At 51.6% G+C, this 70,656-nt stretch overlaps 1 protein-coding gene across 2 annotated transcripts; it reads left to right on the forward strand.

Moving 5' to 3' along the window:
- Nucleotides 1-14,685: 14,685 nt before the first annotated feature.
- On the forward strand, nt 14,686-46,850 carry OAT (ornithine aminotransferase). 2 transcript variants are annotated; one of them, XM_029060227.2, is made up of 11 exons: nt 14,686-14,749; nt 17,658-17,707; nt 31,450-31,673; nt 32,411-32,635; nt 32,746-32,841; nt 39,099-39,226; nt 40,876-40,998; nt 42,958-43,086; nt 44,344-44,457; nt 44,657-44,801; nt 45,999-46,850. In XM_029060227.2, the coding sequence occupies exons 3-11, from the start codon at nt 31,475-31,477 to the stop codon at nt 46,157-46,159; spliced, it is 1,320 nt and encodes a 439-aa protein (XP_028916060.1). In that variant the 5' UTR covers nt 14,686-14,749; nt 17,658-17,707; nt 31,450-31,474; the 3' UTR covers nt 46,160-46,850. The 2 variants fall into 2 exon arrangements, with proteins under 2 accessions (XP_028916060.1, XP_028916061.1); XM_029060228.2 differs by lacking the exons at nt 14,686-14,749; nt 17,658-17,707 and adding an exon at nt 26,921-27,010.
- Nucleotides 46,851-70,656: the final 23,806 nt, after the last annotated feature.

Raw genomic sequence — 70,656 nt, forward strand, 5'->3', positions numbered from 1 at the left:
CTGAGTGAATTTCCTTGCATCCCTCTCCAATTTCCCTCTCCTAAGCCCTATTTCTGGATCCAGCCAGGAGGTCCCAGCCAGAAAAGACAGAGAATTAAAAAAGAAACCCAGCCCACCAGATGCTGGGTGGAGTCGCACTGTCCGAGGTGAGGTGAGAGTCATGGCCAGTTCATTCATTCATTCATTCAATAGTATTTATTGAGTGCTTACTATGGGCAGAGCACTGTACTAAGTGCTTGGAATGGACAATTCGACAACAGATAGAGACAATCCCTGCCCATTGACGGACTTACAGTCTTACCGGGGGAGACAGACGGACAAAAACAAGACGACTTAATCACGATAAATAGAATCAAGGGGATATACACATCTTTAACAAAATAAAGAGGGTAGTTGACAGTACAGGCTCTACTGATGGGTGAGATGACATTCCAGTTGAAAAGCCCTCCCAGCAGTTATTCTTTTTCCCTGCAACCCCTCGGGTCACAGAGCGGACATGGGAGCGGGGTGGGGGGGGAGGGGGGGGAGGGGTGCAGTTGGTCCAGAGTATCGGGGAAAGAGGATAAAGGACTGGGGAGTGATAGCATGGGGGCTGGAGGAAGGGGATCGGGACTCAGGAAGGCCCCCCTACCTGGCACCCACCACATAACCCTGTCCCAGGTGTTTCCTGACCCTGTTTCCCGATTACTTACTAATCCAAAAATGGTTCACTTTCACCTCTGTGGTTAGCCTTGGGACTATGAGGTCGAAGGGTGAGCCCCCACTGGTCCCATAATTCGATGTACCTTGTAGTGACCCCTCCCCTCCCCTCCCCAAAATAATGGGACACATTCTTCCCCATCCCCTCAGCGAGATTCTCCACTCAACTGTAGTTTATCTTCAGACAAATGCAACCCTCGTTTTTTTAAGGTATTGTTAAGCCCTGACTTTGTGCCAGGCACTGTCCTAAGCAAAATACCAGCTAAGCAGGTTGGACACAGTCCCTGTCCCACATGGGGCTCCCACTCTTAATCCCCATTTTACAGATGAAGTAACCGAGGCCCCGAGAAGTGAAGTGATTTGCCCAAGGTAACACAGCAGACAAGCGTGTCTTCCTTGTTTTTCTCACTGTAGGTTCTGAGAACAGCCCTAACCACAATTTCCATTCTCCCAGACAATGCTGAGTCTGCGCATGGAAAGCATTTAATCAGCAATGTCACTTTAGACTGAGCCCACCCTCTTTTGATCTTTTTCACCGAAGGTTGTGAGCCCCAGGTCCAACAGGGACTGTGTCCCACCTGATAAGCTTTTTATTTACCCCAGTACTTAGAACACTGCTTAGCACATAGTAAGTGCTAACAAATACCATAAAAAATTAAAAAAAAAATTAAAAGGGAAAGGAAGAAGGCAGTGGAAAGTGTGATTTTGTTTGTAGATGAAGCTTCCTCTGAGCACATCTCTGCCTTGTCGCCTCCCTGCCAGCTTCAGAGTTTCACAGGGCACTGCTGCTGAGCACTGTTGCTGGACGCTGCTGGGCACTGCCAGTCTTCTCCATCTGAGATCTTCCAGACTAGTAGAAAGAGTCCAGGCCTGGAAGTCGGGGGACCTGTGTTCTAAACCCAGCTCTGCCACTTGACTGCTGTGTGACCTTGGGCAAGTCATATCACTTCTCTTTTGCCTCAGTTACCTCGCCTGTAAAATGGAAATTTTCTGTCCTCCCTCTCCTTTAAACTGTGAGCCCCATGTGGGAAAGGGACCGAGTCCAGCCTGATTATCTTGTATCTACCGCAGCGCTTAGTATATAGTAAGCATTTAACAAATGCAACGATTATTATTAATATTATAATTCAGTGCTTATAACAGAGCTTGGCACATAGTAAGCACTTAAATACCATCATTATTACAAATACAGTCAATAATACCAGTGATTGATTAATTAATTGTTTGGAAGCTTTCCCTCCTGCCCACAGACTCCCTCTCCCTTCTGCATGGTCTGTGCACTTGGATCTGTGACTTCTGGGCACCTGATATTCACCCTATCCTCAGCCCCACAGCAGTTATGTACATGACTATAAACTATAAATGATGAATTATTTATTTACATTAATGTCCGTCTCCCTTCTCTAGACTGTTATGCTCACTGTGGGCAGGGCACGTGTCTACCAACTCTGTTGCATTGTGCTCTCCCAAATGCTTAGGACAGTGCTCTGCACACAGTAAGGGCTGAGTAAATACCACTGATAAGGTTGACTGATGACCTCACATGCAGCACGCACCAGGAACACAGTCCCATGTAGCACATGCTTTCTGTCCTCTCCCCACCCTTACCCCATGTTTCAGTCATTTCTCAGTGGTAATGCTCACTCCCCTGCCCCGGGAGTGTCCCATAATCTCCCTGGGCTTTCCAAGGAAGTTGGGAGAGATCGTCAGTTTGGCCAAAGAGTTGGTCACCTTCTGTGGCCGTTCCAGGATACTTTCAGTGAATTAGAGACCCAGGTTCTTGTCCATAGCGAGTGAGGCAGGAAGGTCTTTCTTCTATATCCGCAAAGTTCAAGGAATGGAAAGCATACAGAAGTCTTTCCAGGAGACTGTGAAACAAATCGAGATATACTCTGAGTAGTTTTTATCATTGGCCCAGGAGGAAATACCCAAAGGAAATGTTGCCCTGAACTAGAACCAAATGCATCAGTAATTAGCCCAAGGAAGAGCCTGAGAGCCCAAGAGGCTTCCAGGCTAGTTGTCCTGTTTCTGGCCCAGATGCAGCTCCCTGCACAACTTGCGGAACAAAAAGACTTCGGAAATAGAAAAGGGGAAAGGAGGAACACTGGGTAAGCACACTGTGGGCAGGAAATGTGCCTACCACCTCTGATGTATTTAACTTTCATTCATTCATTCATTCATTCATTCATTCAGTCGGTCAGTCATTCAATCGTATTTATTGAGTGCTTACTGTGTGTGGCAACCACCACCCCCCCCCGCAAAAATCTCCGGTGGTTGCTTATCAACCTTAACATGAAGCAAAAACTCCTCACTCTTGGCTTCAAAGCTGTCCCTCCCCTTGCCCCCTCCTACCTCACCTCCCTCCTCTCCTTCTCCAGCCCAGCTCGCACACTCCGCTCCTCTGCCACTAACCTACTCATTGTGCCTCATTCTCTCCTGTCCCACTGTCGACTTCTGGTCCACGTCCTACCTGTGGCCTGGAATGCCCTCCCTCCTCACATCCACCAAACTAGCTCTCTTCCCCCGCTTCAAAGCCCTACTGAGAGCCCACCTCCTCCAGGAGGCCTTCCCAGAATGAGTCCCCGTTTTCCTCTGTTCCTCCTCCCCTCTCCATCACCCCTTCTCCCTCCCTCTGCTCTACCCGCTTCCCTGCCCCACAGCACATGTGCATATTTGTACATATTTATTATTCCATTTATTTTATTAATGACATATATATATATATATATGTAATTCTATTTTTCTATTTTGATGGTAGTGATGCCTGTCTACTTGTTTTGTTTTGTTGTCTGTCGCCCCTTTCTAGACTGTAAACCCCTTGTTTGGTAGGGATTGTCTCTACCTTTTGCCAAGTTGTACTTTCCAAGCGCTTGGTACAGTGTTCTGCATGCAGTAAGCGCTCAATAAATACAATTGAATGAATGAATGAATGAATGAATGAATGAATGAATGTGTGCAGAGCACTTCACTAAGCACTTGGAAAGTACAATTTAGCAACAGATAGAGGCAATCCCTACCCAACAACTGGCTCACAGTCTAGAATGGGAAGATAGACAACAAAACAAAACAAGTAGACAGGCATCATTAGCATCCCAACTGCTTAGTTCGTTCATTCATTCATTCATTCATTCATTCATTCTATCGTATTTATTGAGCGCTTACTGTGTGTACAGCACTGTACTAAGCGCTTGAGAAGTACAATTCAGCAACAAATAGAGGCAATCCCTGCCCACAATGGGCTCACAATCTAGAAGGGCTTCCCCTTCTAGACATCAAAATAAGGAAACAGGCATCAATAGCATCAATATAGATCAATAGAATTATAGATATATACACATCATTAATAAAATAAATAGAATTATAAATATGTACATATATACACACAAGTGCTGTGGGGCGGGGAGGGGGTAGAGCAGAGGGAGAGAGTGGGGGCGATGGGAGGGGAGGGAGAGCAGAGGAAAATGGGGGGCTCCGTCTGGGAAGGCCTCCTGGAGGAGGTGAGCTTTGAAGGGGGAAGTGTGCTAGTTGGGTGGATATGAGGAGGGAGGGCATTCCAGGCCAGAGGTAGGATGTGGGCCAGGGGTTGATGGCGGGACAGACGAGAACGAGGCACAGTGAAAAGGTTAGCATCTGAAGAGCGGAGTGTGTGGGCTGGGCTTACTACAGTGCTCTGCACGCAATCAGTGCTCAATAACTATAATTGAATGAATGAATAAATGGGCTTTAGAAGGTGAGAAGGGAGGTGAGATAGGAAGGGGCAAGGTAATGGAGAGCTTTGAAGCCAATGTTTCATGCGAAGGGTGATAGGCAACTACTGGAGAGTTTTGAGGAGGGGAGTGACATGCCCAGAGCCCTTCTGTAGAAAGATAATCTTGGCAGCGGAGTGAAGTATAGACTGAAGTGAGGAGAGACAGGAAGTTGGGCAATCAGAAAGGATGCTGATGCAGTAATCCAGCTGTGATATGATGAGTGATTGTAGTAACATGGTAGTGGTTTGGAATCAGCGTAGCCTAGTGGAAAGAGCCCAGGCCTGGGAGTCAGAAATATCCCGGTTCTCATTCCGGCTCTACCACTGGTCTGCTGAGTGACCTCGGGCAAGTCACTTCAGTTCTGTGTGCCTCGGTTACCTCATCTGTAAAATGGGGACTGAGACTGGGAGCCCCATGTGGGACATGGACTGTGTCAAACCTGATTAGCTGGTATCTACCCCAGCACTTAGTAAAAAGGCTACCACATAGTCAGCATGTAACAAATACCATAAAAAAAATACAGGGCTCTGCACACAATAAGCGGTCAATAAATACCACTGATTAATTGTTTGGAGTAGAGAGGTTGAGGGTGTGGAGGGGCTAGTGGAAAGACCAGGGGATAGGTGGGAGGAAGCTGGGAGTCATGAATCCTAGTCCTGCCCCTGCCATTTTGCCTGCTATGTGACCTTGGACCACTCACCTTTTTTGGTCCTCAGTTTCCTCATCTGTGAAGTGGGATTAAGATTCCCAGGCTCCTTCCTTCCCTCTTGGATTATAGCCCTGTGATGGATGGAGAGTATTCCCTTCTGATGATCTTGTATCTACTCCAGCACTGCGCACAGCGCTTTGGTCAATAGGGCCCTCTGCATAAAGACAATTACTGAATCCAGTCGAGCAGGGGTGCAGGAATTCAGAGTAGGAGTTTTGGAGTTATGGGGAGAGAATAATAATGAGAATAAGAATTGTGGCATCTGCCACTTGTCTGCTGTGTGACCTTGGGCAAATCACTTCACTTCTCATTGCCTCAGTTACCTCATCTGTAAAATGGGCATTGAGACTGTGAGCCCCATGAGGGACAGGGACTGTGTCCGATAGGATAAACTTGTATCCACCTCAGCATTTAGTATGGTGCTTGGCACATAATCAGCCATTAACAAACACCATAATTATTATTATTACTATGTGCCCGACACCGTACTAAACAATGGGATGCGAAGCAGCGTAGCTCAGTGGAAAGAGCACAGGCTTGGGAGTCAGAGGTCATGGATTCGAATCCCTGCTCTGCCACTTGGCAGCTGTATGACTGTGGTTGTCACTTAACTTCTCTGTGCCTCAGTTACCTCATCTGTAAAATGGGGATTAAGACTGTAACCCTCACATGGGACAACCTGATTATCCTGTATCTACCCCAGCGCTTAGAACAGTGCTCTGCACATAGTAAGCGCTTAACAAATACCAACATTATTATTATTATTATTATTGTTATAATAATAAGCAAATTGTGTTGGATACAATCCCTGTCCCACATGGAGCTCACAGTTTCAATCCCCATTTTACAGCTGAGATAGCTGAGGCACAGAGAAGTGAAGTGATTTGCCCAAGGTCACACAGAGGGCAAGTGGTGGTGCCAGGATTAGAACCTATGACCTTCTGATTCCCAGTCCCCGGAGCAGGGGCTGTGGCCCCCCGTGGGCCTTGAGACTGCCACTGAGCCGGACCGGCCACCCCTGTCACCCCACAGCTTTCAGGGCAGAGGGAGTGAGGGGGACAACTGGGTCCTGGCCCTGAGAGCTGGACCCGAGACATTGGTTCCTCATCATCCCCTGCAACCTGGCCTGGGCATCGGGTCCTCTGCCCCCTCTGGACTCTGGGGCAGCCAGAGGGTCCTCTCCTCCACCCCCACCCCAGTGAAGATGAGCCATCTATGTGCCCCTTGCCGGCCTCCCTCCTCCTGCCCCTTCCTGCTCCCCCGACCATGCTCTGACCACTCCCACTTGCCCCCCACCTCTCCTCCTGTCACCCTCTGCCCTGCACCTACTTCACCCTGCCCCTGCCTAACCCCCTCCCACTCCCCATCTACCTCTCTGCCTCTCTCCACTTACTCCTTGACTACCCCCCTCCAGCTTCTCTCCAGTCCCCTGCTGCCCTCTTTCCTGCCCCTAGCCAGGCCCCTGCTCGGCCATACTCATGGCCGTCCAGCCTGGAGGAGGCCCAGGGTGGGGTTGGCATCGGCCTCTGGAGTCGGTCCCGGGTTCTGGGAAAACCACACGGGACCGGGGATCCCCTGCCACTCCCTGCCCGGACTGGCCCACTAGCACCTGGCTGGCGGCAATGATGGCAGGAGTGGGGACAGAGGGATAGGAGAAGAAGATGGCTTGGCAGAGTGGGCAGGGGTCTTCTTCCCTCTTTATCCCCCCTCACCTCCCCTCCTCTTTCCCTCTCTCATCCCTTTTTTCCCCTCCCTTTCACGGTCCTATCATTTCCCTATCCTATTCCGCTCTCTTCTCTTTTCTCCCCTCTCTGTACCAGCAGAAATTCCTGACCATTGGCTTTCAAGGCCCTCAGTCAAGCCCTCTCCCCTCTGTATCCTCTCTCCTCTCCCCCAGCTTGCACAGTTGGCCCCTCTCAAGTCAACCTTTTCACTATACTTCATTGGGGGCAGGGAATGTCACTCTTTATTGCTATATTGTAGTTTCCCAAGCACTCAGTACAGTGCTCTGCACACAGTAAGCGCTTAATAAATATGATTGAATGAACTATAATTCATTCTCATCTCCCTTGACCCTAACCTGTTGCTCTCTCCCTTCTTTCTTCCTGGAACTCTCTCTCTTTCACATCCAGCAGATCACTGATCTCCCCAACTTCAGGGCTCTTCTTAGGTCACCTCTCCTCCAGGAAGTCTTCCCTGACTATTCTCTTTTCTCCACACTGTACTTAGGTACTTGGGTACTCACAACCTTCTATCTATTTTTTTATGGTATTTGTTAAGTGCTTACTAGGTGTCAAGCACTGTTCTAAGTGTTAGGGTAGATGCGGGTTATTAAGGCCAGTTAAAGTCCCTGTTGCAGATGAGGCTCACAGTCCATGCAGATCTTGCTTTTCTATTGTTTCCACTTGCCTGCAGTTTATTTATTTTAGTGACTATTTCACTCACCACATTTTAAGATCTTTTAAAGTAGGGATCTTGCCTACTAACTATTGCATTCTCCTTAGGGCTTAGTACAGTGGTCTGCACAGAGTGCTAAATAAATATTATTAAATGATTGATGGGTTACTGTCTCCTTCATGCACCAGTATCTATTATCTACTGTGGCAGAGCACTCTACAGGTGCCTATTATGTGCAGAGCACTGTACTGAGCATCTACTATATGCAGAGTTGTACTAGGCATTGAACTGAGCCATACACCTTATGCAGAGCACTGTACTTGTCATCTACTATGTGCAGAGCTCTGTACTAGGCACCTATAGTGTGCAAGGAACAAAGTCTTTATATGGTATTTGTTAAACGCTTACTATGGGCCAGGCAGTGTTCTAAGCGCTGGGGGAGATACAAGATAATCAGGTTGGGCACAGTCCATGTCCCACAAGATGCTCACACATTTTACAGATGAGGTAGCTGAGGCCCAGAGGAGTTAAGTGACTTGCCCAAGGTCACTCAGCAGACAGCTGGCAGAGCTGGGATTAGTCCTTCGAACTCCCGTGCTCTATCCCCTAGGCAACGCTGCTTCTCCAACTTGGAACCAAACAGATAAAAGGCACCGCCTGCTGCTTTGCCCAGATGGGCCAGCTCGGGCTGTAGTAGCCCCTGGCCCCCTGCCCCAAAGGAAGTGGAGAATACTGCACCATATGCACCAGGTTGGTGGGGGGGATCCCAGGTCCTCCCCCCAACCCCCAATTTGGAGGCTGCAGGGGAAGAGGATGGCCAGCCTTCTCTGTGCCTCTCCTCCTGGATGCCCTCCTGCCTGCATCCTACTGCTCATTCATTCATTCAATTGTATTTATTAAGCGCTTACTGGGTGCAGAGCACCGTCCTGAGCGCTTGGGAAAGTACAATACCATGAGCAATGACAATCCCCACCCACTACGCTCAGTGCAGTGCTTCTCTCCACAGTCAATTACAGAGTAACTGTGGTTGGGGTGACCAGTACCAGAGCACAGTGACAATCCCCTGGGCAGCAGGGACCCGAAGGAAGGGGTGGGTGGGGCCGCTGGTGGGACACGGGCTGCGGGGAGGAGGACGTCAGGGGCTGATTATGGGTTGGGGGATAGAGCGGGAGGGAGAAGAGGTCACAGGGGGGAGAGACCAGAGCAAGAAGAGGCCAGAGAGGGGAGAGGCCAGAGGGAGGTGTGGCCAGAGGGGGGAAAGGCCAGACGGGGTAGAGGTCAGAGGGAGGAGAGGCCAGAGGGGGGAGAGACCAGAGGGAGGCGATAATAATAATAATGTTGGTATTTGTTAAGCGCTTACTATGTGCAGAGCACTGTTCTAAGTGCTGGGGTAGATACAGGGTCATCAGGTTTTCCCCCGTGAGGCTCACAGTTAATCCCCATTTTACAGACAAGGTAACTGAGGCACCGAGAAGTGAAGTGTCTTGCCCACAGTCACACAGCTGACAAGTGGCAGAGCCGGGATTCAAACTCATGACCTCTGACTCCCAAGCCCGTGCTCTTTCCACTGAGCCATGCTGCTTCTATGCCAGAGGAGGGAGAGGCCAGAGGGAGGTGAAGCCAGAGGGAGGAGATGCCAGAGGGGGAGAGGCCAGAGGAAGGTGAGGCCAGAGTGGGGAGAGGCCAGAAGGGGGAGAGGCCAGAGAGGGAGAGGCCAGAAGGAGGTGAAGCCAGAGGGGGAGAGGCCAGAGGGGGGTGAAGCCAGAGGGAGGAGAGGCCAGAGGGAGGAGAGGCCAGAGGGGACAGAAGCCAGAAGGAGGTGAAGCCAGAGGGGGAGAGGCCAGAAGGAGGTGAAGCCAGAGGGAGGAGAGGCCAGAGGGGGGAGAGACCAGAGGAGGGAGAGGTGAGAAGAAGGTGAGGCCAGAGGGAGGACAGGCCAGCGGGAGGACAGGCCGGGGGAGGTGAAGCCAGAGGAGGGAGAGGCCAGAGGAAGGTGAGGCCGGGGGGGGGGCGGGGGACAGGCCAGAGGGGGGAAAGGCCAGAGGGGGGAGAGGACAGATGGAGGAGAGGCCAGAAGGGGGAGAGGCCAGAGGGGAAAGAGGCCAGAGGGAGGAGAGGCCAGAAGGAAGAGAGGCCAGAGGCGGGAGAGGCCAGAGGGAAGAGAGGCCAGAGGAGGGAGAGGCCAGGGGGAGGTGAGAACTGAGGTGGGAGAGGCCAGAGGGAGGTGAGGCCAGAAGGGGGAGAGGTCTGAGGGGGCAGAGGCCAGAGGGAGGAGAGGCCAGAGGGGTCAGAGGCCAGAGAGAGGAGTGACCAGAGGGCTCAGAGGCCAGAGGGAGGAGAAGCCAGAGGGGTCAGAGGCCAGAGGGAGGAGAGTCCAGAGGGTGGTATGGCAGGGGAGGAGGGTAAGGGGTGGGGGGGGTAGGGGCAGGAGGGGGAGGGGAGGAGAAGAGAAAGAAGGAAGGGAGGGAGAGGAAAGGGAGAGAAGGGACGAGGAGGGGGAAGCAGGTGGCGGGGGTGGGGGTGGTTATTGGGGATGGTGGTGGGGAAGAAAAAAGGTGGGAAGGGGAAAAGGGAGGCGGGGTGGGGGGAAGAGGAGGGAAGGAAAGAAGAAAGGGGGAGCAGGGGGAGAGGTGAGAGGGAAGTGGGGACAAGCCCCCCTTTTCCTTTGCTCCCCCTCTCCTCCCCATTGCTCCCCCCTGCTCCCTTCGCTCTACCGCCTCCTTACCCCACAGCACTTGTGTATATATACATATTTATAATTAAAATTCTCTTTATATTAATGATGTGTATAGTTCTATAATTCTATTTATTTATAATAAAGCTACTGATGCCTTTTACTTGTTTTGATGTCTGTCTCCTCCCTTCTAGACCATGAGCCTGCTGTGGGCAGGGATTGTCTCTCTTTGTTGCTGAAGTGTACTTATCAAGCGCTTAGCACAGTGCTCTACACACAGTAAGTCCTCAATAAATACAATTGAATGAATGAGCGACGCAGGTAGCACCGTATTTATTGAGCATCTACTGTGTGCAGAGCACCGTATGAAGCGTTTGGGAGAGTACAGTGAGAAACAGCATGGTTTACTGGAAAGAGCACGGGCTTGAGAGTCAGAGGTCATGGATTCTAATTCTGCCTCCGCCACGTGTCTGCTGTGTGACCTGGGGCAAAGCCACTTAACTTCTCTGTTCCTCAGTTACCTCATCGATAAAATGAGGATGAAGACTGCGAGCCCCACGTGGGACAACCTGATCACCTTGTATCTATCCCAGTGTTTAGAACAGTGCTTGGCACATAGTAAGCGCTTAACAAATACCCACATTATTATTATTAGTAGTAAGAGCTCAATAAATAATAATAAATAATAATAATTATTGTGGTATTTGTTAAGCACTTACTTAAGTCGATTAGACTGTAAGCCCGTCAAAGGGCAGGGACTGTCTGTTACCGATTTGTACATTCCAAGAGCTTAGTACAGTGCTCTGTACATAGTAAGTGCTCAATAAATACTATTGAATGAATGAACTTACTATGGGCCAAGCACTGTTCTAAGCCCTGGGGGGATACAAGGTGATCAAGTTAATCTGTCTTAATCCCCATTAGGTAACAGGCTCAGAGAAGTTAAGTGACTTGCCCAAAGTCACACAGATGACAAGAGGCAGAGTAGAGATTAGAACCCATGACCTCTGACTCCCAAGCCCGTATGAATAAATGAATAAATGAAGGGGAAAAGGAGGCGGGAGTAGGAGGGGAGGGAGGAGGGGAACTTGTATAATATTTGTACATATTTATTGCTCTATTAATTTTACTGATAATGTGCATTTATCTATGATTCTAAACTCCTCACTTTTGGCTTCCAAGCTGTCCATCTCCTTGCCACCTCCTACCTCACCTCCCATCTCTCCTTCTCCAGCCCAGCCCGCACGCTCCGCTCCTCTGCCGCCGCCCACCTCGTCACTGGGCCTCCACCTCGCCTATCCCGCCATCGACCCCTGGCCCACGTCCTCCCGCTGTCCTGGAATGCCCTTCCTCACCTCCGCCAAACTCTCTTCCCCTCTTCAAAGCCCCACTGAGAGCTCACCTCCTCCAGGAGGCCTTCCCAGACCCAGCCCTCCCTTTCCCTCTGCCCCTCCTCTTCTCCTCATCGCCCCACCTCCCTCCGTCTGCTCTCCCCCCTTGCCCTCCCCACAGCACTGCTTTTTATTTGTATATATTATTTATTACTCTATTTTATTAGTGATGTGTACATATCTATGATTCTATTTATCTGTTTTGATGCTATCGATGCGGGCTACTTGTTTTGTTTGGTTGTCTGTCTCTCCCTTTTAGACTCTGAGCCCATTGTTAGGCAGGGATTGTCTCTGTCACCCAATTGTACATTCCAAGTGCTTAGTCCAGTGCTCTGCAGACAGTAACCACTCAATAAATATGACTGAATAAATGAATGAATGAATCTATTTTGTTGGTAGTGATGGCTGTCTGCTTCTTTTGCTTTGTTGTCTGTCTCCCCCCTTCTAGACTGTGAGCCCATTGTTGGGTAGGCATCGTCTCCATTTGTTGCCAAATTGTATTTTCCAAGCGCTTAGTCCGGTGCTCTGCACGCAGTAAGTGCTCAATAAATACCATTGAATGAATGACTCTTATTTTGATCCAGTGCCTGGCACATAATTAAGCAGTTAACAAATACCATAATTATTATGATTATGCCTGTCTACTTGTTTTGTTTTGTTGTCTGTCTCCCCCCTTCTAGACTGTGATCCCATTGTTGGGTAGGGATTGTCTCTATGCGTTGCCCAGTTGTATTTTCCAAGCACTTAGTCCAGCGCTCTGCACGAGGTAAGCGCTCAATAAATACCACTGAATGAATGTATTTTGATCCAGTGCCTGGCCCATAGTTGAGTGCTTAACAAATACCATAATAATTATTATTATTATGCCTGTCTCCTTGTTTTGCTGCCCTCCCCCAGACCCCAGACTGTGAGCCCGTTATTGGGCAGGCATTGTCTCTCTGTGTTGCCCAGTTATATTTTCTAAGCGCTTAGTCCAGTGCTCTGCACGTGGTAAGCAGTCAATAAATACCATTGAATGAATGTATTTTGATCCAGTGCTTGGCACTTAGTTGAGCGCTTAACAAATACCATAATAATTATTATTATGACTGTCCACTTGTTTTGTTTTGCTGCTGCCCCCCCCTTCTAAATTGTGAGCCCATTTTTGGGCAGGCATTTTCTCTATGTGCTGCCCAATTGTATTTTCCAAGTGCTTAGTCCAGCGCTCTGCACACGGTAAGGGCTCAATTAATACGATTGAATGAATGAATGTATTTTGATCCAGTGCCTGGCACATAGTTGAACACTTAACAAATACCATTGGAGGAGCAGCGTGGCTCAGTGGAAAGAGCATGGGCTTTGGAGTCAGAGGTCATGGGTTCGAATCCTGCCTCTGCCACTTGTCAGCTGTGTGACTGTGGGCAAGTCACTTCGCTTCTCTGGGCCTCAGTGACCTCATCTGTAAAATGGGGATGAAGACTGTGAGCCCCATGTGGGACAACCTGATTACGCTGTATTTACCCCAGCGCTTAGAACAGTGCTCTGCACATAGTAAGCGCTTAACCAATACCAACATTATTATTATTATTACCATAATAATAATTATGATGATGCCTGTCTACTTGTTTTGCTGCCCCCCCCCCCCCACCAGACTGTGGGCCCATTGTTGGACAGGCATTGTCTCTATGTGTTGCCCAATTGTATTTTCATCCATTCATTCGTTCAATAGTATTTATTGAGTGCTTACTATATGCAGAGGACTGTACTAAGCGCTTGGAATGGACAAATCGGCAACAGATAGAGACAGGCCCTGCCCTTTGACAGTCTAATCGGGGGAGACAGGCAGACGAGAACAATGGCAATCAATAGAGTCAAGGGGAAGAACATCTCCTCAAAACAATGGCAACTAAATAGAATCAGGGTGATGTTCCAAGCGTTTAGTCCAGCGCTCTGCACGCGGTAAGCGCTCAATCAGTACGATTGAATGAATGAATGAATGACTGGCTGGCTGACTGACTGAATGGATGAAAAGGGAGGGGGAAGCGGAGGGAGAGCGCGGGGGCGGGGCTGGCGGTTGGCTGCGCGAGGCGGGGGAGGAGCGCGAGGAGGGCGGGGGAGGAGCGCGAGGCGCGGGGGGGGGGGGAGCGCGAGGAGGGAGGGGGAGGAGCGCGAGGCGCGGGGGGGGGAGCGCGAGGAGGGAGGGGAGGAGCGCGAGGCGGGGGGGAGGAGCGCGAGGCGGGGGGGAGGAGTGCGGGGGGGGGGAGGAGCGCGAGGCGGGGGGGGAGGAGCGCGAGGCGCGGGGGGGGGGAGCGCGAGGAGGGAGGGGAGGAGCGCGAGGCGGGGGGGGAGGAGCGCGAGGCGCGGGGGGAGGGGAGCGCGGGGCGGGGAGGGGAGAAGCAGCGTGGCTCAGTGGAAAGAGCACGGGCTTGGGAGTCAGAGGTCATGAGTTCGAATCCCAGCTCTGCCACTTGTCAGCTGTGTGACTGTGGGCAAGTCACTTCACTTCTCTGGGCCTCAGTTACCTCATCTGTAAAATGGGGATTAAGACTGTGAGCCCCACGTGGGACAACCTGATTCCTCTGTATCTACCCCAGCGCTTAGAACAGTGCTTGGCACAGAGTAAGCGCTTAACAAATACCGACTTATTCTGTTTATTGCCATTGTTCTTGTCTGTCCGTCTCCCCCGATTAGACTGTAAGCCCGTCAAACTGTCTCGATCTGTTGCCGACTTGTTCATTCCAAGCGCTTAGTACAGTGCTCTGCACATAGGAAGCGCTCAATAAATACTATTGAATGAATGAGGAGCGCGAGGCGGGGGGGGCTGGGGGGGGAGCGCGAGGCGGGAGGGGGAGCGCGAGGCGGGGGGGGGGAGCGCGAGGCGGGGGGGGGGGAGCGCGAGGCGGGAGGGGGAGCGCGAGGCGGAGGGAGGCGGCGGCGGCGGCGATTGGCGGGGAGCCGTGGGCGGGCGGCCAATGGGCGCGGAGGGCGAGGCGGCGGGGGCGGGGCGGGGCGCGCGGCGGGGGGCGGGGCCGGCAGGGGGAGCCGCTATAGGGCGGCGCTGGGGCGGCCCGGGGGCCCACGGCTCCTCGTCGCGTGTCATCGACACGTGTCCTCGCCGCCGCCGCCGCCGCCGCCGCGGAGCCGCGCTCTGGTGAGGCCTCGCGGGAGGGAGGGAGGGAGGGAACCCCCCAGGACCGGCCGGGCCCCCCCCCCCGCGCTCATTCATCCTTCCCATCGTCTTACCCAGCGCTCACTCGGTGCTAACCGCTGGCAATCGGGCACCAGATGGAGACCATCCCTTTCCCCTTTCATTCATATTTATGGAGCGCTTCCTCTGCGCACAGCGCTGCACTCAGCGCTTGGAATGGGCGGTGGGGCCGCAGATTCATTCATTCAGGAGTATTTATGGAGCCCTTACTGTGTGCAGAGCACTGCACTAAGCGCTTGGAATGAACAATTGGGCCGCAGATTCATTCATTCACTCAATAGTATTTATGGAGCGCTAACTGTGTGCAAAGCACTGGACTAAGCGCTTGGAATGGACAGATGGGCCACAGATCCATTCATTCAGTAGTATTTAGGGAGCGCTTACTGGGTGCAGAGCACTGGACTAAGCGCTTGGAATGGACAGTTGGGCCACAGATTCATTCATTCATTCAATAGTATTTATGGAGCACCAACTGTGTGCAGAGCGTTGTACTAACTGCTAGGAATGGACAGTTGGGCCACAGATCCATTCATCCAGTAATATTTTTGGAGCGCTTACTGTGTGCAGAGCACTGGACTAAGCACTTGGAATGGACAGTGGGGCCACAGAGTCATTCATTCAATAGTATTTATGGAGCTTTTCCTCTGTGCAAAGCCCTGCACTAGGCGCTTGGAATGGACAATTGGGCCGCAGATTCATTCATTCACTCAATAGTATTTATGGAGCGCTAACTGTGTGCAAAGCACTGGACTAAGCGCTTGGAATGGACAGATGGGCCACAGATCCATTCATTCAGTAGTATTTAGGGAGCTCTTACTGGGTGCAGAGCACTGCACTAAGCGCTTGGGATGAACAATTGGGCCGCAGATTCATTTATTCACTCAATAGTATTTATGGAGCACCAACTGTGTGCAGAGTGTTGTACTAACTGCTAGGAATGGACAATTGGGCCACAGAGCCATTCATTCAGTAGTATTTTTGGAGCGCTGACTGGGTGCAGAGCACTGGACTAAGTGCTTGGAATGGACAGTTGGGCCACAGATTCATTCATTCATTCAATAGTATTTATGGAGCTTTTCCTCTGTGCCAAGCACTGCACTAAGCGCTTGGAATGGACACTTGGGCCACAGATAGAGACCATCCCGGCCCCATGACGGGCGCACAGTCTAAAGGGGGGAGATTAGACCTTTCCCTCCCCCGCACCCTCTACTCTCCCCCCCACCCCCCAGCACCATCCTCATTTGTATATATTATTTATTACCCTATTCATTTTGTTAATGAGGTGCACATCCCCTCCCCTCAGCACCGTCCTCTTTTGTATGTATTACTTATTGCCCTATTTATTTTGTTCTTGAGCTGTACATCCCCTTCATTCTATTTATCGTGATGATGTTGTCTTGTTTTTGTTTCGTTCTGTTTCGCTCTGCCATCTGTCCCCCCTCCCCCCATTAGACCGTGAGCCTGTCGTTGGGCCTGGATGGTCTCTATCTGTGGCCCAATTGTCCATTCCAAGCGCTTAGTCCAGTGTTCTGCACATCGCAAGCGCTCCATAAATACTGTTGAATGAATGAATGAATTTACCGAGCGCTTACTATGTGCTAACCGCTTGGAATGTACGATCAGGCACCAGATAGACCTTCCCTTTCCCCTTTCCCTCCCCCCACCCTCTGCTCTTCCCCCTTCCCCTCAGCACTCTGCTCATTTCTACATATTGTCCTATTTGTTTTATTAATAAGGTGTTCATCTCCTTGATTCTATTTATCTTGATGATGTCGTCTTTTTGCTTTACCGCCTGTCACCCCCCTTTAGACCGTGAGCCCGTCCCTGGGCGGGGATGGTCTCTCATTGTTGCCCAATTGTCCATTCCGAGCGCTCAGTCCAGTGCTCTGCACGTAGTAAGCGCCCCAAAAAATGCAATTGAATGAATCCGGGCCCATCCGCGGGCTCACAGTCGAGAAGAGGGTGGGGAGACAGCAAAGCAAGTAAAGAGGCATCAGCGGCATCGATATAAATAAATAGAATTAGAGCTAGGTACACGTCATGAATTAAAAGCTATGGACTGCTTCAGGGAGCAGGGATGCTGGGCCGAAGGACCGGCGGGGCCGTTGAGTCATTCATTCGATCGTCTTTATTGAGCGCTTACTGTGTGCAGAGCACTGGACTAAGCGCTTGGAATGGACAGTTGGGCACCAGATAGAGACCATCCCTTTCCCTTTCCCTCTGCTCCCCCTCCTCTCTTCTCCCCACCCTCCGCTTTCCCCCCTTCCCCTCCCCTCAGCACTGTGCTCATTTGTATATGTTATTTATTACCCTATTTGTTTTCTTCATGAGGTGTACATCCCCTTCATTCTGTTTATCTTGACGATGTTGTCTTGTTTTTGTTCTGTTTTGCTTTGCCGTCTGTCCCCCGCCCCCCACCCAGTGTAGACCGAGAGTCCGTCCCTGGGCGGGGATGGTGTCTGTTTGTTGCTCAATTGTCCATTCCAAGCGCTTAGCCCAGTGCTCTGCACGTAGTAAGCGCTCAAAAAACGCTACTGAATGAATCCCTGCCCAACCACGGGCTCACAGTCGAGAAGGGGGTGGGGAGACAGCAAAGCAAGCAAAGAGGCATAGATGGCATCAATATAAATAGAATTAGGGATAGGTACACGACATTAATGAAAAACTATGGACTGCTTCACGGAGCAGGGATGCTGCACGCCGGGGCCTGGGCCGAAAGACCGACAAGGCAGGGATCGCGCACACCGAGGCCTGGGCGGGAGGACTGACTGGGCTGGGGCTGCGGGCGGCCTGGAAAAACCTTGCGCCCCACACCCGTCATAATGACCATCTGTCCCTTGTCGTTGTGTAGTTCCCGTCTCGCCTGTCACCGGTCCGTCACCGAGCCCGCGCCGACCCGGGGTAAGTGTGCAGCATGCATCGGCTGCCGCGCTGACCGACTCATTCATTCAGTCTTATTTATTGAGTGCTTACTGTGTGCAGAGCAATGGACTGAGCGCTTGGAATTGTACAGTTCGGCAACAGTAGAGACCATCCCTGCCCAACAGCAGGCTCACGGTCTAGAAGGGGGGAGAGAGAGAACAAAGCAAAACAAGTTGTCAGGCATCAGAACAGATAGAATCACAGATATATGCACATCATTAATAAAATAGAAAAATAATATATACAAATATATACAAGTGCTGGGGGGAGGGGATGGGGTAGAGCAGAGGGAGGGAGTCGGGGTGATGGGGAGAGAAGGAGGGGTAGAGGGAAAGGGAAGGCTCAGTCTGGGAAGGCCTCCTGGAGGAGGTGAGCTCTCAGGAGGGCTTTGAAGGGGGGAAGAGAGTGAGTTTGGCAGAGGTGAGGAGGGAGGGTGTTCCGGGACGGCGGGAGGACGTGGGCCAAGGGTCGACGGCGGGACAGGCGCGAACGGGGGACTGTGAGGAGGTGAGCGGCAGAGGAGCCGAGTGTACGAGGTGGGCTGTAGAAGTCATATTTATTGAGCGCTTGCTGTGTGCAAAGCACTGTACTATTCATTCAGTAGTATTTATTGAATGCTTACTATGTGCAGAGCACTGTACTAAGTGCTTGGAATGTACAATTCGGCCACAGATAGAGACCATCCCTGCCCAATGACTCGGGGGAGACAGACGGCAGAGCAAAACAGAATGAAACAAAAACAAGACAACAATGTCACGATAGAATCAAAGGGATGTACACCTCATGCACAAAATAAATAGGGTAATAAATAATATATACAAATGAGCCCAGTGCTGAGGGGAGGGGAAGAGGGAAGTCAGAGGGTGGGGAGGGAGGAGAGGGGAGCAGAGGCTCAGCTGGGGAGAGGTGAAGGAGGAAGGGGAGGAGCAGAGGGTGGAGGGGGAGCAGTGGGAAAAGGGGGAGCTCAGTCTGGGAAGGCCTCCTGGAGGAGGTGAGCTCTCAGTAGGGCTTTGAAGAGGGGAAGAAGTTAATTTGGTGGAGGTGAGGAGGGAGGGCATTCCAGGACAGCGGGAGGACGTGGGCCAGGGGTCGATGACAGGATAGGCTTGAGCGGGGGACGATGAGGTGAGTGGGAGAGGAGTGGAGCGTGCGGGGTGGGCAGTAGACAGGGAGGTGAGATAGGAGTGGGTAAGGTGATGTAGAGCCTTGAAGCCCAGAGTGAGGAGTTTTTGTCTTGTGCGGAGGCTGATAGGCAACCACTGGAGATTTTTAAGGAGGGGGGTACTAGGCACTTGGAAAGTACAGTTCAGCAACAAAGAGAGACAATCCCTGCCCCTAATGGGTTCACAGTCTAGAAGGGGGGAGACCAATCAAAACAAGTAGGCATCAGTAGCATCATTGTAAATAAATAGAATTATAGACACAGCTCGGCACACACAAAAATGTTGCACTGACGGGGTGAATTTCAGCGAGCTATGGGCTCAGCAGCCCAGTCAACCCCCAGCCCCACGGGGCTCACGGTCTAAGCAGGAGAGAGAATATTCCCATTTTATAGATGAGAAACCTGAGGCATGGAGAAGTGAAGTGGCTTGCCCAAGGACAAGCAGCATACAAGTAGCAGAGCTGGAATTAGAACCCGGTCCTTCTGACTCCCAGGCCCATGTTCTGTCCTCAGCTCTCCTTTTTCTCCCACTTCCTTCTGCGGTACCTCGACTTGCTTCCTTTATTCAACGCCCCCGCCCCCATCCCAAACCCACAGCTCTTATGTACATATCTATAATTTATGTTGATGTCTGACTTCCCCTCTCGGCTGTAAACTCATTGTGGGCAGGGAATATGTCTGTTGTTACACTGTGCCCTCCCAAGTGCTTAGAACAGGCTTGGCACATAATAAGCTCTTAACAAATACCATATTATTATTATTAATTACAGTGCCCTGCTCACAGTAAGCGCTCAGTAAATATGACAGAGTGAAAGGTCATACTCTACTTGCCTGCTCTGTGACCAGTGATTGCCCATCCACTGCCACATCAAACAGAAACTCCTTGCCATCAGCTTTAAATCTCTCAGTCGCTTTGCCCCCCTCCCACTTTCCCTGCTGATCTCTTACTTTAGGCTTCTAGTGCCACCTTTCTCAGTGTACCCCAACCTCATGAGGCAGTCTCCGTGCCTCAGGTTCCTCATCTGGAAAATGGGAATACTATATACCTGTTCTCTCTCCCGTTTAGACCGTGAGACCTGTGGGGTTGCGGGTGGCCCGGCTGCTGTGCCCGTAGCTCGCTGAAATTCATCCCGTTCCCGGAACGTTTTTGTCTGTTCCGAGTTGTGTATATATAATACTATTTACCACTCACCCTTTTTTTCCCCCCATCCTTCCTCTGTCCCAGAACGCCCTCCCCCACCGTTTAAGCCAGACCAGCAATCTCCCCCACCTTCAAAACCTTCCAGAGGTCCCATCTCCAAGAGTCCTTCCCCATTTAAACCCTAGAGAAGCAGCGTGGCTCAGTGGAAGGAGCCCGGGCTTGGGAGTCAGAGGTCATGGGTTCTAATTCCGGCTCCTCCACTTGTCAGCTGTGTGATCCTGGGCAAGTCACTTCACTTCTCTGTGCCCCAGTTCCCTCATCTGTAAAATAGGGATGAAGACTGTGAGCGTCACGTGGGACAACCTGATTACCTTGTATCTACCCTACTGCTTAGAACAGTGCTGGGCACATAGTAAGCGCTTAACAAATACCAACATTTATCTGTAAAATGGGGATTAAAACTGTGAGCCCCACGTGGGACAACCTGATCTCCTTGTATCCACCAGCGCTTAAAACAGTGCTTTGCACATAGTAAGCGCTTAACAAATACCAACATTTATTTTATCTGTAAAATGGGGATTAAAACTGTGAGCCCCACGTGGGACAACCTGATCTCCTTGTATCCACCAGCGCTGAAACAGTGCTTTGCATATAGTAAGCGCTTAACAAATACCACCATTTTTATTTGTTTTTTCTCTGACTCTCCCTTCTGGATCGTCTCTGCACCTAGTTTTGGACACTTGTAATTCATCCCACCCTCAGCCCCACAGCACTTATGTACATACCTGTAATTTTATATTAATGCCTATTTCTCTAGACTGCAAGTTCCTAATGGGCAGGGAATATAACTCTTATACTCTCTCAAGTGCTTAGTACAGTGCTTTGCACACAGCAAGTGTTTAATAAGTACCACTGATGGATTGACCTTGGGCAAGTCACTTAGCTTCTCCAGGTCTTATCTGTAAAATGGGCATTCAGTACCTGCTCTCCCTTCCACTTAGACTGGAAACCCCAGGTGAGACAGGGACTGAGTTCTCCCTGATTATTCTGTATCTAGCCCCCATTTAGTACAGTGCTTGGCACATAGTTAAGAGCTTAACAATCGGTATATATTAATTGGCATTTGGAGAAGCAGCGTGGCTCAGTGTGGAAAGAGCCCGGGCTGGGGAGTCAGAGGTCATGGGTTCTAATCCCGGCTCTGCTGCTTGTCAGCTGTGTGACTTTTTGGGCAAGTCGCTTCACTTCTCGGGGCCTCAGTTCCCTCATCTAGAAAATGGGGATGAAGACTGTGAGCTCCACGTGGGACAACCTGATCACCTTGTATCCCCCTAGCGCTTAGAACAGTGCTTGGCACATAGTAAGCGCTTAACAAATATTGTCATTATTTATTATCATTAAGCACGTACCACGTGCAGAGCTGTACTAAGCACTTGGGAGAGAAGAGGATAACAAACACATTCCCGGCCCACAGTGGGCTTAATACCATGGTCACCAAATACCGCCATCCCGCCTGCCAGCCCCATCTTTTTCCTACCACATCATTCCCAGTGGCATTGTTCAGTGTGCGACAGAGCCTTGATTCAAAAAAAGCTTAGGAGGCAAAACCCGTAGTTGAGTGATTAGGCACCTAGGATTCCCTGCCCCCATTCAGTTCCAGGGCCTTCCTGTCCTATGATCAGCTAATTCTCAGTGGTATTTCCCGAGTCCCTACTGAGTACAGCACTGGGGAGAGTAAACCTAACCGAAGCAAGAGCCTGGTCCCTGCCCTCAGTCCATCAATCAATCAGTCAATCAATCATTTTATTGAGTGCTTATCGTGGTCAGAGCACTGTTATTCCAGTGCTTGGGAGGGGTCCCTGCCCTTTAGAGCCTTGCAATCTAGCAGGGGAGGCTGGCGCTATAATAAATTACAGGTAGCGGGGGAAGCCATGGAGTGTAAAGATCTGAATCTAAGGGAGTGTGAGACTGTGCATTGTTTGCAGAGTGGAAACAGGACTAAGAACAAGGAAATCAAACAGCATAAATATCAGGATGAAATAGAGTAAATGGCAGAATGTGCAATTGAGAAACAGTATGGCTCAGCGAATACAGCGTGGGCCTGGAAGTCAGGAGGACTTGGGTTCTAATCCTCGCTCTGCCACTTGTCTGCTGTGTGACCTTGGGCAAGTCATCTCAGCTTCTGTGTCTGTCACCTCATCTGTAAATTGGGGATTGAGACTGTGAGCCCCACGCGAGACATGGACTGAGTCCAACCTGATTAGTTTGTATCTACCCCAGTGCTTAGTCGAGTGCCTGGCACGAGTAAACGCTGAAAAGAGGTCATTTAAAAATACCATAAAAATAAATACAGAAGTGCTAAGGGGAGCCATGGGATAGACACAGCTTGGGGTGTAGGGAAAGAATTGGGGTAGACTTCCTGGAGGAAGTGGGACTTGAGGAGAAGGGAAGGGAATTCCGGGTAGCCGAACGGCATGAGTTAGGGGGTCGGAGGCAAGAAAGGAGTCAGTTAAAAGGTGACCTGAGCTTTGGGTGAGCCATAGTGAGAGCTGGGGAGGAGCGGGTGGAAGGGACTGATAAGTTAAATGAACAGAGCTGATGGAACAGACTTGAAACCAGGGACCAGGAGTATACGCCGGGGTTGGACAGAAATGAAGACGCAATGGACGTATGCAGATATTTGCAAGCAACTGGGATCCAGGGAGACCAGGCTTCAGACTGGGATTTGGGGCATGAATTGGGATCTGGGCGTGGGCTCCTTAGGGACCCAAGATACTGCCAGAGAATGCTCTCGGAGTATTAATGACGGTATTTATTATGATGTCCTAAGCACTCTGTCGGATGCCAGTTGGGACGTGTTTCCTCTCCCACACCAGCCTCACGGTCTGTGAGGAAGGAGGCAGGAGCGGAGAAATGAAGTGACTAGCTAGCCCAACCCAGGGCGTGGCAGCAGGCAAGTGGCAGAGCTGGGAGGAGAACTGCGGTCTCCCGAACGGCCCTCTTCTTCCCTCGAGGTTACAGCCGGGCACCTCTTGAGGTGAGGGTTCTGTCACATCCCTCCCCGCTGCCCTCCTGGCTTCCCGCCGGGCTCACACTACTTCCTGTTTAGGGGCAGTGGTGGGAGCTTTGGCGTGCACTGTTCCATGTAATAATAATAGTTGCGGTGGTCAAGCCCTTACTCTGCGCCATGAAGTGTAAAATAAAATTAAATGGTGGCATTTGTTAAGCGCTTACTATGTGCAAATCACTGTTCTAAGCGCTGGGGGATACAAGGTGATGAGGTTGTCCCATGTGGGGCTCACAGTTTTCATCCCCATTTGACAGATGAGGTAAGTGAGGCACAGAGATGTGAAGTGACTTGCCCAAAGTCACACATCTGGCAAGCGGCGGCGCCGGGATTAGAACCCACGACCTCTGACTTCCAAGCCCGGGCTCTCTCCACCGAGCCACACTGCTTCTCGTAATGTTGGTATTTGTTAAGCGCTTACTATGTGCCGAGCACTGTTCTAAGCGCCGGGGTAGATACAGGGTCATCAGATTGTCCCACGTGAGGCTCACAGTCTTCATCCCCATTTTTTACAGTTGAGGTTATGAGGCACGGAGAAGTGAAGTGACTTGCCCAAAGTCACACAGCTGAGAAGCTGTGGAGCGGGGATTCGAACCCATGACCTCTGACTCCCCAGCTCGGGCTCTTTCCACTGAGCCACACTGGGTACTAAACTCTGGGGTAGATAGAGAACCAGCGTGGCTCAGTGGAAAGAGCACGGGCTTTGGAGTCAGAGGTCATGGGTTCGAATCCCTGCTCGGCCACTTGTCAGCTGGGTGAATTTGGGCAAGTCACAACTTCTCGGTGCCTCAGTTACCCCATCTGTCAAATGGGGATTAACTGTGAGCCCCAAGTGGGACAACCTGATTCCCCTGTGTCTACCCCAGTGCTTAGAACAGTGCTCGGCACATAGTAAGCGCTTAACAAATACCAACATTTATTTTTATTTAGAGTCCATCCGTCCCTGACCTACGTGGGGCTCACAGTCTGAAAGGGAGAGAGAGCAGATATATATATATTCAGCCCGCGCTCGGCCCCGCTCCATTTATGCACATACCTGAGATTGATTTTAACGTCGGTCTCCCCCCTGGAGATTGCAAACTCGTGGGCAAGGATCGTATCTGCCAACTCTATCGTATCGTACTTTCCCGGGCGCCTAATCCAGCGCCCTGTATACACAAGCACTCGATGAATACCGGTGTTCGATTGCTAACCCCCATTTTTACAGACGAGGGAACGGAGGCCCAGACAAGTTACGTGACTTAATAATGATGATGGTATTTGTTAATAATAATAATAATAATAATGTTGGTATTTGTTAAGCACTTACTATGTGCAAAGCACTCTTCTAAGCGCCGGGGTAGATACAGGGTCATCAGGTTGTCCCACGTGAGGCTCACAGTTAATCCCCATATTACAGATGAGGTAACTGAGGCACAGAGAAGTTAAGTGACTTGCCCACAGTCACACAGCTGACAAGTGGCAGAGCCGGGAGTCGAACCCATGACCTCTGACTCCGAAGCCCGGGCTCTTTCCACTGATCCACGTTGCTTCCCTGACTTGTCCCAGGTCACACAGTGGTCAGTGGCGGAGGCAGGATCAGAACCCAGGTCTTGGGCCTCCCAGGCTCGGGCACTTTCCCCTGGCCCTTTTTTCTTTTTCTTTGTTTCCGGAGCCTCGACAGAACAGTGGAAGTGCGAGGAAGCAGCGATCTTCTAAAGAGTTAATCCCGATGGCACCGCGGAGTGACGCATTTAGATTGAATTTCAGCCAGGGTTTAATTACATCAAAGTTTGGACCCTTGCTAGGCCAACTTTTCAAAAAGGCTATTGTTTGTGAAATGTTAACTTATAAACGTTAATATTTTATAGGAATTGTGGAGTGGGTAGAAAGTGCCAGAATGGAGAAATTTTCGTTGCTTTTTGGGGGGAATTTGTCACTGCCCATTCTTTGAGTGATTTAAGAACCTTAAATGTGGTTTTTTTTTAAAAAAAATGAATCCGTCAGTAGTATTTTTTGGGCTCCTGCTGTGTCATACCAAATGCTTAAGAGAGTGTGAGAGTCAGATGGGGTTCCTACCCTCTAGTTGATTCCAGACCGTTTCGGGGAGAAAGACTCAGAAAGACAGACTGACAGACAAATAGACCGACAGACTTCAGGAGGAGGAAGAGGTGGACGTATGTAGCGGCTTGGCTGAGTGGAAAGAGTCTGGGCTGGGGAGTCAGAGGTCATGGGTTCAAATCCCAGTTCTGCCTCTTGTCAGCTGTGTGACTTTGGACAAGTCAATTCCTTTCTCCATGCCTCAGTTACCTTATCTGTAAAATGGGCATTAAGACTGTGAGCCCCACGTGGGACAACCTGATCACCTTGTATCTCCTCCAGTGCTTAGAACAATGCTTTGCACATAGCGTTTAATTGCCATCATTATTATTATTTTATAGGGGTTAGTGCCGAACCTGAGTCACTTTTATAATGCAGCCTTGTGAGAGTGTCTTTGGGGGTGGAACCAATGGGATCAATTTGTTTTTGCAGCTTTCGTTTGGGAAGTTGTAGAAGAAATTTTGGTGTCGTCAGGCCAAGTGGCAGGAGGGTTGCCTTAAGCAAAAATCCTACCTCTGGGACACGAAATCCTAGAGCTCTTTTGAATCCGGCCCTGTTCCCAGGACACGGGGCGCAGTCCCTCTAGACTGTGCCCTCCTCATGGATAGGGGATGTGTCTACCAACACCTGTTTTATTGTATCTTCCCAAGCTCTTAGTACAGCGCGCTGCGCACAGTAGACGCTCAATAGATACCACTGATTGATTAACCGACATGGAGAGCCTCTTTGCAGTTCTCGGATTAGCGGAGAGAGAATGGTTCCAAGTCAGAGCAAGCCGATGCATCGAATTCTCCCCCGACCCTCGTCTCTCGTGTGTGTGGCCCAACTTGTTTCCCTGGGCACTCCCCGTCCTCCAGAAGCTTGCTGAGTGGGCCAGGTGGTGCCACAGTGACGAAAGGAGAAAGGAGACCGTAGGGGCTCCGAGGGGGGGGTCCCTCTGTGGGCAGCCATGGGGGGACGACGAAGAGGGGGAATGGAATTGAGCCAGAGGGAAGGAACTGGCCGTGAGGGAGGAGAGCAGATTAGTGCGTGAAGGGGACTTGCGGGGCTTGGACTCCCGGACTTCCCTTTATGCACTGTCCAGTGGGGTGGGTCAGTGAGGGATGAAATGAGCCGATAAGATCCCGGAGCTTCGATCCCAGAGCTCACAGCTTCCTGGGGGACAGCGGAGGGCCGAAATGGCCAAGATCGTCCGAAAGGAGAATGGAGGAATGGATTCCAAGTATAAATGCAAGAAGCAGTAACGTAATACAGCAAGCTTCGTGTAGTAGGAGCGTATTTGATTTTGGATGAATATCCTTTGGCCAAGGAATGTTGCCTGTTAGGCCAGGGTGGTGACAATGACCACCCCCAGATGACGGTTGCGTGGAGCCGTCCATCGTGGGTGCTGAAGTCAGGGGAGTCTGTCCGGTAGCTGAAAGCCGCCCGGCGCTCCCCCGGAGCAGCCGTGGCCCGGAAATCGCCCTTTCCCGGGCTCCGTGTGGTTTTTGTGAAGAGAAAAATGACTCTGGTCCCCATCGGTCAAAAGTTTGTAGTGAGCGGCCACTCTGTGCACGCCGTACTGGGAGACCGGGGCCGAATGAGGAGACCCGAACTCTGCCCTTAGTGAGTTTACTGCCTAACTGGAGAGGCGGTGGCTATCAACCAACCAGTTGATCAATCAGTGGTGTTTACTGAACACTCACCTGTGTGCAGAGCACTGTAGTAAGCATTTGAGAGAGAACAGTGCAACCATTGGTAGACAGATTCCCTGCCCACAGGAGCTTATCTTCTCAGAAAAATAGACTGACAGATAGACTGGCAGACTTCAGGAAGAAGAGGTGAATGCGTACAGAGGTTAGTGCCGAACTCGAGTCGGTTTTATAACGCAACCTTGCAAGAGTGTCTTTGGGGGTGGAAATCAGCGTGATCAATTTTGTTTATGCAGGTTGTATTTGGGAAGTTATAGTAGAAAGTTTATAATTTTATCATTATATATTTTTATAACTTTTCCTAGAGGAAAGCTTTTGTAATTAAGTCCCGTCGAGTCGTTTCCAATTTGTAGCCACTCTGTGGATATACTTTCTTCGGAACGTCCCGTTCTCTGCCATAATCCGTAACTTTTCTAATGGTTCTTCCGTTGTTGTTGTTGTTATGGTCTCCATCCGTCTAGCTGCCAATCTGCCTCTTCCTCATTTTCCCTGGACTTTTCCTAGCATCAGTGTCCGGAGAATTAGTCCTCCTGATTGTGTGTCCCAAATATGCTAATCTAAGTCAAGTCATTTGGCTTTCCAAAGACCACTTTGGCTTAATTTGCTCCAAAATCCATTGGTTTGTTTTGTGGGCAGGCCATGGTATTTGCAAAAACTTTCTCCAGCACCACATTTCAAAAGAATTGATGTTCTTTCTGTCCTGTTTTTTCACCATCGAGCTTTCGGATCCATGTATCATCACTGGAAGCACCACAGAGTTGACCATTTGTTTTTTTGTGGCAATTGTTACATCAGCACATTTCAGAACTTCTTCCAGTCTCTTAATAATAATAATGTTGGTATTTGTTAAGCGCTTACTATGTTCAGAGCACTGTTCTAAGCGCTGGGGTAGACACAGGGGAATCAGGTTGTCCCACGTGGGGCTTACAGTCTTAATCCCCATTTTACAGATGAGGTCACTGAAGCACAGAGAAGTGAAGTGACTTGCCCACAGTCACACAGCTGACAAGTGGCAGAGCTGGGATTCGAACTCACGAGCTCTGACTCCAAAGCCCCTGCTCTTTCCACTGCGCCATGCTGCTTCTCATAACAAGTCTTCCTAACATTAATCTTTGGCATATTTCTTGGCTATCAGTTCCTTTATTATTGATTATCGATCCCTGGAGAGAAAAATTGTCAACTATTTCAATCTTGTCTCCGTCCACTACAGATGTGTTAAAACTTCCAACGTGATCTTTGTTTTCTTGACATTACAGTGTAGGCCCATCTTTTTGCTCCGTTCCTTAACTTTTAATAATAAGCCCTTCGGATTTTCTTTATTTTCTGCTAGTAGGGTTGTATCGTCAGCATAATGAAGGTTATTTATAATCCTTCCTCGAATCTTTACTCCCCGATCGACTTCATCCAATCTGGCTTCTCTCATTAGGTATTCGGGATAAAGGATGAACCGATGAGGCGATAAGATACATCCTTGTCTTACACTCTTACTGATGGGAAACCAATCTGTTTCTCCATGTTCTCTTATTGTAGCCTTCTGTTGATCATGCAAGTTCCCTATTACTCCAATTAAGTGGTCTGGCACGCCCATTTTCCTTAATGTGCTCCAGAGTTTCTCGTGATCCATGCAGTCAAAGGCCTTACTATAATCAGTAAAGCACATGCTGACTTCCTTTTGGTATTCCCTTGTCCTTTCAATTATCCAGCAGACATCAGCAATGATATCTCGTGTCCCTCGTCCATTGCGGCATCTCGCTTGAACATCGGGCAATTTACGTTCCATGTAGGCCTCCATTCGACGCTGTATAACTTTTAGCAGTACCTTGGTGGCGTGTGAGGTCAAGGAAACTACAATAATCAATTTATCTTGATGATGTTGTCTTGTTTTTGTTTCATTCTCTTTTGCTCTGCCGTCTGTCTCCCCCGTTTAGACTGTGAGCCTGTCATTGGGCAGGGATGGTCTGTAACTGTTGCCGAGTTGTACATTCCAAGCGCTTAGTGCAGTGCTCTGCACATAGTAAGCACTCAATAAATACTATTGAATGAATAATTGTCGCATTTTGTTTTCATCTCCTTTCTTCAGTATTGGAACATAAACTGATCTCTTTCAAAGAGATGGCCATTGAGTGGTTAGCCATACCTGTTGATGTAATTTGGTAAGGACTTGAACCGATTCCTCTCTAGTCATTCAATTGTATTTTTGAGCATTTACTGCATGCAGAACACTGTACCAAGCACAATCCGGCAACAAATAGGGACAATTGCTACCCAACAGAAGAAGCCTATCAAAGCCAGGGGCCTTATTTTTGGCAAGGCAGTGTAAAACTGATCTCATTTCACTTTTCCTGATGAGTGGCTCTAATTCAAAATGAGCTTCTACACATACTTGGTGTATATTGCTATCTTTCTGGTGTAGTTCCTGTGTGTATTCTTTCCATCTCCGTTTGAGTCCACTGGTGTCATCATCAGGCCATCTTTGCTTTTGAGAAGGCCAATCCGAGGATGAAATCTTCCCTTAATTTCCTAAATCTTCTGAAATAGTGATCTTGTCTTCCCGCATTTGTTATTGACTTCCATTTCTTGACATATGCTGTTATAATATTCCTGTTTGCCCTTCCTGGTAGAGCGCTGGAGCTCTCGGGTCAGTTCTTCTGTCCTCTGATTTTGCTTCCTTCCTTTTTTTTTGGCTACTTCCAGAGTTAAAGCTCAACAGACTTAATTCTTTCACAAAAATCTTAAACTGTTTGTGTAACTTGTCAGTGCCAGGAATGTCTTGGAAAGACACGTACCTTTCATTTTGCATTAGTCCCAACACAAGAAGCTTGGTATTGTTTGGAAAAATGAATATAAGCCTTTGTTTATCATTCTAGAATTGTGCCCAGTGCTTTGCAAAGGCATTTAATTTAACCAGATTCAGTCCGTGGTAATTGAGAAATCCGGCCTACCGATTTCCCCATTGAAAATCAAAACCAGAAAACCAAGTATTGTAGCTTTAGTGAATTTCACTTGGTTGGTCCATAACTTTCTGCCCCATCGATGAAGACGATGCCTGGGAGCTAGCGTACATGTAGTTTTTCCTCTGAGGCCTGTCAGGTCTCGACTTTTCCTTCCAACCGTTCAGTGGGAGATGCGGGAGGGATTGGTGGATTTACTCCCTTGAGCCGAGAGGGAAGCCAACCTTGAAATTCCGACCCGTAAGCCTGACTTCCTCTCCGGCTTATGCCCATGTGGGCCTTGCCTCTTTTCCCACTCCCTTCTAAGTCACCCTGACTTGCTCCCTTCATTCATCTTCATCCCATTCTCTCGCCCACCCCCAGCCCTTCAACACTTGTGTACATAGCTGTAATTTATTTCTATTAATGTCTGTCTCCCCCTCTATTCTGAAAACTCGCTGTGGGCAGGGAATGTGTCTGTTCTATTGTACTCTCCCAGGCGCTTAGTTCAGTGTTCTGCACAGAATAAGTGCTCAATAAATATGATTGAGTTCATGGACTGTGAATACAAAGGCTTTCCTGGGTTGCAGTGTCATTTCTTGGGTCAGTTAAGCGAGGTCAACAACCTCTTTCTGCAGCTTTCCATTCCTCTGTCTTTTATTGGAAGCCCAGAAGGGAAACCCAACACTTTGCCGGACATCAGACTCCCATACGGGATTCTCTTTTCCTCTTTTCCGTGCTCCTGGAGTGCTTGCCCCAAGTAAGAGTGCTCCTGATCAGTATGGAATTGGAAAAACTGGAGGGGTGAGAATTCTTCTCTGCTCCAAAAATGAAATTGAACAAGCCCCTGAGAGTATAGTATGTCTGGGGAAGGTGGTGTTGCCGTTTACAGCCTCCCACTAAAACTAAAGCGTCCAACAATATTCTTGGTTTGCCTGGTCAGCCCTTAGGGTTTGAACACTTGAACTGGATGCCTAATTGGATTAATTCAGTCCAAATTCTTTATTGAGCATCCGTTTGCAGAGCCCTGTTCTAAGGCATTTGGGAGAGCTTTTTGTTATGATATTTGTTAAGCGCTTAACTATGTGCCAAGCACTGTAGTAAGCCCCGGGGTAGATACAGGCTAATCAAGTGGGACGCGATCCATGTCCCATGTGGGGCTCTCAGTGTTAACCTTCATTTTGCAGATGAGGGAACTGAGGCACAGAGAAGTGAAGTGACCTGCCCCAAGTCAAACAGCAGACACGTAGCGGAGCCGGGTTTAGAACCCAGGTCCTCTGACTCCCAGCCCTGTGTTTCCAGGGAGTAAAGCCAGTAAATAGCTTGGATTTCAGTTATTCCAGGCCCAGCCCTAACCTATTCTGGGACCCTTCTGAGGTCATCTGCTTCTCTTTCATTTATGATCTCCGCACATGGAGTTTACAGTCTAATGGGAGAATCGGGCAGACCCGTAGGGGGAGAAGTGGGGAAAAGAAGTGGGGAAATAGTTTGGCTCTCTAGACTGGAAGCTCCTCGTCGGATGGGAACATGTCTCCCAACTCTGTCGTACTCTCCCAAGTGCTTAGTGCAGTGCCCTGCACACAGTAAGAGCTCAGTGAACCCCACTGATCGAGCGATTGATTGCTCATTCATCTCGTTTCTTTTTTCTCCTTAGATCTTCAGTGTTATTGAAGTGCAAAATGTTTTCTAAACTAGCCCACGTGCAGACGTTCGCGGTTCTGCGGCGCGGTGTTCATTCTTCAGTGGCTTCTTCTACATCGGTTGCAACTAAAAAAACTGTCCAAGGACCGCCATCCTCAGAATACATATTTGAACGTGAAGCTAAATACGGCGCTCACAACTACCATCCTCTCCCGGTGGCCCTGGAGAAAGGCAAAGGTACCCTGGCTGTGGACTGCCCCTGGTTGCCCCTGGCTGCAGGCTGCCCCTGGTTGCCCCTGGCTGCGGGCTGCCCCTGGCTGTGGATTGCCCCTGGCTGAGGCCTGGCCCTGGTTTTCCCTGGCTGAGGGCTGGCCCTGGTTGCCCCTGGCTGAATGCTGGCCCTGGTTGCCCCTGGCTGCGGGTTGGCCCTGGTTGCCCCTGGCTGCGGGTTGGCCCTGGCTGAGGGCTGGCCGTGGTTGCCCCTGGCTGAGGGCTACCCTGGCTGTTCCTGGCTGGAGGCTGCTCCAGCCTGCTGTTTTAGGTTGGAACAGAACATTGGGTTTAATACCTCACTGTTTCCAGGGAGTAAAGCCGGTAAATAACTGGGATTTCAGTTATTCCAGGCCCAGCCCTAACCTATTCTGGGATCCTTCCGAGGTCATCTGTTCCCTTTTTTGGAAAAATGGTATTTAAGTGCTTCCTGTGTGCTGAGCACAGAGCCTTTGGATCTTTACCCCTTGGGCACCTGATAGTCACCCCACCCTCGGCCCCACAGCACTCGTATCCGTACCTGTAATTTGTTTATATTAATGTCTGTCTCCCCACCTAGACTGTCAGCTCCTCGTGGGCAGGGAACGTGTCTATCAATTCTCTTATACTGGCCTCTCCCGAGTGCGTGGACAGTGCTCTGCACACATTAAGCGCCCAGTAGACGCCATGGATCGTTGAACTGATTGGTCTTCTCTCTCTTCCAGGTATTTATGTGTGGGATGTAGAAGGTAGAAAATACTTTGACTTTCTGAGTGCTTACAGTGCTGTCAACCAGGGTCACTGCCATCCAAAGATTGTGGAGGCCCTGAAAAGCCAAGTGGACAAACTGACGCTGACGTCTAGGGCGTTCTATAACGACGTGCTCGGGGAGTATGAGGAGTACATCACCAAGCTCTTCAACTACAACAAAGTTCTGCCCATGAACACAGGTACGGTGAGGGGCCGCCGCCGCCGCCTCAACCGCCGTCCTCAGCCGTCGCCCCTGACCTCGGCAGGGAGGGCCGGTTTTTCAGCTCGCTCAAGATTCTTCTGTTTCTAGGGGTGGAAGCCGGGGAGACCGCCTGCAAGCTGGCCCGCAAATGGGGTTACACCGTGAAGGGGATTCCGAAATACAAGGCAAAGATCATTTTTGCAGGTGAGCGAAGTGCAGGGTATTTTAGGATGCCTGTGGCTTGCTCAGTTTAGCAATTGATCTCTTTCCGGCCGGTGCAGACTTCCTGTGGTGGCCTTGCCAGCCAAGCTGTTCCGGTGAGGAACGGGCCCCTCCGAGGCCCCGGTTGGTGGGGTGTGGGGGAGCGGGCTGTGGAGTCCCAGGGAGATGGCTCCTGGCTGTGTTGTGCACTGTGTTCTGCAGCTGGCTGCTCACCTCCGTGAGGATTTTCTCTCTATCCTTGAGGCATTGAAACGGTTCCACAAAAATGAAAAAAACTTGGCATCAGGCCACTCTTTTAGCTACAGGAAACAGCCAATTGGGCAAACGGCTTTGCAGGCGGGAGCCGATTCCCAGTGAGTCTGGGCGTGCCCGGGCAGAGCCAGCTAAACCAGTTCTGTTCTTTTCCTGTCGAGGACGTTGAATGGTCTAAGCGGTCTAAATTCTCCCAAGCTGGGGACCTGGATGGAAACTGGCAACCACCTCTCCAGATCAGTCAGCTGATGGCATTTATTGCATGCTTTCTATGTGCTGAGCACTTGGGAGAGGACAGTACCCAATCGGTGAGAATGCAGCCCTCGCACACTCACAGACCGTGGCTTAGTCAGCTCCATTTCCCCGCTCCGCTCCCTGCAGCAGCACCCCATGCCAGACCTCAGCATTTGAGGGCTGTTCTTTCCTCCGGGGACAGACCTCCTCGGGGCAGCCAGGACCGATGAGCTGCTTCTCGTTTCAGAATTTTTCGTAGAGAGCTGGAAGTTGGGTCATGTACAGTGATGTCTTAGGGGGATTTCCTTCCCTCCCTCCCTCCCTTCCTCCCTCTCTCCATTTCTTTTCAGAAAGTTTGAAGGCAATCAATAGAGAAAACCCAGCCTTTTCCGGGAGGTGCCTCTGCCCCTTCTCTGTTGGTTCTCACAAGGGGGAGGGAGGGAGGATGGGACGCGTTCACGGCCCGCACCTGGGCAGTCGAAGGAAGAAGCTCCTGGGGAAGTCCGAGGGGCCGCGGCTCCGATCTGTATGGGAGCAGAGGTGGATGCAGAGTCCACTGTTAGGCCAGGAGGCTTGTTGGCAGTGAGCTCTGGGACTGGTGCCTCTCACTGCCCCCACTTTCACTCAAGACACTGGATGGGGTTCTCTGGGAACCCGCACCCTATACAACCACGATCTTCCTCTTCCATGCATCTGAGGTCCCCGACTCTCCGGCTCTAGGCCTCCCTCTCCGTCTACCTCTCGGGCAGTGGGGGAGAGCCCTCCGTCACTGCAGTGGACGGCTCGGCCTTCTCAGAGAGGTCTCGAGTGGGTATTTGGTCTATTCTCCTTGAAAATCCAAAGGCTGGAGGAGCGGTGGGCTTTTGCAGTAGTTAAGATCTTTCCCCCTCTGCCCTGTAGTCCTGAGGACCTGGGACCAGACTCTGCTCTCAGCGGGTACCCCGACTCGTTATTATTCCAGCATTTATTATTCCTGGGCAGGACATAGTACTACTACTAATAATAAAATTGATGGTATTTGTTAAGCGTTTACTATGTGCAGAGCACTGTTCTAAGTGCTGGGGTAGATACAGGGTAATCAGGTTGTCCCACGTGAGGCTCACAATTAACCCCCATTTTACAGATGAGATAACTGAGGCACAGAGTAAGTTAAGTGACTTGGGACTTGTCACACAGCCGACAAGTGGCAGAGCAGGGATTCGAACCGGTGACCTCTGACTCCCAAGTCTGGGCTCTTTCCACTGAGCCACGGTCCTGGGGGTTGGAGCAAGGATATGTCAGAGTTAGTAGAATCGCTGAGCCTCATGCGATTCTGTGGGACTCTGTGATTGATTCACTGTGGATCCTCCTTTTAAGATCAGTAATAATAATAATGATGATGATGACTATAGTATTTGTTCAAGTGCGTACTATGTGCTGAGCACTGTTCTAAGTACCGGGGTAGAAACAGTCTAAGCAGATCAGACACAGTCCTCCATCCCACATGAGGCTCATGGTTTAAGGGGGAGGGAGAAGGGTATATCATTCCCATTTTACAGTTGAAGTCACTGAGGCCCAAAGAAATTAGGGGATTTGCCTGAGGCCATACAGCAGGCAAGTAGCAGAGCCAGAATTAGAACCCGAATCCTAGGCCCGTGCTCTTTCCACTAGGCCACGGTGCTTCACCAGTATCTCAATCCACTCTCAGTTTTAAGATTGAGTAGTTGGGTTGCACAAAAAGGACCAGAACAGGTGTGGGGAATCGATTGGAGATTTAGGAAGCAAATCCCCTTGAGGGCCAGGGAGATGGGAGGGAGGGAACCCAGAGGAACCCCTGCCCACCAGCAGGCCAACTATTTCAATAGATGCTCCTAGCCTAGCCTAGCGTGGGGCGAGGGCAGGAGTTAGGGTGGGCTCAGTGTTGGGGCAGAGGGCCGGAGGCCTCCTTGCCCCAGCTGCCCGGCCACTCTGTCCGGAACTGCAGCTGCCAGTCCTGAAATTGGACTCCATCCCGGGCCCCGGACCCCGGACCCCAGGCTCCGGATCTGTCTCAGCCCCATCCCTCTTGGCCTGCCGGCCTTTTCCTCGCGCATAGGCTTGGGCGCGTTTATTCGACTCCACATCTTTCCATTGACCCTCCGCAGCACCCAGGCACAAAGTGGGAGCGCCTCCACTCAGCACGGACACTCCAGGGTGGACCAGGCCGGGGGCTCCTCCAGTTGGCGGTGGTTAGCCGGACCCCTCCCCAGCCCTGTAGCCTTATTTCCCATGATTAATCAATCCCTTCTCCCGCAACCTCGACCTGCCACCCCGCCCAAACTATTTTACTAAGTTGCTGCTGCACCAGGAGCCTTAGGTTACGTGAATTTGAGTAGAGGTGGGGTGCAGACCGATGCCGGTGCCGGTTGTCCTAGTTCCCCCTTCACCCTGCGATTCCCCCGCAGGCCGCAGCGGAGCCGGAACAGAACGTGAACGGGGACTGGAGAGCAGAAAGGGAAAGCCCCGGCTCGGACTGTGGGGATAGGGACAGGTGGAGGAGCTACAGCCCCACGCCCCTCGACGGCTAAGGGGCCACGAGCTGGACCCCTCCCTGGCCCAGGGCTCCCAGATGGTAGACGATTGGCTTTTTACTGTGGCTATTGGTGGTCGGAGGACCCAGTGGTTGAACTTTCCTATGCCAATGAGCGAGCGGTGCTGGGGTTGGGTCCCAGCTCTTGGGGTCCCCCTCTCCCCTTGCCCACCAGGAGCTCACTCTGCAGAGGGCAGCCCTCACTTGGAGCTGACACCGAGCCAGAGAGGACCTCTTCCCTGGCCTCTCACCGTGGCCTGCGGGAGGAGCTCCCGGCTGGCTCCTCATCCCACCGTGAGAAGGATTTCTCCTTGTGGGAGAGAGGGGTGACTGAAAATGAATGTTTGAGCCGGGAGAGTCCCCCAGCTGGACTGGGCTAGGCATCTCTAAAGCTCCTGGCAGTGCAGAAACAGCTCACGATAAGGGCTTTCATCCTTATCTTTCAAGTCTGTCCACTGTGCCCAGATATCTGCACCGAGATTAGCGTTGGGGCCTGGTTGCTCCAGCTCTGGAGAGCACAGTCCCATCCCGAGGGCAGAGAAGCTGTAAATTCTGCAATAAAGTCTAGACCGAGTTTATGTTTTAATCAGTTCTGGGCGTTTCAGATTCGCATTCTCAAGGAAGGAAAACACAAGGGTCAACAGAGCTTAGCTTGTGCTTCCTAAACTCGTGGTTTAGAGCTGGTGCAATATAAATGTCTCTTGCAAAAATACCACTTTGTTTTTGTTTGCTGGTTTTCATTCCTACAGACTGTATCCAGCCTCTTTTCTATTAACAAAGGGTGCAAAGGTGTTTCCACCCAAGTTTTGAAAGGAGCTGGTGAGTCAGTGGGGTGGAGACACAGAGGAAGACTGTTCCCAACTGTAAGTCTCTTGCCCCCGTCTGAGTGAAAATGTGGAGGCGGAGAGGTAACTAAAGACCGGAAGGAGAGAGAGGGGGCCAGGGCCAAACCGGACCCTTTCAAACGGAAACCCTGTGGCGACTCTCCCGTTTCGGCAGCAGAAGCTCCGGGGAAGAGGCCGGAGGGAGTTGACGGCGGGCGGATCTAGTCGTGCCGCGGGGCCTGCCGGGGATTGGAGGGGCTGAAGAGGGTTAGGGGGCAGGATGGCGGGCAGAGGCCAAAGCAGGTCCAGCGAGGAGAGGCTCGGAACAGAGGCCGAGGCTTGGAGCTGGGGAAGGCTAACGTGTAGGTAGCCCTGGGCCGGTAGGGGTGAACAGAAAGCTCGCAGTCGAGGGGGTCGGGGGTTATCCAACCGAAAGAACTCGGAGTGACTCGTAGGTGCCTGGACGTAATAAGCGAGGTTCCAGCTGGTTGTAGAAAAGGAAAGGAAGAATACAGGAAAGAGGACTAAAGAGAAAGTCAGTTGATCAATCACTGGTACTTACTGAGCATTTCCTCTATGCAAAGTGCCTTATTCAGCGCTTGGGAGACCACCCTACAGTAGAGTTGGTCGACAGGATCCCCGGCCACAAGGAGCTGAAAAGTTGAAACGGACTCTGTAGTGGGGGGGCCACAAGCCTGATCTCGTCTGCTGGAGGGGTGTGGGGGGAGACGGGGCTTCTCCTGGGGAGACTGAGGCCGAGAGAGCCCGGTTTCCTGGGCTCTGGGGCAGCTCTGTCCACCCTGGGAATGAAGCCACTTTGTGCTGCCCTGTCAGTGCCGTGGGCCGCGGCACCTCATGCTTCCCCCTCACACCCCGCCCCAACACACACACACATCCCCCTCCCTCTCCCATTGGCATTTGTTAAGCTGAAAATGAGCCGTCTCTGTTGGGACCTACAAGGACAGATGGGGTTCAGGGGTTGCCCCCGTGGGGCTGGCAGGCCGATAGATCAGCTCCCTCGTCCTCGAGGGCAGAACCCCACGGGGCGCCCGGTTCCAGCTAACTCGTGCGGCCTTCCTCTGCTCCGGCTCCCCCCGCCGGCCTGAAATGCGGAGTACCAAGGGACGAGAGGCCACATCAGGTGGACAGACTTATTGTCGCCGTGGACCTCAATAAAGCAGATGTTAAACCTGGGCCAGAGAAAGCCCCGGCATCTGCGGCAGCTTGAAAATTCTCCGGCGGTTGGGGGAGGCAGTCGCCGGCTCTGCTGGCATGAGCAGACTTCCCCAAAGCGGAGACCAAACACATATCCCATGAGGCACCGAGGAGGAGAGTGTAAGGGGGAGGAGACGTTGCTGTGTCTTCTGCTGTGCGTTCTAGGCTGAGAGCCCTTTCAAAGAGGACAAACTTTCTTTTTTCCGGGTGTTTGCTTTGAAGAATTCATCTTAACTTCAGTCAGTCATATTTACTGTGCGCTTACTGTGTGCAGAGCAATGTACTAAGCGCTTGGGACAGTGTAATCTAAGAGGGTTGGTAGATGTGTTCCCTGCCCACCAGGAGCCCACAGTCAAGAGGGAGAGACAGACATTAATATGAACGGATACGTACACAAGTGCTGTGGGGTTGAGGGAGGGGTGAACAAAGAGAACAAATCCAAGGGCGAGGGAGGCAGAAGGGAGGGGGAGAAGAGGAAATGAGAGCTTAGTTGGGGAAGCCCTCTAAGAGGAAATGGTCTTTTAATAAAGGCTTTGAAGGCGGGGAGCCTGTCAGATAGGAAGTGGGAGGGAGTTGCGGGCCAGAGGCAGGACATGGGCGAGAGTTCAGTGGTGAGAAAGGTGAGATCGAGATACACTGAGTCTGTTGGCGTCAGCATAGCAAAGTGTGTCGACCGGTGTCGTAGGAAGAAATAAAGAGAGGTGAGGTGGGAGGGGCCGAGGTGATCGAGTGCTTTAAAGCCGACGGTAAGGAGCTGGTATTTGATGCGGAGGTGGATGGGCAACCAATGAAGGTTCTTTAAAAGTGGGGAAACGTGGACTGAACGGTTTTGTAGAAAAATGATCTGGGCAGCAGAGTGAAATGTGGACTGGAGTGGAGACAGACAGGAGGGAGGGAGGTCAGCAGAGGGCAGTTGATGCAGTAATCAAGGCGGGATAAGTTAAGTGATTGGATTGAACCCCAATTCCCCAGATTTGAGGGTCCAGGCACTATGATCCAATTCCCATCCCTCTGTTTTTTCCCCCCAGGGGTTAGTACAGTGCATGGCACACAGTAGGTGCTCGGGTACTATTGATGAATGAATGAATGAATTGTCGAGTCATTGTGGTGTTGGGGCACGGTGTGTCAGCGTGACTTAGGGTGCTGTGTTTTCGTTCCTCTCTTAGCCGGCAATTTCTGGGGAAGGACCATGTCTGCCATCTCCAGCTCCACGGACCCCTCCAGCTACGACGGCTTCGGACCGTTCATGCCGGGCTTTGAACTGATCCCCTATAACGACCTCCCCGCGCTCGAGGTACCGTGCGATCTCTCTTCAGGAGGGCTCCAGAGAGCTGGCTCCCTCCAGTCTCCGATCTGGTGCCCTGGAGGAGGGGCACGTCTTCTGTGCTCGTCATCACAAGCTGCGGCTACCGCTGCGTGACCGGCAGCACTAGTGGCCTGTGGGGATGCGGGCTGAAGGTCTGGGCTCAACTGGAGCCCCTGTGGGCTACTTATAGGTTGTCCTGGACAACTCTAGCCAACTGCAACATCCCGGAATGGGGACGGACCCAGATGCTCCTGCTCCAGAATGCCTGAGCTCCCACTCCTAGGTCTAGGCCTCTCGGTGCTCTGGGACTCGGTACCCGGAGTTCCCCAGATGCCGGCAGACTTCCTCTCCCCACACCCCTTGCGTTCATCCTTTTCTCCCTGTCTCTTAATTGCTGGGAGGGAGGGGAAAGGCCTGCAGTGTTGGCCTGGTGTCCTAGGCCCTGGTGTTGGCCAGAATCTTCAGGTGCCCCATTGTCGTTGCCAGATAACCTTTATTGGTATCAGACTTCCATGGAAATACCAGTTACGAACACACCTCCACCCGGCAAGTCACGTAACTTCTCTGTGCCTCAGTTACCTCATCTGTAACTCATCTGATTAGGCCTGTGAACCCCATGTGGGACAACCTGATCACCTTGTATCCTCCCCAGTGCTTAGAACAGTGCTTTGCCCATAGTAAGTGCTTAACAAATGCCATCATCATTATTATTATGAGCACAGAGCCTCACACGCGGCCTTTCTTGGACAAACACCATCTGTTGTCATCCAGTCTGGGGGTTGACTCGTGCCACCTTGCTTTCTTCCTGCCCCTTAAAGCCAGGCTGGAAGTTGAGGGTTTGGAGGGTCCCCGGGGCCCAGCTCTCGGGTTCCCCGGGATCTGGTTGGGGTGGAGGTCCGGGCCGCAGTGGCCCATCCAGAAGAGTGAGTGGCTCAGTGGTGGAGGGCGTACATCCCAATCTGCTGGGCCGGGATGGTGGCACGGGGCAGGGATGCTGGAGACACTCCCAGGACCCCACCTGACACCTCACACCAATCGCGTTATAAGGAAAATTGGCCTCTGAACAGTGTGGAGACTGATGACCAAGACCACTCTGGCCTTTGGCAGCTAGCCAACGTGAGTTTGGGGAAGCAGCATTTAATACCCAAATTGTGGTCATGGACTACATCCTTAATAATAATAAAAATAATGTTGATATTTAAGTGCTTACTATGTGCAGAGCACTGTTCTAAGCGCTGGGGTAGATACAGGGTCATCAGGTTGTCCCACATGAGGCTTACAGTCTTCATCCCCATTTTACAGATGAGGTAACAGACACAGAGAAGTGAAGTGACTTGCCCACAGTCACACAGCTGACAAGTGGCAGAGCTGGGATTCTAACCCATGACCTCTGACTCCCAAGCCTGAGCTCTTTCCTCTGAGCCCCACCACTTGTAGGCCCACATGCTGTGAAGCAAGGAAAATAGTTGACAGCTGGGGTCTCGGCATACTTTTATGCTTTTACGTGAATCGCGAGCATTGGAGGACTAGGATTAACCCGTGGTTTTTTTGTTTGTTTGTTTTTTTCCACTGAGGAAAGTATTAAATCAGAATTTTGTTCAAGTGGAGACCAGAACTTTTTCTTTTTCCCCCCAAAGCGTGCACTTCAGGATGAAAACGTAGCTGCTTTCATGGTTGAACCGATCCAGGGGGAAGCCGGCGTCGTGGTTCCCGACCCGGGTTACCTGACGGGCGTGAGAGAGCTGTGCACCAAACACCAGGTAATGCCGATTTGACCCAACCATCAAGTGCTGTGCCCGGTCTCCTCGCGGACTTCCCTGCCTCCAGCCTCTCCAGTCCCTACTTTGCTCTGCTGCCCGAATCATCTCTCTGAGTTGTTCTCCCCTCTCCTCAAAAGCCTCCAGTGGTTGCCCAGTCCCCTAGGCATCAAGCAGAAGCTTCTGACTCTTGGCTTGAAGGCACTCAGTCAGTCTTCTCCCTCCTCTTTATCTGCTCTCTCCACCTACTCCACCCCAGTGCGCTCCCTTCATTCTGTCTGACCTGCTCACTGGGCCTCATCCTCATCTCTCCCTCTGTCACCTTCTTTCTCCAGGCCCCTCACGTGGAACTCCCTCCCCATTCATATCAGCCGGGCCCCCCTCCCCAACACCCACTCTCCCCATTGCCAAAGCCCTTCTGAAATCCCATCTCCTCCAGGTGAGCTTCCCCCATTCATCTCTGATTTGCCCACCTTCTGGTCTTCCAAGGGCCATTTCAGCACTGGACTCGGGAAGATAGATCTCCTATTCTTAGCACTTATATACTTATCTTAATTACTTCTTATCTGCAGTGCATTTTAGCGGACTGGAACCCCCTGGAGGGCAAGGATCATGTGAAGTAATTGTCCTCTCTGGGCGCTCTGCACAGAGTTCAGTAAATTCCATTAGTTGATTGGGTTCTGGCCACAGACCCCCACAGGGGGCCAGTTGCTACACCTGTGAGGGACTTAAGGCATTAATCAGGCATGTGTACATGCTAACTTAAATACATTCAAGGTGGTCTGGATGGTTTTCTGCTTCCATCCCAGTTGGGCAAATTGGTGACCTTCAGACCTTTAATCCTCTGCTCTCATTGAAGATCTCAGAGCTGACCGCTCTCACATGTGTATACACCATGGTGGTTCTACCTTCAAGAGGAGTTTCAGGAGTTGTCCTCCTTCCAGGAGCCAAGTTTTCAATGACATGTTAATGAATCATGTTTAACCAGGTTCTTGAGTTGAAAGAAATCACTAAAACTCTGCTGCTTGTCGTCCCCACTTTGCGAGCCCAGTCCTTGACTAAATTGAGCTGCCCAGGTGTCAACGGGTCTGTGTCGTTAGCATGCTTTCATTTTCTCACCCAGCCCCACCAATCCACACTTGCCTTCAAAATTCAGAAGAATCATCCTCATCCTATTACATAAAATGAGATGTTTTCAATTACAAATGGGAGCCGAACCATGAGCACCACTGCCACCTCTCTGGTACTCTCCTCAGCGCTCAGCGTAGCACTCTGCATACAGTTGGGGGCTCGGCCAATACGATCGGCTGATTGATCGATCCATAAAGCTGCTCCTAGTTGAAACAGCTAGAAGCAAGTTGACTGGAATCGGCAGTCCGTTCACTTGGATGTCGGAGACTCCTCTCGTCACCTTCCAGGCCCCGCTTCAGAGGAAGCGGCTGAGAAGGTGGGCGTGTGCGATAGGCCCTCGCAGCTCCCAGAGGAACGGGAGCGGGACTGGAACCGGGACAGGCCAGTTAGCCCTCTGTGCTCCGACTCCTCCAGGAAGGCGAAAGTGAAGCATCGGCAGGCTCAGAGAAGCAGCGTGGCCTAATGGGTAGAACACAGGCACGAGATCAGAAGGACCTGGGTTGTAATCCCGGCTCCTCCATTCGTCTGCCATGTCACCTCGGGCGAGTCAGTTAGCTTCTCTGGGCCGCAGTTACCTCTCGTGTAAAATGGGGATTAAGATTGTGAGCACCGTGTGGGACATGGACTATGTCCAACCTGATTAACTTGTACCTACCGCAGCGCTTAGAGCAGAACATAGTGCAGTCAGATAGTTAAGCAAGTAGCAAATTCTATTTAAAGAAAAAGGATGGGCATCCACCACAGATGGCATGTGATGGCGTGGAGGCACACGAAGGGTGGCTGGAATCGGTCGATCAAACGCCTGGAGTAATGCGGGTTTGCTTTCACTAGGTTCTTTTCATTGCGGATGAGATCCAGACCGGGTTAAGCAGGACCGGGAGATCCCTAGCTGTGGATCACGAGAACGTCCGTCCTGATATCGTTCTCCTTGGCAAGGCCCTCTCCGGCGGCCTGTACCCGGTAAGTAGCGTACTATAGAAGGCACGGTGAGGTATCAACCAGAATGGCAAATGGCCTGGAGATTTGATTTCTAGCTCAGAAAATCAACCAGCCCCTTCCAAGGGGGCATTCCTGCTTTCACATTACAGCATACTGTTCTTTGCTCGGAGAATTTGGGCTCCGGATGAACCTAGGGCAGAGGGTGTCGGAGGGACCCTGGCGTGAAGCACTGGACTTGCGTTCCCACCGTGGGTTGGGTGTTGGATGCCCTCAGATGAATAGAAAAGCAATAACTCCAGCTGAGGAAGATGAAAGGCACTTCTGAGGTGCTGCCAGATGCCGAAAGTATGTTGCGAAGCCCTTCCCAAGCTTCTGAGATTTGTCATGGAGCTGGTGCGGAGGACCCTGGGCACTGCAAAAGAAGTTGCTAAAATTTCAACTGCTTTGGAGCAGAATTGCCGACTCGCACCTAAAATGGTTTTCTGTACCAGTAAACAAAATACTTTCTCTTGAAATTTGAACCTACAAACTTTTGAGTCCACTAAAGACCCAGGTTAACAATGGGATGGTTTCAGTGTGTTCACACTATTACTCGAAGCACTTTTATAGTAATGACTGACACCTGTGGGCAGTTTCTGTACGTATTCCCCAAATTGCCGACCTTTTTACCTAATTTTTGCAACATTAAAGTAGGAGTGGGCTATTAGGATCACACAAGAATGGGAGGAGGAAAGGTGGGGAGGAGGAAGGTAAAAAGACACTGGAAACTGCAACTCTTTCTTGTCATACTCTCCCAAGTTCTGTGTCCTCTAGGCACTCCAGAAAGTGACCATCCATCTCCCTCCCCTTCTCATCATGTCCTGGATTGCCCCCATCAAAGAACAAATTCCCCATCCTCCTGTGTCTGCTGCCTGACTCTGTTTGGATGCTTCTCCCCTATCCTGGAGTGTGTCCGTTTGAAAGAAATGTGGGAGCCCTCCGGGGCTTCGTTTTCACATTCCGACTATCGTAGCCCTCCTACCCTGAGCTCACCACTTTCTCTGCGTCTGGAATGATAGTATCTTTTATTTCCTCCTCAAAAAGTCAGGGTGGGGAAATTATGTTAGTGAAGGCAAATATGTGAATAAATATGGCGGGTGTAGATCTGGAAGCTTTGGTTGCGCTTTCTCACCTATTATCCCCTCCCAGACAGGCAGTTTTCGAGGCCACAAGGAGCCTTTTCTTTTGACTGCGGGGAGGGGTAACTGGCCAGAGGTTGAGCTCTTGGTCCTCTTTTAGGTGTCTGCCGTACTGTGCGACGACGAAATCATGCTGACCATCAAGCCCGGGGAACACGGGTCAACGTATGGCGGGAATCCGTTAGCCTGTCGGGTGGCCATCGCCGCTCTGGAGGTTGGTACTGCCCTGATGGGCCTGCTCGTGTCTTCAGGGATCCACTACAGAGGATTGGGTGTTTGTGATCCCTCGGGGGTCCCCTAAACTTCCCAGAGCCAGTTGTCCTGCTGTGACTCCTTGGCCCAGGACCCTTCTCATCCCTTCTCTCTTCCTCTCTCCCAAACTCCAATCCGTCTTTGTCACGATCTGGATCTAGGTTTTGGAGGAAGAAGGCTTAGCTAAGAATGCAGAAATAATGGGGAACCTCCTGCGAAACGAACTGATGAAGACTCCGTCAGACATCGTAACCCATGTGCGGGGGAAGGGACTCCTGAATGCCATCGTCATTAGGGAAACTAAAGGTAAGTGGCCTTTTGGAACTCCCAGGGACACGGATCATTTTTGTAATGTTTGGAAGTCCATTGGTTTCTACTGAAAAATCTTAATATTGGGTAATAAGCTTTTGTCTCTCAAAGCCTAGGTCAAAATCGAATATAGTCGATTTTTTTTACCCTCGGGCATGTATGCGTAATTCTTTGGAATTTCTTATGATTGAGGTGGAATCCCCAAGTGTTAAATTCTGCTCTTTTGAGTGGCGGCCTTTCATTCATTCACGCGCTTACTATGTGCAGAGCACTGTACTAAGCGCTTGGAATGAACAAGTTGGCAACAGATAGAGACAGTCCCTGCCGTTTGACGGGCTTACGGTCTAATCGGGGGAGACGGACAGACAAGAACAATGGCAATAAATAGAGTCAAGGGGAAGAACATCTCATAAAAACATTGGCAACTAAATAGATTGGAGGGGCCTTCCCCTCGGGGCCCCTCCATCCCCCGCCCCCACCCCCTCAGCCTGCCCTGTCCTGACCCATGATGGAGGGGAGGTCCAGTGTGTGGTTTGGGGATGGGCTCCCTTGCATTACTGCCTCTTTCTTGGGCAGGGGGCTTAGAGACTCCCCGGAGGTCTTATTTGAAAGCCAAGGGTGTACTCCGTTGCCAGGGGGTGGGCCCTCTCTTCTGCATTTGCCCTTCTTACTTGTTTTTGGCACTGGGATTATCGGGCCTGGCCCATTTGCCCCGTGAGTTGACGTTGATGGGAGCGAGTCAGTGTCTCCCATCGTTAGTGAATGTTGTCCTCCGTTGTCAAGAGAACTCCTTGGTGCCTACTAAGTAGATGGACTGCTGGTCAATGGGAGGCCTCCAGCCTGCGCCTGAAACATTCTGGGCCACGTGTCCCCCCCCACCAGGCCCCCCCCTGGGGCACAGCGTGTTATTCGATGACTCTCTTCAGGGTGGAAAGATGTGGGGGGCCACTCAGAGCCGAGCACCGAGACGTCCTCGGACCGTCTCTGTTTCCGGGACTCTGGAGCGGTTTCCCCAGGGGCAGTCGAGACACTCCGAACTCGGGGACGGTCCCTCCTCTCCCCCCACCTGGGACCGTGAAACCTTTCAGATGAGAAGTGACGGTCCGGGGCTCCTGCCATCACCGTCCACGAGCGCCGAGACCCGACCCTGCCGATGACGGCACGAGGGCGTGAAATGGCGTGTGTTTTATCTAGATTGCGATGCCTGGAAAGTTTGCCTGCGGCTTCGGGACAACGGTCTCCTGGCGAAGCCGACTCACGGGGACATCATCAGGCTGGCCCCTCCGCTGATCATCAAGGAGGACGAGATGACAGAGTGTATCGAAATCATCCACAAGACCATCCTGTCTTTCTGAAGACCCTCCCCCCCCCCCGCCACGGCTTCCAGGGCACCCGGTGGCACCCGAGTGCCGGCTCCACCCCCGTTGCGCTCGGTGCAAACAGAATCCACTCCCGTCTCTCTCAGCAAGGACTCGAGTTCGAACAGAATGGGGATGAAGGAGAGTTTAGAGAATGATGTAGCTGTGGGAATAGTAACTACCGGAAAATGTATCGAGAGGCAAAGTCAGCTAATGTTATGTTCTTAAGCTCAAGTACCTGTATATAGCCATCTCGTAAGTTCCTGAAAGGATCAAGTTACAAAGCATAAAGTGGAATTTAGGTGTTCGTCTTTAGAATTTGCCCCCTCCGTCATGCTTCGTCAAGTTTTTGTATCTGAAACGTTTAACTGCTTGGTGTCGATTCCTGAAGTGGCTCAGCTGGCTAACGTCACCTCAGGAAATTCTAGTATCAGAGGGCTGGGAAGCACTTACACCCGAAACGTTTTATCCAGAGAGATAGAAAGGTCTGAGATCGTTGGTAGGTAAACTGTGGACGTATTATTTTGAATTCAGGCTATTACGGTGTTTGACACTTCAAAATGATGACTTTAACGGTGGTAAATCAATTTTCTTGTAAATCGAAATTCAGTTGCCATTCTAAACAAATCCCTTTCCGAAATTTGTGAGATTTATTTCCATTTAAAATAAAGCTTGTATTTAAGAGGTCTCTATCTCCTCTGGGGTATTCCTGCAGTGTGCTGGACTGCCCAGCCGTGCCGGGTGAGGTAGATAGCTCGTTTGCGTCTTGCCGCCTCTGCCCCAGAACCGGCAGGAGTCCGGGCCTGCGGGCCCCCAGCCCCTTCCCTCACTAAGCAGTAGTTCCTAGATGGAGGTTTGGATTCGGGGCTTCGGAATTGGCCGGGGGCAGCTGGCTCCGTGATGATCTCTGGCCCCTGTCGCGCGAGGGTTTGAGCCGTGGGCCACCGTGGCCTGGCAATCGCTGTCTCGGACCCCGTGCCTCAAGTCAAGCCCCTCGGCACCTGCTGGGGGAGCTGGGATGGCACTGCCTCCTTGCTGTGTGACCCCAGGCTAATTTTTTTGCCTCTCTGTGCTTGCTCATTTGTAAAATGGGGATTAAAGACCTGGTGAACCTCCATTTGGGACACACCTCCATCCAATAATAGTAACTATGGTATTTAAGCACTTACTGTGTGCCTGTACTAAGCGCTGGAGTGGGTACAAGCAAATTGAGTTGGACACAGTCCCTGTCTCGCGTGGGGCTCGCAGTCTCAATCCCCATTTTACAGATGAGGTAACAGGTGCAGAGAAGGGAAGTGACTTGCCCGAGGTCATACAGCAGACCGGTGGTGGATCTGGGATTAGAACCCATTAATCCCAGGCCTGTGCTCTATCTACTGGGTCAGTCCGATAGATTACTCTTACGCCAGCTTCCAAGTCGCTGTTATTATAGGGCTGTCTCAGACCAGGACTCCCAGTGTCACCCAGGGACCGGGTTCCATGGGATCACTGTGCCTTGTTCTCGTCTCTTGCCCTGACCTCTGCTCGTGTCCTCCCCTCTTTCAGGAGCGCTCACCCCCTTCACATCTGGCAGACAGACCACGCCTCTCATCGTCTTCATAGTCCTAAGGTGATTCATCTTCTCGGGGAGGCCTTCCCCGATTAAGCTCTCCTCTCTCCTCTCTAGATCTCCTGTCCCACTCAGACCTGCCACTCCCCTCCCCAACCCGAGTACCTGAAGTGTACCATAGCTCCTGTAACAGTTAATAATAATGTTGGTATTTGTTAAGCGCTTACTATGTGCAAAGCACTGTTCTAAGCACTGGGGTAGATAGAGGGTAATGAGGTTGTCCCAAGTGAGGCTCACAGTCTTAATCCCCATTTTCCAGATGAGGTAACTGAGGCCCAGAGAAGTGAAGTGACTTGCCCACAGTCCCCCAGCTGCCAAGTGGCAGAGCTGGGATTAGAACCCATGACCTCTGACTCCCAAGCCCGGGCTCTTTCGATTGAGCAACGCTGCTTCTCTAACAGGTTTCTGCCTTTTATCTACTACTAATAATAGTGGTATTTAAGTTTTTACCGTGTGCCAAGCAGAGTTCTAAGAAAGCAGTTAAGGCAGACAGATAGTGTCTGTCCCCCATGGGGCTCACAGTTGAAACAGGAGGCCTCTGCTCCATCCTAATCCTCCTCCACCTCTCTGCTGCCTTTGACACCGGGGACCATCACTTTCTGGAAATATGACTCAATCTTGGCTTCACTGACGCTGTCACCTCGTGGTTCTCATATCTCCCTGGAGACTCCTCTGTCTCTCACCCCCTATCTGTGGTGGGGGACCCTCAAGGCTCAGTTCTGGGTCCCCTTCTAGTCTCCATCTACACCCACTCCTTTGGAGAACTCATTCGCTCCCACGGCTTCGACTGCCATCTCCGTGCAGAAGGTTCCCAAATCTAGTTCTCAAACCCTGACCTCCCTCCTTTTAATAATAATGGTGCTATTAAGCGCTTCCTATGTGCAGCGCACTGTTCTAAGCGCTGGAGGGATACAAGGTGATCGGGTTGTCCCTCATGGGGTTCACGGTCTTCATCCCCATTTTACAGATGAAGGAACTGAGGCCCAGAGAAGTGAAGTAACTTGCCCGAGGTCACACAGCTGACAAGTGGCGGAGCTGGGATTAGAACCCGTGCCCTCTGACTCCCAGGCCCGGGCTGTTTCCACTGAGCCGCGTCATTTTGCAGTCTCATATTTCCTCAGGCTTCCAGGACGTCAGCTTGGGATGGGTTATCGACCCCTCAAACTTAACCTGTCCAAAACAGAACTCTTTCCTACCTCCCCCTACTCTCCTATCGCTGTAGGCAATACCAACATCCTCTCTCTCAGCCGGTAACCTTGGCATTATTCTTGACTTATATTCAATCCATCATCCATTCCTATCGGTTCTACCTACACGACATTGCTAAATCTGCCCTTTTCTCTCCGTCCATTCTGCTTCCGTGCTGATCTGAGGACTTATTTTCCATCTTCACTACAGTATCACCGCCTCCTCACTGACCTCCTTGCCTCCTGCCTCTCCCTACTCTGGTCCAAACTTCAGTCTGCTGCCTGGGATCATTTTTCTGAAAAAAGGTTCAGTCCTCATCTCCCCATGCTGCTGAACCACCAAGTGGTAGTCTGTCCACCTCCTCGTCAAACAAGCTTCTTACCTCAAGTGCTTTTTAAGGCACTCACTAGATCTCTTCCTCCTACCTTATCTTGCTTATCTCCCCGCTACTCCCCATCGCAACCCTAGTGACACGGCTCGTCTCTCCGCCGAGGCCTTGCCCACATCCTCCCTTGGGCTCGGGACTCCGTCCCCTTTCGTCTCCGAGACCCTCTGCTCTCCCCACCTTCCAAACCCTCTGAAAATCACCTCTCCAAGAGGTCTTTCTCCACGAAGCCCTTATTTCCCCTCTCCGCCCTGCCATCTTCATCGACTATGCCTTTGGCTGCGTACCCTGTAATCATTTTGCTACTCCAGCCCCACAGCCCTTATAATAATGTTGGTATTTGTTAAGTGCTTACTATGTGCAGAGCACTGTTCTAAGCGCTGGGGAGAATACAAGGTGATCAGGTTGTCCCACGTGGGGCTCAGAGTTTTAGTCCCCATTTTACAGATGAGGTAACTTAGGCACCGAGAAGTGAAGTGACTTGCCCAAAGTCACAAAGCTGGCAAGCGGCAGAGCCGGGATTAGAACCCATGACCTCTGACTTCCAAGCCCGGGCTCTTTCCACTGAGCCACGCTGCTTCACCATGCATAATCTTACACTCACCTATTTCTCCAATCTGTAACTAATTTTAAGGTCTGTCTCCCCACCTTCCACACTGTAAGCTTCGGGTCCACCAATTCAATTGTACTCTACTTTTCCCATCCGGTTAGTACAGTGCTCTGCACACAGTAAGTGCTCAGTAAATATTATCGATCAATTGAGGGAGGATATCCAATTCCCATTTTACAAATGGGGAAACTGAAGCCCGGAGAGGTTGACTTGCTCAAGTTCCCACGGTTTCCTCTCCATCCAAACTGCTATCGTATAGATGCAGGCACTTAACCTATCCTCCCTTGACTTCTGCATCGACTTCCTTTCGCCGACCTCCCTGCTTCCTGTCTCTCTCCACTTCAGTCTGCAACTTCACTGTGCTGCCCGGATCATTTTTCTACAGAAAAGTTCGATCCGTGTTTCCCCACTCCTCGAAAACCTCCAGTGGTTGCCCATCCACCTCTGAGTCGGACAGAAACTCCTCACCGTCGGCTTTGAAGCATTCGGTCGCCTTGCCCCCTCCTACCTTACCTCTGATTCCCTCCTACGACCCACCCCGCACACCTCGCTATACTAAATGTCAACCTACTCGCTGTACCTCTATCTCATCTATAATAATGATAATTATGGTAATTATTAAGCGCTTCCTATGTGACAAGAACTGTTCGAATCTCCGGGGTAATACTAATAATGATGATGATATTTGTTAAGCACTTACTCTGTGCCAGGCACTCTTCTAAACGCTGGGATACATACAGGGTAATAAGGTCATCCTACCTGGGGCTCACAGTTTTAATCCCCATTTTACAGATGAGGTAACTGAGGTTAAGAGGTTTGCCAAGGTCACACAGAGACAAGTGGCAGAGCCGGGATTAGAGCTCACGTCCTCCACCTCCCAATTCCATGCTCTTTCCGCTAAGCCAAGCTGCTTCTCTATCTCACCGCTGACCCCTCTCCCGTGTCCTGCCTCTGGCCTGGAACTCTTTCCCTTCATATCCAACAGACCACCAGTCTCCCCACCTTCAAAGCCTTATTGAAAGTCCAGCTTTTCCAAGAAGCTTTCCCCGTCTAAACCCTCATTTCCCCTTCCACTCCCTCTGCACTGTCCTTGCACTTCATTTTGCCCTCTTTATTCGCCCACTCTCGCAGCAGTTGCGTATATATCGGTAATTTATTCATGTCTGTCTCCCGTGCTCGACTCTAAGCTCACCGTGGTCAGGGAACTTATCTACCAGTTCTGTTGTATTTTCTGAAGTGCTTAGTTCAGTGTTCTGCACATAGTAAATCCTCAAAGAATATGATTGATTAAAGTGATGGAGTCAGGATTAGAACCCAAGTCTCCTGACTCCCAAGCCTATGTTTTTCCACCTAGGCCATGCTGCTATTACAGTGACTCAGAGCATAATACAGTGCCTGGCACATAGTAAGCGCTTAACAAATACCATAACGATTGGTATTATTATTATTACTCTATCTGCCGCTTGTCAGCTGTGTGACTGTGGGCAAGTCACTTCACTTCTCTGGGCCTCAGTTCCCTCATCTGTAAAATGGGGATTAACTGTGAGCCTCACGTGGGACAACCTGATGACCCTGTATCTCCCCCAGCGCTCAGAATTGTGCTCTGCACAAAGTAAGCGCTTAACAAATACCAATATTATTATTATTATCTTATTTATGTTAATATTCCCCTGCTAGTTAAGCTTTCTGAGGGCAGGGATCGTGTCTGCTTACCGTATTGTACTCTCCCAAGTGCTTAGAACAGTGCTCCGCATGGGAAGCTTACAGAAGACGTAATTGGTTGATCGATTACCTTGCATCTACCCCGGTGTTTAGCGCAATGCTTCGTATGCGATACGTGCTTCAGAACTAGCTGCGGGGGCCTGGGAGCACGGACCTCGGGGCAGCAGCGACGGGCTCGTGTGGTCGTCCCGGAGGGAGTCGGGGGCCCCTGCCGGGCTCGGGGTCCGGCCGCCCCGGCTCTCCGGGCCAGACTGGCCTCTGGCACGCTGTCTGCTGACCCCGCTCAGCGGTTGTGACAGTCGGGAGGCTAAAGTCACTTGCCAGCATATCCGTTGGATCAGGCATGGAGATGGTGGGAGGAGTTTATTCCTTGGTGTGACCAAATTTAGCCCGAATCCCCACGAAAGTGAGTTTGTGGCCCACCCCCACCCCGTCTTCCCTCTCACCCCCCACCGCCTCACCGATGAGGCCTGGCAATCCATGTAGGTTCTTGCCACTCCAAGGTCCCAGGCTGAGACGGCGCCTCACGGAGTCGGCTGGTGTGCACAGGACCGGGAAGTGATGGGGCGTGGAGTTAAAGTCCAACCTGTTTATCGGGTTGGGGATGGATGGAGGTTAAAGACACACTTTTGAACAAAGAGGCAGAGCAAAGGTCAGCGGAGCAGAGCGTTCCCCCTTGCAACAAGCCTCCGGCCTGGCCTGGAGGTGCTCTCGTTGCGGCCAAGGAGCTTCACTCATCTGAGCGAAGCCGCCTCTGTGTGAGGCCACGGGACCTGGGCCCCCGCCTGCTCATCTTGGACTCTGTCCTGTCCTGGGGTCGGGTGCACAACTGCGCACCGGTGACTCTGCCAGCTGAGATTACAGGTCAGTAGGAGTGGTTTTCCCCAGTGTCTGATTCCACCCGAAGTCGCGGGTCTGGACCGACAAGGGTTCCGAAGGTCCATTGTGGGGAATTTGGGCTTCTGAAGACCCCCCGTGAGCTGAGCGCTCTCATTCTTACTTCTAGATGGCCCCGCCAGAGCCTAATAATTATAATAATTATTTGTTAAGTGCTTACTCTGTGTTTGAATCGCTGGGTTAATACTAATACTAATAATAATAATGATGATGGTATTTGTTAAGCCCTTACTATGTGCCGAGCACTCTTCTAAGCGCTGGGGTAGATACAAGGTAATCAGCTTGTCCCACGTGGGGCTCACAGCCTTCATCCCCATTTTCCAGATGAGGTAACTGAGTCACAAAGAAGCCAAGTGGTTTCCTGAGGTCACACAGCAGACAAGTGGTGGAGTGGGATTAGAACCCACGTCCTCTGACTCCCAGACCCGGGCTCTTTCTAGCGAGTCAAGTGGCGGACCGCCCTCGGTCCGGCCCCAGGCAGGGTGGGCGCGGAATCGACTCTGGCTCTGGAGGTCCTCGGAGAACCAGCATGGAAGCAGCGTGGCTCAGTGGAAAGAGCCCGGGCTTGGGAGTCAGAGGTCATGGGTTCGAATTCCGGCTCTGCCACTTGTCAGCTGTGTGACTTTGGGTAAGTCACTTCACTTCTCGGTGCCTCAGTTCCCTCATCTGTAAAATGAGGATTAAGACTGTGAGCCTCGCGTGGGACAACCTGATGACCCTGGATCTACCCCAGAGCTTAGAACAGTGCTCGGCACATAGTAAGCACTTAACAAATGTCAACATTATTAGGGAGGCAGCGTGGCTCAGTGGAAAGAGCCCGGGCTTGGGAATCAGAAGTCATGGGTTCAAATTCCGGCTCTGCCACTTGTCAGCTGTGTGACTGTGGGGAAGTCACTTAACTTCTCTGTGCCTCAGTTACCTCATCTGTAAAATGGGGATTAAGATTATGAGCCTCACGTGGGACAACCTGATTACCCTGTATCTACCCCAGCGCTTAGACCAGTGCTCTGCACATAGTAAGGGCTTAACAAATATAAATATCAATATTATTATAACCACCGGTCCATCCCCGGGAGCGTCTCCGCGGCTCTGTGGAACTACCTGGCCCCGGCCTGGCAGGGGTCCACTCCGTGCCAAGACACCCTCCCCCTTCCCCCTCCTGGCGCTGAGCTCCCGCTCCCGCAGTCGGAGGTGCGGTTCGCCGTCAGAGGTGCCTTCTGCGAATCCAAAGGGCGGCTGCGTAGACTTAGTTCTAGAAAAACACTTGTGCTTAGCCGCCCCGGGAAGTCGGCTGTTACCAGATACGGAGGACACTAGGTGAGGAAATGGAATTTCTGGGTGGTTACAGAGTTAATGATCAGTAATAATGATAACTGGGGTATTTATTAAGTGTTTACTCCGTGTCTAACGGTTTGCTAAGCATTGGGATAGGTAAAAATTAATCGGATCAGACGCGGTCCCTGGGGTTCATGGTCTAAGGGGGAGAGAGAACAGGTTTTTGTTTCTTTTTTTCCTCCCCATCTTACAGATGAAAAAACTGAGACGTGGAGAAGTTGTGGCTTGTCTAAGTCGTGCAGCAGAAATGTGGCAGGGTCAGGATTAGAACCCAGGGCTTGATTAACTTGTGCCAATTTTTTTTAAATGGTATTCGTTAACAATTTGTTAACTGTGTGCCAGACACTGTACTGAGCACTGGGGTAGATATAAAATAATCAGGTTGGACACAGTCCCTGTCCCACATGGGGATCACAGGCTTAATCCCCATTTTACAGATGGGGTAACTAAGGCCCAGAGATGTGAAGTGACTTGCCCAAGGTCATGCAGCAGACAAGTGGCGAAGGCGGGATGAGAACCCAGGTTCTCTAACACTTAGGATTGGGCTCTTTCCGCTAGGCCACACTATGAGAAGCAGCGTGGCTTAGTGGAAAGAGCTCGGGTTTGGGAGTCGGAGGTCTAATCCCGGCTCCGCTGCTTGTCAGCTGTGTGACTTTGGGCAAGTCACTTTACTTCTCTGGGTCTCGGTTACCTCATCTGTAAAATGGGGGTGAAGACTTTGAGCCCCACGTGGGACAACATGATGACCTTGTATCTACCCCAGCTCTCAGAACAGTGCTTGGTGCATAGTAAGCGCTTAACAAATGCCATCATTATTATTATTATTACTTCTCAGGTAATAATAATATAATAATAATTATGGTACTTGTTAAGTGCTTATTATCTGCCAACCACTGTCATAAGAGCTGGGGTAGATACAAATTGACCAGGTTGGATACAGTCCCCGTCCCGCACGGGGCTCAAACTCTTTACCCCCATTTTTCATAGATGAGGTCACTGAGGCTCAGAGAAGTGAAGTGACTTGCCCAAGGTCACAGAGCAAACAAGTGGTGGAGCCAGGATGAGAACCCATAATAATAATGTTGGTTTTTGTTAAGCACTTAGTATGTGCAGAGCACTGTTCTAAGCGCTGGGGTAGATACAAGGTCATCAGGCTGTCCCACTTGAGGCTCACAGTTAATCCCCATTTTACAGATGAGGGAACTGAGGCCCAGAGAAGTGAAGTGACTTGCCCACAGTCACACAGCTGACAAGGGGCAGAGTCGGCATTCGAACTCATGTCCTCCGACTCCCAAGCCCGCGCTCTTTCCACTGAACCACGCTGCTTCTCTGAACCCATGACCTTCTAACTCCCAGGCCAAAGCGCTGTTCACTTCTGCTTCTGCTTCTTCCTGAGAAACAAGGGAGGAGGCGCCGGCTTCCTCCTCTCGCCCCGTTGCCGCTTCCGCACTATCCCTCCTCCCCCCTCCCTCTCCTTCCCCTCCTTCGAAGCCCATATCATTCGCCTCTACCACCCCCTCCAGATACTTGTCGCCGTCATCTACCGCCCTCCCGGTCCCACCTCCGACTTCTTCAACCACCTTGACCCCTTTCTCACCTTCCTTCTCTCCTTCTCTCTGCCCACTCTGATCCTCGGAGACTTCGACATCCATACGGATGTACCCGACGACTCCTCTGCCGCCCGCCCGCTATCCCTCCTCGACTCTGCCGACCTCCTCCTCCACCATACCGCGCCCAGTCACCGACTCGGTCACACCCTCGATCTCGTCATCTCCTACCGCTGCACTATCTCCTCCCTCACCGACTCTGAAATCCCTCTCTCGGACCATAACCTTCTCACCTGCCTCATCTCTCACACTCCCTCCCCCTGCAAATCTTCGCTACTGCCCCACAGAGACCTCCGCTCTCTCGATCCCATCCGTCTCTCCAAAAGCATCTCTCCTCACCTTGCCGCCCTGTCCTCACTTCCCACTCTCGACGATCAGGTCTCCGCTCTCAACTCCCCCCTCTCTACTCATCTCGACTCTCTCGCCCCCCTTTCCCTCTGCCGCTCTCGCTCCACTAATCCACAGCCCTGGATCACCTCCTCTGTCCGCCTCCTACGCTCCTATGCTCGAGCTGCCGAGCGCTGCTGGCGAAAGTCCAAGCACCGAGCCGACCTCACACAGTTCAAATTTATCCTTTCCCGCCTTAACTCTGGCCTCTCCTCCACCAGGCAAAACGTCTTCTCCTCCCTCATCGACACCCATGCCCGTCACCCCCGCCGATTGTTCCGGACCTTTAACTCTCTCCTTAGGCCCCCTGTTCCTCCCCCTCCCCCATCTCTCACCCCCAATGATCTGGCCACCTATTTCCTCACGAAAATCAACACGATCAGGTCTGAGCTCCCCAAAGTCACCCCTCCGCCTCTCCCCTCCACCCCAACAACCCCCTCCCCTACTTCCCCATCCTTCCCTGCAGTATCCTCAGAGGAGATCTCCTCCCTCCTCGCAAGTGCCACCCCCTCCACCTGCGCCTCGGACCCCATTCCCTCTCACCTTATTAAAACCATCGCCCCTGCCCTCCTCCCTTCCTTAACTTCTATTTTTAACCACTCGATCTCCAATGGCTCCTTCCCCGCTGCCTTCAAACATGCCCACGTCTCCCCCATCCTAAAAAAACCCGCTCTCGACCCCACTTCCCCCTCCAGTTACCGCCCTATCTCCCTACTACCCTTCCTTTCCAAAATCCTAGAATGAGTCGTCTACAATCGATGCTTAGAATTCCTTAACTCCCATTCTCTCCTAGACCGCCTCCGATCTGGCTTCCGTCCCCTCCACTCTACCGAGACTGCTCTCTCTAAGGTCACCCGTGACCTCCTTCTTGCCAAATCCGATGGCTCCTACTCCATTCTGATCCTCCTTGACCTCTCTGCTGCCTTTGACACTGTCGACCATCCCCTCCTCCTCCATACCTTATCTCACCTTGGCTTCACGGACTCTGTCCTCTCCCGGTTCTCCTCTTACCTCTCTGGCCGGTCCTTCTCGGTCTCCTTCGCTGGCGCCTCCTCCCCCTCCCATCCTTTAACTGTTGGAGTTCCTCAAGGGTCAGTTCTTGGCCCTCTTCTGTTCTCCATTTACACTCACTCCCTCGGTGAACTCATCCGCTCTCACGGCTTTGACTACCATCTCTACGCGGATGACACACAGATCTACATCTCCGCCCCTGTTCTCTCCCCCTCCCTTCAGGCTCGCATCTCCTCCCGCCTCCGGGACGTCTCCACCTGGATGTCGGCCCGCCACCTAAAACTCAACATGAGCAAGACTGAGCTCCTCATCTTCCCTCCCAAACCCGGTCCTCTCCCAGACTTCTCTATCACCGTGGATGGCACGACCGTCCTTCCCGTCTCTCGGGCCCGCGATCTCGGTGTCATCCTTGACTCGTCTCTCTCGTTCACCCCACACATCCTATCCGTTACCGAGACCTGCCGGTTTCACCTTTACGATATCGCCAAGATCCTCCCTTTCCTCTCCACCCAAACGGCTACCTTACTGCTACAGGCTCTCGTTATAACCCGGCTAGACTACCGTGTCAGCCTTCTCTCTGACCTCCCTTCCTCCTCTCTCGCCCCGCTCCGGTCTATTCTTCACTCCGCCGCCTGGCTCATCTTCCCGCAGAAACGATCTGGGCATGTCACTCCCCTTCTTAAACAACTCCAGTGGTTGCCTATCGACCTCCGCTCCAAACAAAAACTCCTCACTCTAGGCTTCAAGGCTCTCCATCACCTTGCCCCTTCCTACCTCTCCTCCCTTCTCTCTTTCCACCGCCCACCCTGCACGCTCCACTCCTCCGCCGCCCACCTCCTCACCGTCCCTCGGTCTCGCCCATCCCGCCGTCGACCCCCAGGCCGCGTCCTCCCGTGGTCCCGGAACGCCCTCCCTCCTCACCTCCGCCAAACTGATTCTCTTCCCCTCTTCAAAACCCTGCTTAAAACTCACCTCCTCCAAAAGGTCTTCCCAGACCGAGCTCCTCTTCTCCCTCTACTCCCTCTGCCACCCCCCCTTTACCTCTCCGCAGCTAAACCCTCTTTTTCCCCTTTTCCCTCTGCTCCTCCACCTCTCCCTTCCCATCCCCACGGCACTGTACTCCTCCGCTCGACTGTATATATTTCCATTACCCTATTTATTTTGTTAATGAATTGTACATCGCCTCGATTCTATTTAGTCGCCATCGTTTTTACAAGATGTTCTTCCCCTCGACTCTATTTATCGCCATCGTTCTCGTCTGTCCATCTCCCCCGATCAGACCGTGAGCCTGTCAAACGGCAGGGACCGTCTCTATCTGTTGCCGACTTGTTCATCCCAAGCGCTTAGTACAGTGCTCTGCACATAGTAAGCGCTCAATAAATACTATTGAATGAATGAATGAACAACCTGATTACCCTGTATTTACCCCAACGTTTACAGCAGTGCTCTGCATATAGTAAGCGCTTAACATATACCAACATTATTATTATTATTATTATTACTTAAACTGGGAGAAAGTATTATTACTTTCTCCATGTGGGAGAAAGACTGTGTCCAACCTGATTAACTTCTATCTACCCAGCACTAAGAGCAATGTTTAATCACAGGGTAAACACTTAAGTACCCTAATTATAATGATAATTATTATTAATTGATACTAACATTAATATATAATATTAATAATTAAAAACTCCTGACTGCCTCGTGCACTTTCCATTGGGCAATGCTGCTTTGCTCTTCAGCTGGCTGTCCTGCAAGCTGTAACCCCATTTTACAGATGAGGAAACAGGCAGAGGGAAGTTAAGTGACTAGCCCAAGGTCACACAGCAGGTAAGTGGTGAATCTGGGATTAGAACCCAGATCTTCTGACTCCCTGACCCTCTAGGACGCACTGCTCCTCCTCCTTCTCCTCCTGGTTACTGTGTCAATGTGGTAGGTTGTTTATACCTAGGGCATCTGCTCCGGGTGCCTGTGTGACCTCCCTAACTCTGGCAGGGAGCACATTATTGCTTGGGGAGGGAGCTGGGGTGATCAGTCAATCAATCAATCAATCAGTGGAATTTATTCAATGTTAACTGCGTGCAGAGTGCTGCACTTGGGAGAGTTCAATAGGGCAGAGGTGGTAGAAACAGTCCCCCCCCACCAGAAGCTTACGAGGCTTGGTGGATAGAGCACAGGCCTGGGAATCAGAAGGTTGTGGGTTCTAATTCCAGCTCCGCCACTTGTCTGCCGTGCGACTCTGGGCAAGTCACTTCATTTCCCTGTGCCTCAGTTTCCTCGTCTGTAAAATGGGATTGAGACGGTGAGCCCCACGTGGGACAGGGACTGTGTTTTAACCGATTTGCTTGTATCCCCCCCCCCCAGTGCCTACAACAGTGCTTGGCACAAAGTAAGCGCTTAACAAATACCAGCATTACTATTATTATTAGAGGGGGAGATGGAGTTTTGGGGTACTATTATTAGAGGGGAGATGGGGTATTATTAGAGAGGGATGTCTGTGGTCCCCTCGCCCTCTGCCCCTTCCCAGGAGCCAATCGGCAGTAACGTCCTGCTCCCAACTTTGCCAAGTTTCTTGGGTTCTAGTCTGCCCGGTTTTGGGATAATAATAATAACGTTGGTATTTGTTAAGCGCTTACTTTGTGCCGAGCACTGTTCTAAGCGCTGGGGTAGATACAGCGTAATCAGGTTGTCCCACTTGGGGCTCGCAGTCTTCATCCCCATTTTCCAGATGAGATCACTGAGGCCCAGACAGGTGAAGTGACTCGCCCACAGTCACACAGCTGACAAGTGGCAGAGCCGGGAATCGAACCCATGACGAGATGAGGGGGACACTATCCGGGGAGCTGGAGCGGTCGGGGAGCAGGCAGGGGAGATGGAGCATCCAGGGAAGCTCTGGGCTAGACGCTGCCGATCTCGGGGACCCCTGATGCACAGTGCTCTGCACACAGTAAGCACTCAATGAATATGATTGATTGATTGTGGAGCAGCGTGGCTCAGTGGAAAGAGCACGGGCTTTGGAGTCAGAGGTCATGGGTTCGAATCCAGGCTCGGCCACTTGTCAGCAAGTCACTTAACTTCTTGGTGCCTCAGTGACCTCATCTGTAAAATGGGGATTAAGACTGTGAGCCCCACATGGGACAACCTGATTCCCCTGTGTCTACCCCAGCGCTTAGAACAGTGCTCGGCACCTAGTAAGCGCTTAACAAATACCAACATTATTATTATTATTATTATTGATTGATTGAGCTGGGCCCTCTGGCTGAAGAATGGGGGGTGGGGAGGGGATGGTACCCAAGGGCTTCCCCCGTTTAGACTGTGAGCCCGTCGTTGGGCCGGGATGGTCTCTATCTGTTGCCCAGTCGTCCGTTCCAAGCGCTTAGTCCAGTGCTCTGCACACAGTCGGCGCTCAATAAATAGGATTGAATGAAGGACTGGATTCCCCTCTCTCCAGCGTCTGCAGGCTTCCTCCTGCTCCAGTAGGGGGCGCCAGAGGCAAGGCTTCCCGGCGGCGGGTGCGGGCTGAGTTGTCCATGGTAACGGGATGCTGCATCCCCCGATGGCGTTCGTTCATTCGTTCAGTCATATTTATTGAGCCCTTACGATGTGCAGAGCACTGGACTAAGCACTTGGGAGAGGACTATACAATCGTAAACAGACACATTCTCGGTGCCTCAGTTCCCTCATCTGTAAAATGGGGATGAAGACTGTGAGCCCCACGTGGGACAACCTGATTCCCCTATGTCTACCCCAGCGCTTAGAACAGTGCTCGGCACATAATAATGTTGGTATTTGTTAAGCGCTTACTATGTGCAGAGCACTGTTCTAAGCTCTGGGGTAGACACAGGGGAATCAGGTTGGCCCACTTGGGGCTCACAGTCTTCATCCCCATTTTACAGATGAGGGAACTGAGGCCCAGAGAAGTTAAGTGACTTGCCCACAGTCCCTCAGCTGACAAGTGGCAGAGCTGGGATTCGAACTCATGACCTCTGACTCCAAAGCCCAGGCTCTTTCCACTGAGCCACGCTGCTCCTCAGTTCCACATAGTAAGCGCTTAACAAATACCAACATTATTACATTCCCTGCACACGACGTGCTTGCGGTTTAGACGGGTGGAGACAAACATCAATACAAATAAGTAATAATAATAATAATGTTGGTATTTGTTAAGCGCTTACTATGTGCAGAGCACTGTTCTAAGCGCTGGGGTAGATACAGGGTAATCAGATTGTCCCACGTGAGGCTCACAATGAATCCCCATTTTACAGATGAGGTAACTGAGGCCCAGAGAAGTGAAGTGACTTGCCCACAGTCCCCCAGCTGCCAAGCGGCAGAGTCAGGATTCGAACCCATGACTTCTGACTCCCAAGCCCGGGCTCTTTCCACTGAGCCACGCTGACTCCAGTTATTCATTCGATCGTATTCATTGAGCGCTTCCTGCGGGCAGAGTGCCGTGGGGCTGGGATGGGGGAAGAGCAAAGGGAGCAAGTCAGGGTGACGCGGAAGAGAGAGGGAGATGAGGAAGGGTAGGACTAGTCTGGGAAGACCTCTCGGAGGAGATGGGCCTTCAGTAGGCTTTGAAACGCGGGAGAGTAATTGTCGGATTTGAGGAGGGAGGGAGTTCCAGGCCGGAGGTAGGACGTGGGCTGGGGATCCGCTTTGAGATAGGCGAGATCAAGGCGCAGTGAGAGAACTGGCACTAGAGGAGCAAAGCGTCAGGGCTGGGTTGTAGAAGGAGAGAGGCAAGCTGAGGTAGGAGGGGGCAAGGTGATTGAGTGCTTTAAAGCCAACGGTGAGGAGTTTTTGTTTGATGCGGAGGAGGATGGACAACCACCGGAGTTCTCTGTGGAGCGGAGTGACATGCCCTGAATGTTTTTGTAGAAAAGTGATGCATTCAATCCTCACCTCTGCCCAAACTTCTTACTTTTGTCCCATGGGCACCGGCTCCTGGGCTTGCACTGAACGGTGGAGGGGGAGATGCATCCTCTAGATTTCTTTAATGAACTCAGGCATGGGAGCAACTTTTCACTGAAGGCTGGATGGAGAGAGGTAGGGCCTTTAGGGGATGCGGGGGCGGTGGAGAATGGACCGGGGGCGGAAAGGGTCCAGCAAGCTCACCGAGTGATCTGTCTCCCAGCTACCCTGCCCTGTTTCCTGTCCTGCCTCTCCTCCTCCTTCCCGGCCCTCTCCCCTGCTTCTGCATTGTGCTGGACCTGAGGAATCTGGTCACCATATCGTGGGTTCAGTGTTTGGATCCCGGTCCATAAAGTGCTTAATACAGTGCATTGCACCCAGGGGTGCTCAGTAAATAGCTCTCTTTACTGGTCTTGCTGGTTCTAATGAAGAACAATGTGGGGTCCATCTCCAGTTGAGGGTCTTGAAGTCTAAGTAGCATTGTGTAGTGGGAATGAGCATGGTGCAGTGGATAGAGCACGGGCCTGGGACTCAGAAGCTCGTGCCGGCTCTGCCACTTGTTATGGCCTTGGGCAAGTCACTTCACTTCTCTGTGCCTCAGTTACTCCATCTGTAAAATGGGGATTAAGACTGTGAGCCCCATGCCGGAAATGAACGGTGTCCAACCACATTTGCTTATATCCACCCCGGCGCTTAGTACAATGCCTGGCAAATAGTAAGCGCTTAACAAATACCACAGTTATTATTAGCAGCACAGCCTAATAGAAAGGGCCTGGTTTCAAATCCTGGCTCTACTACTTCCCTCTTGTGTGACCTTGGGCAAGTCACTTCCCTTTGTCGTGCCTCAATTTCCTCATCAGTAATCCTCCTCGACCTCTCAGCTGCCTCTGACACAGTGGACCATCCCCTTCTCCTCAACACATTATTCAACCTTGGCTTCACGGACTCCGTCCTCTCCCGGTTCTCCTCTCATCTCTCTGGCCGGTCATTCTCGATCTCCATTGCGGGCTCCTCCTCCCCCTCCCGTCCCCTAACTGTAAGGGTTCCCCAAGGGTCAGTTCTTGGTCCCCTTCTGCTCTTAGAACAGTGCTTCGCACATAGTAAGTGATTAACAAATGCCATCATCATTATTATTCTGCTCTCCATCTATACTCACTCCCTTGGTGAACTTATTTGCTCCCACGGCTTCAACTATCATCTCTACACAGATGACACCCAAATCTACATCCCCTCCCCTGTTCTCTCCTCCTCCCTTCAGGCTTGTATCTCCTCCTGCCTTCAGGACGTCTCCACCTGGTTGTCCGCCCGCCACCTAAAACTCACCATGTCCGAGACTGAGCTCCTTATCTTCCCTCCCAAACCCTGTCCTCTCCCTGACTTCCCCATCACTGTGGACAGCGCTACCATCCTTCCCGTCTCACAGGCTTGCGACTTTGGTGTCATTCTTGACTCAGCTCTCTCTTTCACCCCACACATCCAATCCGTCACCAAAACCTGCCGGTCTCTCCTTCACAACATCGCCAAGATCCGCCCTTTCCTCTCCATCCGAACTGCTACCTTGCCGGTACGAGCTCTCATAATATCCCCACTGGATTACTGCATCAACCTCCTCTCTGATCTCCATCATCCTGTCTCACCCCGCTCCAGTCTATACTTCACTCCACTGCCCGGATTATCTTTCTGCAGGAATGCGCTGGGCATGTCACTCCCCTCCTCAAAAACCTCCAGGGATTGCCTATTGACCTTCGCGTGAAACAAAAGCTCCTCACTCTTGGCTTCTAAGTTCTCATCACCTGGCCTCCTCTTACCTCACCTCCTTTCTCTCCTCCTACAGCCCAGCCCGCACACTCCTCTCCTCTGCCGCCGTTCACCTCCTCAGTGGGCCTTATTCTCGCCTCTCCTGCCGTCGACCCCTGCCCCATGTCCTCCCACTGACCTGGAATGCCCTCCCTTCTCACCTCCGCCAAACTAACTCTCTTCCCCTCTTCAGAGCCCTACTGAGAGCTCACCTCCTCCCAGAGGCCTTCCCAGACTGAGCCCTCCCTTTTCCTCTGCCCCTCCTCCCCTCCCCATTCCCCTGACTCCTTCCCTCTGCTCTACCCCTTCGCCTCCCCCCAGCACTGCTGTGAAGCAGCGTGGCTCAGTGGAAAGAGCCTGGACTTCGGAGTCAGAGGTCATGAGTTCGACTCCCAGCTCTGCCATTTGTCAGCTGTGTGACTGTGGGCAAGTCACCACACTTCTCTGTGCGTCAGTTACCTCATCTGTAAAATGGGGATTAACTATGAGCCTCACATGGAACGACCTGATTACCCTGTATCTCCCTCAGCACTTAGAACAGTGCTCTGCACATAGTAAGCACTTAACAAATATTATATTATATAATTATAATTATATTATTATTATATTATTTCCCTATTTTATTAATGATGTGTATATATATGTACGATTCTATTTATCTTGATGGTATTGATGCCTGACTACTTGTTTTGCTGTCTGTCTCCCCCTTTTAGACTGTGAACCCGTTATTGGGCAGGGATTGTCTCTATCTGTTGCCTAATTGTACATTCCAAGCATTTAGTACAGTGCTCTGCACATAGTAAGTGCTCAATAAATATGAGTGAATGAATGAGTGAATAAAAAGGGGGTTAAATACCTGCTCTCCCACTATTTATACTGTAAGCCCCGTGTGGGACAGAGGCCGTGTCTGATCTGATGATCCTGTATCTACCCCAGAACTTAATACAGTGCTTGGCACATAGTAAATACTGAACAAATGGCATTATTATCGAGTCCCAGCCGACTCGCCCAGTTGCACTTACCGTGTGCCAAGCCCTGCACAAAGGACTGGAGTAGAAACAAGATAATGCGGCTGGACACAAATGTTTCAAACTGGTGACTAGAACTCTGTGCCATAACTTCCCCCCGTCCCCTGCCCTCTGCCCTCAGAGCTGCTCCCCTCTTCTCCCTCTCCACCCCCAAGTAGGCATCTCCTCCATCTGCTCCTGGCAGGGTGTTTCCTTCCCCCTCCCCCAGTTTAGCGTGCCCCCATCTCCCTCCCGGGCCCTCCCGGCCCCCAGCTTGACACCTCCTCCCTCCTCTCCAGCCCCTCCCCCCGCCCGGCTGTTTCTGGGCAGCGGGGACCCTTCTGTTCCTGGCTTCCATTTTGGTTTTGCTTCCAGATTTTTGTCATCTCTCCCTGGTAGCTCTGGGCCCGAGTGCCAGGCTGAGTGCCTGTCCGACCCGGCGGGATTCAACCCGCCGCTCGGCTCCACCCCGCCCACCCCCGGGCCCGCCGACCAGTCCTCCTGGCTGCCGTTCGGGCCACGGTTCCGCCTGCGCCATCGGCCCTTGGTTTCTCTGGTTTGTGTTGCAATTTGCCTAGGAGCAAAAGAGAGAAGGGTGAGTTCCTCCCTGGCCAGTTTGGAGCCCGCTTACCCGCAAGGGCCCCAGGAGCCACCAGCAGCTGAAAGGAACTGCCGGCAAAGAGCTGACGATTCCAATTCTGTTGGAAGATGTCGACATAAGCTTGAGCCGGTTCTCTCCTGACCCTGGTCCCTGGGGCAATTCGGAGGCGGGCCGCTCCCGCCCCACCCCCTGGGATAACCCTGAGGTGGGTCTGCTTCTCATCCGGCCCCTGGACAACCCCTAGCCGGGCCGCTCCCACCCCAGCCCCTGGGACAACCTCGAGCTGGGCCGCTCTTGGGGCAACCCTGAGGTAGGGCAACCCTGTGGTGGGCTAATTCCGACCCAGCCCCTGGACAACCCTAAGGTGGGCTGCTTATTCCTTCATTCATCGTATTTATTGAGCCCTTACTGTGGGCTGAGCACTCAGGACAGTACCTCCGCACAAAACATAAACTTCTCACTCTAGGCTTCAAGGCTCTCCATCACCTTGCCCCCACCCCACCTCTCCTCCCTTATCTCTTTCCACTGCCCACCCTGCACGCTCCGCTCCTCTGCCGCCCACCTCCTCACCGTCCCCCATTCTCGCCTATCCCGCCGTCGACCCCTGGGCCACGTCCTCCCACAGTCCTGAAACGCCCTCCTTCCTCACCTCCTCCAAACTAATTCTCTTCCCCTCTTCAAAACCCTACTTAAAGCTCACCTCCTCCAAGAGGCCTTCCCAGACTGAGTTCCCCTTTTCCCTCTACTCCCTCTACCCCAGCTAAACCCTCTTTTCCCCCCATTTCCCTCTGCACCTCCCCCCCTCCCATCCCATCCCCCCCCCATCCCATCCCATCCCATCCTCAGCACTGTACTCGTCCGCTCAACTGTATATATTTTCATTACCCTATTTATTTTGTTAATGAGATGTACATCGCCTTGATTCTATTTATTTGCTATTGTTTTAATGAGATGTTCATCCCCTTGATTCTATTTATTGCTATTGTTCTTGTCTGTCTGTCTCTCCCGATTAGACTGTAAGCTCGTCAAAGGGCAGAGACTGTATCTGTTACCGATTTGTACATTCCAAGCACTTAATACAGTGCTCTGCACATAGTAAGCACTCAATAAATACTATTGAATGAGTGAATGAATGAATGAATGAATGAATACAACTTGTACTGTACTTGGATCCAGGCAGAAGCAGGTAAAATAACTATTTCATTCATTCATTCATTCAATAGTATTTATTGAGCGCTTACTATGTGCAGAGCACTGTACTAAGCGCTTGGGATGAACAAGTCGGCAACAGATAGAGACAGTCCCTGCCGTTTGACGGGCTTACAGTCTAATCGGGGGAGACGGACAGACAAGAACAATGGCACTAAACAGCGTCAAGGGGAAGAACATCTCGTAAAAACAATGGCAACTAAATAGAATCAAGGCGATGTACAATTCATTAACAAAATAAATAGGGTAACGAAAATATATACAGTTGAGCGGACGGGTACAGTGCTGTGGGGATGGGAAGGGAGAGGTGGAGGAGCAGAGGGAAAAGGGGAAAATGAGGCTTTAGCTGTGGAGAGGTAAAGGGGGGATGGCAGAGGGAGTAGAGGGGGAAGAGGAGCTCAGTCTGGGAAGGCCTCTGGAGGAGGTGATTTTTAAGTAAGGTTTTGAAGAGGGAAAGAGAATCAGTTTGGCGGAGGTGAGGAGGGAGGGCGTTCCAGGACCGCGGGAGGACGTGACCCAGGGGTCGACGACGGGATAGGCGAGACCGAGGGACGGCGAGGAGGTGGGCGGCAGAGGAGCGGAGCGTGCGGGGTGGGCGGTAGAAAGAGAGAAGGGAGGAGAGGTAGGAAGGGGCGAGGTGATGGAGAGCCTTGAAGCCTAGAGTGAGGAGTTTTTGTTTGGAGCGGAGGTCGATAGGCAACCACTGGAGTTGTTTAAGAAGGGGAGTGACATGCCCAGATCGTTTCTGCAGGAAGATGAGCCGGGCAGCGGAGTGAAGAATAGACCGGAGCGGGGCGAGAGAGGAGGAAGGGAGGTCAGAGAGAAGGCTGACACAGTAGTCTAGCCGGGATATAACGAGAGCCCGTAATAGTAAGGTAGCCGTTTGGGTGGAGAGGAAAGGGCGGATCTTGGCGATATTGTAGAGGTGAAACCGGCAGGTCTTGGTAACGGATAGGATGTGTGGGGTGAACGAGAGGGACGAGTCAAGGATGACACCGAGATTGCGGGCCTGCGGGACGGGAAGGATGGTCGTGCCATCCACGGTGATGGAGAAGTCTGGGAGCGGACCGGGCTTGGGAGGGAAGATGAGGAGCTCAGTCTTGCTCATGTTGAGTTTTAGGTGGCGGGCCGACATCCAGGTGGAGACGTCCCGGAGGCAGGAGGAGATGCGAGCCTGAAGGGAGGGGGAGAGGACAGTGGCGGAGATGTAGATCTGCGTGTCATCTGCGTAGAGATGGTAGTCAAAGCCGTGAGAGCGGATGAGTTCACCGAGGGAGTGAGTGTAAATGGAGAACAGAAGAGGGCCAAGAACTGACCCTTGAGGAACTCCAACAGTTAAAGGATGGGAGGGGGAGGAGGCTCCAGCGTAGGAGACCGAGAATGATCGGCCAGAGAGGTAAGAGGAGAACCAGGAGAGGACAGAGTCCGTGAAGCCAAGGTGAGATAAGGTATGGAGGAGGAGGGGATGGTCGACAGTGTCAAAGGCAGCAGAGAGGTCAAGGAGGATCAGAATGGAGTAGGAGCCATCGGATTTGGCAAGAAGGAGGTCACGGGTGACCTTAGAGAGAGCAGTCTCGGTAGAGTGGAGGGGACGGAAGCCAGATTGGAGGGGGTCTAGGAGAGAATGGGAGTTAAGGAATTCTAGGCATCGATTGTAGACGACTCGTTCTAAGATTTTGGAAAGGAAGGGTAGTAGGGAGATAGGACGATAACTGGAGGGGGAAGTGGGGTCAAGAGCGGGTTTTTTTAGGATGGGGGAGACGTGGGCGTGTTTGAAGGCAGAGGGGAAGGAGCCCTTGGAGATTGAGTGGTTAAAAATAGAAGTTAAGGAAGGGAGGAGGGCAGGGGCGATGGTTTTAAGAAGGTGAGAGGGAATGGGGTCCGAGGCGCAGGTGGAGGGGGTGGCACTTGCGAGGAGGGAGGAGATCTCCTCTGAGGATACTGCAGGGAAGGATGGGAAAGTAGGGGAGGGGGTTGTTGGGGGGGAGGGGAGAGGCGGAGGGGTGACTTTGGGGAGCTCAGACCTGATCGTGTTGATTTTCGTGAGGAAATAGGTGGCCAGATCATTAGAGGTGAGAGATGGGGGAGGGGGAGGAACAGGGGGCCTAAGGAGAGAGTTAAAGGTCCGGAACAATCGGCGGGGGTGACGGGCATGGGTGTCGATGAGGGAGGAGAAGAAGCTTTGCCTGGCGGAGGAGAGGGCAGAGTTAAGGCAGGAAAGGATAAATTTGAAGTGTGTGAGGTCGGCTTGGTGCTTGGACTTTCGCCAGCGGCGCTCGGCAGCTCGAGCATAGGAGCGTAGGAGGCGGACAGAGGAGGTGATCCAGGGCTGTGGGTTAGTGGCGCGAGAGCGGCGGAGGGAAAGGGGGGCGAGAGAGTCAAGATGAGTAGAGAGGGTGGAGTTGAGAGCGGAGACCTGATCGTCGAGAGTGGGAAGAGAGGACAGGGCGGCAAGGTGAGGCGAGATGCTATTGGAAAGATGGATGGGATCGAGAGAGCGGAGGTCTCTGTGGGGCAGTAGCGAAGATTTGCAGGGGGAGGGAGTGTGAGAGATGAGGCAGGTGAGAAGGTTATGGTCCGAGAGAGGGATTTCAGAGTTGGTGAGTGAGGAGATAGTGCAGCGGTAGGAGATGACAAGATCGAGGGTGTGACCGAGTCGGTGAGTGGGCGCGGTATGGTGGAAGAGGAGGTCGGCAGAGTCGAGGAGGGATAACAGGCGGGCGGCAGAGGAGTCGTCGGGTACATCCGTATGGATGTTGAAGTCTCCAAGGATCAGAGTGGGCAGAGAGAAGGAGAGAAGGAAGGTGAGAAAGGGGTCAAGGTGGTTGAAGAAGTCGGAGGTGGGACCGGGAGGGCGGTAGATGACGGCGACAAGTAACTGGAGTGGGTGGTAGAGGCGAATGATATGGGCTTCGAGGGACCTTCTACCAACCAACCCAGAAGAGGGGCTCTCCCTGGCTCCCTGCTTCCTGACTCCCCGGACACCAGGGCGAGTTGGCAAGTTTTCCACCCAAATCCTTCCCTATCAACAAGTTTTGTGTCCATGTGCCTCCCCTACCCCCACCCCCCGACCAGGACACTGCATGACGACCAGAGCCGCGGACAGATGGACAAGCCCAGAGGTCGGATCAGAGTGGTAGCGGGTGAGGTGGGGAAGGAGGAGGAGAGTCAGGAGACACGGTGTGGGAAGAACCACCGGGATGGCCCAGGACTGACTGTGAGAGTCAAACATGGCCGGGGACCAACTGTGAGAGTGAAATTTAGCTGGGGATGATTGTGAGAGTTGAACATGGCTGGGGACCTTGGGCAAGCCACTTAACTTCTCTGTGCCTCAGTTATCTCATCTGTAAAATGGGGATTAAGACTGTGAGGCCCACATGGGACAACCTGATTACTTGTATCTACTCCAGTGCTTAGAACGGTGCTTGGCACATAGTAAGTGCTTAATGAAGCCATTATTATTCTTCTAGACTGTGAGCCCATTGTTAGAGATTGTCTCTATCCGTTGCTGAATTGTACTTTCCAAGCACTTAGTACAGTGCTCTGCACACAGTAAGCGCTCAATAAATGCGCTTGAATGAATGAAATGACAGTAAGACATCAAGGAGGACTCGAGTTTACTGCACTTGAGGGAGGAGGACTCGAGTTTACTGCAGTTGAGGTGCCGGCAGGACATGCAAGTGGGGATATCCTGGAGGTGAGGGAAGGTGGATTATTTCTCTACAGAAACATTCGGGGCTTGTCAGCCCACTCCTCAAAAATCTCCAGTGGTTGCCTATCATCCTCCGTAACAAGCAAAAACTCCTCACTATTGGCTTCAAAGGTCTCCATCACCTGGCCCCTTCCTACCTCACCTCCCTTCTCTCCTTCTACATCCCAGCCCACACACTCCACTCCCCTGGTGCTGCTAACCTTCTCACTGTGCCTCGATCTCACCTTCTCACGCCATCGACCCCTGGCCCACCTTCTACCTTCGGCCTGAAACGCCCTCCCTCCTCAATTCCGCCAAACGATGACTTTTCCCCCTTGAAAGCCCTACTGAAGGCTCACCTCCTCCTAGAGACCTTCCCAGAGTAAGCTCCCCCTTTCCTCAGCTTCCCCTCCCTTCCATGTCACCTCGACTCACTCCCTTTGCTCTTCCCCCCGCCCCATAGTTTTTATGTATATATGTATATATCTTTAATTATGTTTATTTATATTGATGCCTGTTTACTTGTT

This window comes from Ornithorhynchus anatinus, chromosome 3, assembly GCF_004115215.2.
Source record: "Ornithorhynchus anatinus isolate Pmale09 chromosome 3, mOrnAna1.pri.v4, whole genome shotgun sequence".
Lineage (NCBI taxonomy): Eukaryota > Metazoa > Chordata > Mammalia > Monotremata > Ornithorhynchidae > Ornithorhynchus > Ornithorhynchus anatinus.

Excerpts from the sequence above, each read along its gene's own strand:
- OAT (XM_029060227.2), top strand. The coding sequence starts at position 31,475 with ATGTTTTCTAAACTAGCCCACGTGCAGACGTTCGCGGTTCTGCGGCGC. Across the intron at positions 39,227-40,875 it reads ACGACCTCCCCGCGCTCGAG|CGTGCACTTCAGGATGAAAA; the intron begins GTACCGTGCGAT and ends TTCCCCCCAAAG. Across the intron at positions 43,087-44,343 it reads TCTCCGGCGGCCTGTACCCG|GTGTCTGCCGTACTGTGCGA; the intron begins GTAAGTAGCGTA and ends GTCCTCTTTTAG.